Source organism: Saccopteryx bilineata, chromosome 4 (assembly GCF_036850765.1).
Source record: "Saccopteryx bilineata isolate mSacBil1 chromosome 4, mSacBil1_pri_phased_curated, whole genome shotgun sequence".
In the NCBI taxonomy this organism is placed as follows: Eukaryota; Metazoa; Chordata; class Mammalia; order Chiroptera; family Emballonuridae; genus Saccopteryx; species Saccopteryx bilineata.
Genome location: NC_089493.1, coordinates 268,957,835 through 269,029,923, shown reverse-complemented (window position 1 = coordinate 269,029,923; position 72,089 = coordinate 268,957,835). Strand labels below are relative to the sequence as shown.

The 72,089-nt window shown below is 44.0% G+C and overlaps 1 long non-coding RNA gene across 1 annotated transcript; it reads left to right on the top strand.

Annotated features, from left to right (window-relative positions):
- The first annotated feature begins 27,442 nt into the window (after positions 1-27,442).
- Positions 27,443-63,634, top strand: LOC136333378 (uncharacterized). The gene is made up of 3 exons (XR_010731023.1): positions 27,443-27,520; positions 56,999-57,085; positions 63,517-63,634. It is a non-coding gene; the product is annotated as an uncharacterized lncRNA (long non-coding RNA).
- The last annotated feature ends 8,455 nt before the right edge of the window (positions 63,635-72,089 follow it).

Genomic DNA, 72,089 nt, shown 5'->3' with positions numbered 1-72,089 from the left:
CGGGCTTTAATTATTCAATCAACTTAGATATGCCAGGCATATGCAGTAATGATTCAACAGATACTCGGTAGGACCAACCCACGCTCCAGGCACGGTGGCAGGTGCTGGGATTCAGCAATAAACAGAACAGACCAAGCCCTGCCCCCGTGGGGGAAATTCGGGGAATCAGCAACAGAAGACTGCCATCTTAGGTAAGTGGCACGGCAGACAGAAAGCAGGTTAAAGGGGATGAGGAATGAGCTCCTGTGTGTGCTGGGAAGGAGTTTGCTGTTTTAGGCTGGGTGCTTAGAGAAGGTAGAGAAGCCCTTATGGCAAAGGAGTTCTTTGTGTTTAGATCCAAAGGAGGTGATGAAATAAATCACGCTGAGACCTGGGGAAGACAGTTCTCTGCAGGGACTAGTGATTGCCAACAGAGCAGAGCAGTTTGTTTCAGTAATTGCATGATGTAGGAGGCTGGCGGGGTCGGGGTGGGGGTGAAAGAAGGAGGGAGGGAGAGAGGGAGACTGTTTAGTGTTTGTTGTGATGCAGCACATGGAGAAGAGGAGCTTTGGAATCAGCGAAACCTAGGCTCCCGCCCCAGTTCTAGCATCTCTATTACTCTCTATCTGGGGGACTGTGTTGCTTTGAACCTCAGTGAACTCATTCATAAATTGGAATAGTAATGACAACGACTGCATAGGCTGATCCAAGGTAAGGACTGATCTGGGGCTTGACTGAGGGCCTTGGAAGTCCCCATCAGGACTTTGGGCTTTGCTTTGACCAATAAAGGGAGAGCTTTGGAGGATTTTAAGCACAGTAACTTGTGCTGTCCCATTTTAAATAAAAGGATCATTCTGGCTGCTAGGTTGAAACAAGACGTCATGGTGCTCACTTTCTTATATGTAAGTGCTGAATAACTATGTTGTCCACTTGAAACCAATATAATGCTGTATATTAACTCTACTCTAATTAAAACGTAGAACTAGGGAGGCAAGGCCAGAGGCTAGTCTACGGTGGAATTAGAATTCTAATTCAGAGTGAAGACCTTGGACCACGCGAGGTTCTGAAGTGCCTTTTGAAACACCAATACGTAATTAAATGAGGTGAAGTATGGTTGAGTGGGAGCCTTTTAAAAAGAGGTAAATTATTTGAAAATTAATCATCCATTTATTGCATGTGTCCACTCTAGAAACCCGAAACCGTTTCGTTAATGGGAATTTCTAATTCCCCAGCAATGTTTATATGGTAGGGGCAGCCGCCTCCTCCTTACTTTAATCCCAGCTCTGTGCTCTATTATCACAAGCTTTGTTTAACTGTTCAGTCAAAATTCTGGTTTAACTTTGGTTTTCAAACGCTCTGTTTTTGCCAAGAAACAGATGTGTGCGGGAGAGTCCGCTTCAAAGGCACCGGGAAGAAGTTGCGGACTGCAGTGTACTTGCTGTTGACACAGTGTTTTCCCACATACTTGTCACTCTTCCAACCGCTAGGGCTAGCAAGCCTTTCTCTTCCCTTTTTGGAGAGTAATGTGACATTCTTATCTTTAGAAAAATTAACCAAAAGTGTTCTCATTCTTAGTGGTACTGAAATGTTGTTAGCCCTTCGTCTCTCTTTGTGCTGAAAGAAGAGAATAGAAGAGGGAAGTAAAAAGGCCCTGGGATGAAGATTCTTTCTAAATTGGCAAAGAGGCTAGAAAGTGAACTTTTAATTAACCCTGATTTTTTTTATTATCATTATTTTTAAATGAGAGGTTGGGGAGGCAGAGAGACAGACTCCTGTATGCACACCGACTGGGATCCACCTGCAAGCCTCCTAATGGGTGATGCTCTGCCCATCTGGGAATGCTGCTCCATTGCTCAGCAACCGAGCTCTTCTTAGCACCTGAGGTGGAGGCCAGGTTGTTAGTGCCTGGGGCCAGCTCGCTCCAATCAAACCTTGGTGCAGGAGGGGAAGAGAGAGAGAGAAAGAGAGAGAGAGAGATAGAGAGATAGAGAGAGAGAGAAGAAGAAGAAGAAGAAGAAGAAGAGAAAGAGGAGGAGGAGGACGAGGAGGAAGAGGAGGAAGAAGGGTAGAGAAGCAGATAGTAACCTCTCTTGTGTGCTCTGACCGGTAATGGAACCCAGGACTTCCACATGCTGGTCTGACATTCTGCCACTGAGCCAAATGGCCAGAGCCTAACCTTGATTGTTGAATAAAGGTCTCTACCTGTATCTCAGGTTAGATGGAGGCTGGAAGCCGCTGAGGATTTGGGGACACAGTGCTGGGAGGAAGCTTTTAATAGCAAAATACTGTGGATTTCTGGACCCGTTTCAACATGTCTAACCTCTGGGAAAGGGTCTAGAAGTGAATTAAAAATGGGCACTCAAATAAGGCCTTGGGAATAATATTAAAATTGGGCTAAGTGGGAACGGTGTTTTGTATTGGAGAATAAAAAAGGATACTGTGTTGTATCTTGGCCATCCAAAGGGATAAGGATTCAAAAGAGGCTCAAAGTTCTGGTCTATAATTTTAGCACGTGGAGCAGCCAGGGAGGCATTTCTGGAATGATGCCGAGCTCCTTCCCTTCTATCAACAGGCAGTTTCTCACTGGCAAGTGGTTCACTGCCCAGCTTCAGCCCAAGTTCAGCTGAGGCTGTTTGTGGATGCCATAGCCAGGGGGAGGCCAGGCCTTTGCTTCATTCCAATCTGCTGATTTGCAACCTGCCTCCTTCCAGGACGCGGACAGCGGCCTGGCATGCATCTGGCTCACTCCTTTAGTTTGGTGGTTTGACTCTTGTCTCGTCCTTTAGGCCTGAGTATCCTTGCCTCTTCCACCACAGGTCACTCACTGAAATAGTCCACCTCATGGTAGGTATGGTCTTCCCTCTCAAGAGTAGAAACTGTCTTCCAGGGTACACTCAGGCTTTAGAACTCTGGTTTATCCCCAAATGGTTGATGCGTGAACGGTTTAAGAATGTGAACCAGGCAGTGCTTAAGCAGCCCTGAGCTCTCTGAGTCAGCCTGTGCTTCAGTAGTGCCTTGAATGAACAGCTCCACGGATTCCTAGTGATATGAGCTTAGGAAAAGCACTCTTTGAGCCTCTCTTCTAGCATTTATATATCAGGGCTATAAGAATCTCACATGGCAGCAACTATGAAGAGTCATTGCTCAGTTAGTGTTTATATGGTTAGACCTTGCTAACATGGACCACTGGGCTGGTTGACACATTTGCTGGGACCTTCCCTTCCTGCTGGGACTATTGTGCCTGCCTATGCTCATCTGCCTGCATTGACTTTGTGGGCTTATCCCCTCCCCTGCAAATTTTGATCAGACTCCCCACACAGTGATCATTCTTTATTCTTCCTGCCCATTGCCATCCTTTCCTACTGGATCCTTTATGACTCTTTTCCTACATTATTAACTTACTTTCCTCTTCTGCAAAATGGGAGTAACAATAGTACAGACGACACAGGGAAGTTGGGAGGTTGAAGTCCAAGGGGGGGGGCTGGGAGGAGGCATCATGGTGACTCATAGAGAGCCCCTCGCTGTGAGGAGGCATCATGGTGACTAATGAGAGCTGCATGCTCATGGCATGCAGGGAGCACTCAGTATCTCAGCTATTGGTTTTTTATTATTGATGGGATTGTTCTCTTTATAGCCATCACCGCTACTTGGCTCCCGTTCCTCCCAGCAAACAGTGCTATGGCGAACCCAGTAAGGAGCCTCCTCAATCTCCCACCTTTTTCCACTTAACTCCGTTCTCTCCCATTTGTTTTCTCATTGGCATCTCACCTTCGTATGCAACAGATGGAACAGTCACATCCTAAGAACCTGCAGGAGTAAAGTAAAAGCAAGGCACCATGTCTTTCCTCTCTGCATTTATCATCCACACCAGCCTTTATAAAACCGGCCCTTAAAAGGAGGGGCTTTCATGCAAATGAGTGAAAGTTGGCAGTATTTTGACAGGAATGAGGTTTTTTACTTATTTTTGAGCGCTGTGTGCTCTTAACAACATGCTGCATGGGACCTGACCTAGGTTGGCATAGGTGCCGGGGCAGTGTGGCACTTGCCAGTGACCTGGTACCAGTTTGACATCCTTATCCCTGAGGAGCTGTGTGAAAAGACGATGCTGACCAGGCAGTCTCTGAGACGTCCCGTGCCTCCTTGCTGGGGAGGTGACAACACTGACCAGAATGTGTGCCGTGTTCACTGCTTTCAGGGTGTCACTCCCATCTCATCGCTAACTCCTGACACAGACCCTCTCACGGTGGAGTTTGTACTTCAGACCTTGTGTGTTCCTTCTGCATGATTTGCAGCATATTGACGATCTGGATTCACTAACTCAAAACAGATAGTGTTCTGGAGAGTCTCTTTTCTGTGGGCAGAATCTCAATGTGTAAAAAGAAATTAGAAAATAAATCTTTTGCAAAGGACACTCTTTGCCAAAGCGTCTTCTATCCCCCTAAAAAATTGGACGTGATGGAAGAATAAGCTATTATGAACCGTGTGGTATCGGTCAACTTGACCTAGAAAGTTTCTATGTTTGTGTAAAGATGTTGGCTTTGTACAGCCATACTTCCTTCTGACCTGTCACCACTCCCCATTATGATCGTAAAACTCCAGAGGCTCTCCCGGGGACGAGTCTTGCCTCACAGCTACTCATGTGCAGTTTTCTGTTGACATCACTGGGAATTGCCTGCCATATGGCTGAACACACACTTTCGCCCTTTGCTGGTTAGCTACTCCTCGCAGTATGAGTCCGTTTTCCTGAGTGAATTTAATTGCAAAAACAGTACGTAATTGCCCAAGTTGGGACTACATAAAGTTTTTGGTGGCTTGCTGGGGAATCCCCCCACCCCCATTAAGGGCTATTGTGTATGTAATTATAAGGTTATGACTCTGTTCTGTGGAACGGTCAAAACCTTATCAGAAGTCTCACTAGTCCGTCCCTAATCTAAACCCCTCACTGGGAGTATATGGGGGACCGGGTGATGAGGGCCTGGAACTTGGAACCTGAGCTCTCCTGATAATGTTCCATTGGCTAATAACTGCCCTGTGTGGTCTGTACTATTGTTACTCCCATTTTGCGGAAGAGGAGAGAGAGAGTAAGTTAATAACGTAGGAAAGAGTCATAAAGGATCCGGTAGGAAAGGATGGGAATGAGCAGGAAGAGTAAAGAACGATCACTGTGTGGGGACTCTGGTCAGAATGTGCAGGGGAGCGGATAAGCCCACAAGGTCAACGCAGGCCGATGAGCATAGGCAGGTACAACGACCCCAGTGGGAAGAAAGGGGCCGGGGTCAGCTGGTGGAGTGGAAGTTTTGTAAGGTCCAACAAGGACCCAGAAGGATCATAGAGATCAGGATGGTGTAGATTTCAAATCCTCAAAGGCCGCTAGCCCCTCAGCTGTGATAGCACTCTCTCTGGTTAAATGGAGACTGTTTTTCATGATCTAGTTTCTGATATTTGTGAAAAGAGAGCCAGTGACAAACTCTTAAGGTTTTCTTTTACCGCCTCGGTCAGAGTGTTTCAAACACGTGCGGAGCGTTTGTTCTGCATTTATTACTCCTTAGGTCTTCCTGTGCCTTCTTGTCCATAACAAGCGCCGCAGACTGCCACTCCCCGTCAATTTACATCACGGAAAACTCCACGGGCTGTGGGAGTTGTGTTTATTGAACAAAGCTGCTTTGACAATCCCTGGGTGTCAGTTAGGGAATAGATAAGACATGTGGCTGAGAGAAGAGGTTTTTGTTGTGGACAAGGGAGAAAAGGACATTCTGACGCCCAAGAAGATATAAATGAGGTGAGAAGGGGGTGGGAGGAGAGCTGAAAAAGTGGGTGAAAGGGTAAACCCAAAGGGCTTCTGTTTCTGTGTGTGTGTCTTTGCATATGAAGGTGCCCAGGTGGGGCTCATGGGGGGCTGCAGAAAGGGCAGAGCACCCGGGAGGGATGGTAAGAAGCTGTGTGTGAGATCCTGCGCTGTGATGTTAGGACCCACCGGGAAGGCCAGGACCTGCGTTCTGCTTTCTCTTCCTGTAATGCTTAGCAGGACCTGCTGGGCTTTGCACCCATCCACATCGATGTGGGAGCCTGGATAAGGTAGTTAACACTCAGGTGTCTGACACTAAGGCGCTCGGAGTCCTGCTGCATGCTGGGTGGGCAGGTTTCGGGGCGGCAGCTTCTCTGGAGTGGACAGCTGTTCCCTCTCCTCGCAGAAAACAGAACAAGATGAGGGCTTAGCGAAGAGAAAGAGGGATTTACTTGGATTTGATGAGGGATTTCCTGGCTGTGAAAACACAAAGAGAAATATGATCTTTGGGATGGGAGGCCTACAGGAGAGCTGAAATCTCCTTCTTTCCTGTGACTCCAAATGAGGAGGATCCCCCCCACCCCCCGTGTTCAAGGTGCCGATTCGGGCTACAGGGACTCAGACCAGATGTTGACCCCTGGCCATGCCGACCCCAATGAAGAGATCTGATACCAAGGAGAGCTGGGGGTCGTTTCCCCTCTTCACTGCACATGGGCTGTACATAAAACCAGTCGTCTGAAAGTTTTCATTAAATATTGAAGTAATGATGGTTAACTCAGGAGTACTCTGTCTGAACATGCTATTGTTAAGAATTTGTTCTAGCTAGGTGAAGGGACAGTGGCATGCTGCCTTTATGACAGAGATAACGAGTGGCATTGGCCAAACTGACTGAATTATTGTGACTATATCATCCCCAGTGGTTCAGTTGATAGACCGCATGTGGAATAGAATCTGGTGGTTATAATCCAGGAGGCCTTAGTTCGAGTTCTGACTCAACCCTCTAGGGTCTCAATGTTATTGTCGGAAATAAAGGAACAGTTGTTTCTATTTTTTTCTACTTAAACAAATTTTGTAAACATCAAAAATAAAAATAAATGAGGAATTGTTCTTCAAAACTATAAAGCAGGGGGTGAAATAAGGTTTACTCTTGCTTTATTCAAGCAGTGAGTATACTCCTTGTCTTAGGCAGCATTTGTGATATCATAGGCGAAGAAAAGCATTAAAATCAATTTGTGGATAAAGTTTGTTAAATCCAAACTTATCCCAGGATGTGATTTCAACACTGAATTCAATGAAATATTCCTTTAGTTATGTTAAAGTACCCCATAAACTGTGAACTTCTACTCAGGTTTAAAACATGGGTAGAATAGCAATATTAACATCATTTGTTACATTAAAAGACAGTCCAATGGGTGGATAAGAAGACAGGTTTTGGAGCCAGACTTGCTTGGCTTAGTTCTCCTCTGAGATATCATGGCTCTGTGATTTGGGACACATAACCTCCCTGGGCCTTAGTTTCTTCATCTCAAAAAAAAAAAAAGTAAAGATAATAATATTAGTACTAACCACATAGGGTTGTTTAGAGATTTCGACAAGTTTAAACACGTGAAGTTCTTGGAACAGCTCTGGACACATAGCCCTCAACACTGTTAGCGATTGCTACGAGGAGTACTATGAAGAAATGGCAATACACTCTCAGGCTCCCTGCTCAGAATACTAAGTAATCGTATTAGTGACCAGTCAGTTACCTTTTTCCATTTTCTTTGAAACTAAAAACATATTACAATGACAAAAATGGGCTCAGTGTACTACTCCAGAGATGTGATATACATGTTGCTTGTTTCTTAAAATTTTTTTATATCGACATATAATTTGTATACCACAAAATTCACCATTTTAAAGTGCACAATTCAGTGAGTTTTTTGGTCTATTCACAAAATTGTGTACTCATTACTACTAATTCTAGAACATTGCCTTACCACCAAAAAAACAAACAACCCTACACCAGTCCCTCTCTATTCACCATGTCCTTGTCCCTACAGCCACTGATCTGCTTTCTGTTTTTATGAATTTGCCTATTCTGGACATTTCATGTAAGTAGAATTGTATAATATACGCCAGTTGTGTCTGGTTTCTTTCACTTAGCATAATGTTTTCAAGGTTCATAAAGAAACTGAGGTGCAGAGCTTAAACCACTTTCTGAGATCTACAAATCTAATAGTATTTCTTTTCTTATTTATTTATTTATGTATATATTTATTTATTTATTTTTTGATGAAAGAGAGACAGAAAGAAACAAGAAGAGAGAGAGAGAGAGAGAGGAGAGAGACGAGAAGGTTCATCTTATATTCATTTTGGTTGTTCATTGATTGCTTCTCATAAGTATCTTGATGGGAATGGGGGGGGAGCTGAAGCCAAGTCAGTGACCCCTTGCTCAAGCCAGTGACCACGGATTCTGAACCAGGGTCCTCAGCACCCCAGGTTGATGCTCTGTCCACTGCACCACCACCACTGGTCAGGCTCTCTAGTAATATTTCTGACCAGCCCAGTGAATCTTCCTGAATCCTCACTGGCCTGACTTTCCCGCTGTTTGGATAGCTCTGCATGTATTAAAGGAGCAGGTGAAATAGACTCTCCTATGTCCTTGTTGGTAACCATTGCCTTTCCTTCCACCCCACTCATACTTTGTGCCACCTGTGTCCCTGGAGGCTGGCTTCTACCATTGGGATCACCTGGCACTTTTGCCCTCTGCCTCCAGATTGGCTTCAGCCAATAAAAAGTAGAGAAGGGAGATGGGAGCGAGAGGAGGGGCTGGGCTATGCTTTCCTCGCTCCTTCTCTCGAGGCAACTCTCCATAGCTCCAGCCACGCTATTTCCTTTCCTTGACCCTTCAGCCTTGGAGCAGTGACAACTTCCTCCTCCAGTGGGTCTCTGGGACCTCAGCCCCACCTTTGGTTCCCTTAAACCTGCACACAAGTCCTTCAGAGTTCCCTTCATTGCAGTTTTTCCAAATGAACCACCTACCTGGGGCAAATTCTCTTTCCTGCCCAGACCCTTTTAAGAGTAAGTAGCTAATCACAAAACTTCATGTATCACTTTTATGGTTTTTGCCATCTCTGCATGACACTTGGTCTATTGCATATTTACTTCTTTTTTTTTTTTTTTTTGAAATCATCACACTTTTGTTTTTCATGTACTGATTAGCTTTAACCTCAGCAGTAATATCCATGAAATTAGGGTTTAATACAAAAGTCACGTATATTTGTCCTGATCCATATTAAAATACAGACATAACTCTTTAAAAGAAACTGTGTCTGAGCGCCACCGCAAATCATCTCGCACTGACTAGGTGACCTCTGGGGTCCCTTTTATCTCAGACAAGCTGTGATTCCAGATAAATGACTGAAACTTTGGTGCTTGTCTTAAGTCAAAAATGTCTCAGTAGTTTATAGATTTAAACTGTTTCCTTCCAGCCGTATTGCTGCGGTAAACAGAAATGAGAAAAAGAGTTCTCTTTATTCTTGCACTGATGAAAAGCTTTCTAAGTGCTACCAAATGTGGGAAAATCATTTGGGCTTTCATTGTATTGTTGTGCAAAGAACACAGACAAATCGGGTTTTGTGCAAGATGAAAATTTCTTTCCTCAGGTGGCCCTCACTGTGGGGGATTTTGGAAGAGGAAAGAAAGATAAGAGACTTGACTAACTGTGTCCATTGCAGGGAAGGGACCCGTATTCTGTGCACACTGCTGGTGGAGATGCAAAGTGTGGGGCCCTGCAACTGTGAACAAATTCTGGCAAAGTGTGGTTCAAGAACGTGGCTCCTTTAAGAATTAGGACAAGGGCCCCTGGCTGGGTAGCTCAGTTGAGTGTCATCCCAATATGACAAGTTGTGGGTTTGATCACCACTCAGGGCACATACAAGAATCAACCAGTGAATGCATAAATAAGTTTCTTCCTTTCTCTGTCTCTTTGTCTCCCTCTCGTTCTCTAAAACGAATAAATTTAAAAAAATAATAATTACGACAAAGAAGACTCCATCAAAAATTAATCCACAGCTGTAATGCTAGTTTCCTAGCTCATTGAGTCCTTATACTGGTGTCTCTCACCATAGCTCTTCCCATTGGCCACGGCCTCGGGACTCTGAGGAGCCTGGATCCGCCCCTTCCCATCTGGTAGGCCTCCCTTCACGATGCCCTCAGCACAGTGCTTCCCGCACACTTGAATGTGCATCATGATCTCCTGGAAGCCTTGTGCAGACATAGATTGCTGGGCCCTGTACTCTGCATGTCTGAGTCAGAAGGTTGGGGGGGGGCAGGGCCTGGGAACTTGTATTTCTAACAACTTCCCAGAGTCAGCTGCTGCTGTTACTCTGGAAACTACACTTTGAGAACCCCCGAAATAATATGCCTGGCGCCTGCCTTGTGCCAGAGACCCTTGAGATGGAGTGCGGATAAGGCAGCATCCCTCCTTCAAATCGCTTACGTGGCTCGTAATTCAAACTCTCTGAGGGTCAGTTGCCTCATTTGTAAAAAGAGAATAATTATCCTTATCTCTCAGGGCTATTGTGAGAATTAAGTGATGGCGAGTCTCAGACCTTTGCTATTTTAGAAGGACACATCTTGAGACCTTTGCAAGTCCCCAATTCTATGAATACCATTAAAACATGTAATTTTCTTCATAAAATTTAGTTAAGCATAAGTGAAAATTTTAAGTGACCCTTTCAGGCCTCTAATGATTCCCTAAAATATAGGATCAAAGCAATTTATAAAAGCAATTAAAATAAATTCTTGCTGGAACACTCGCTGAACAGTGTTAGAAATTACTTTCCCTGGATTCCTTGGAGAGTATTTGGAGGCTTCGAGCAACAACCAAATTTTTATATTTTATCCTTGAATGTATCCAACACTTCTTGTCACTTTCATTTCCGTTATTCATATTTTCAACTGGTCTTTTTTTTCCCCCATAATGACACAAAATATTTTACACTTCACAAGCGCTATGGCGTATTTGATGTTAAATCGAGAAAGCAACAAGGCCACATCAAGTTATAAGGTGTACGAGTGGGCTGGGTTTGTCCATGAGCTCAGACCTCTGCTTGGACGCCAACCACGCCGCCGGACCGCCACAGTGCGCAGCCCCGGAGATGCCTTCCCTGCTGTCAATCTTGCCCGGAGTTATGCGACACGCTGCCGCTGCCTCTCCAGGCGGAGGTCTAATTCGTGACTGTGTTGTAGAACTTGAGGTGGCCTCCAAGATTTTGAAGCTAAGGTTTGGGAACTTGAGTTAACTTTGCAAATGCTGAGGCTCTGCTTGGTATGAGAACGCCTCTCGGAACATCTAAAATAGTATTGATTTTTCCCAGAGGCCTCTTTTTCCAGCTGACCCTTTCACTTTGGCGTTTCTGGCACTGACTCCACTCTTCCTCACCTGTGCTCATCTCATGGCATCCTCCCAGTGGATGGTTGCCTCGGGTGAGCCCAGGTTTGGTTGGCATTTTGGCCGCCACTGCCCAATAGTCCTCCAGAAGGCCTTACCGTGTACCTGGAGGAGAAACAGGTTTGAGTTTGGGTGCCAACTTTGTCACTTCCATCGCATGACCCAGACAAAAGGTGTAAGCCCTTCATGCCTCGCTCTCCTCTTCCTTAAATGGATCGCTCTCCCATTGGCTTGGTTTGCCGAGGCTGCTGTAACAGAGTACTGCCAGCCAGGGTGATTCTAAACAACAGCAATCTACTCGTCACAGATCTGGAGGCTGGAAGTCAGAGATCAGGGTACCGGCAGGAGTGGGTGAGGTCTTTCTCCTGGTCTCAGGCTTCTTGTTGTACCCTCCTCCCGGGCAGGAGGGGCCTGAGAGCTCTCTCTGGAGCCTTTTTAAAAAGACAACTATTGCTGGACAAGGCGGTGGCGCAGTGGATACAGCGTCGGACTGGGATGTGGAGGACCCAGGTTTGAGACCCCAAGGTTGCCAGCTTGAGCGCAGGCTCATCTGGTTTGAGCAAGGCTCACCAGCTTGAGCCCAAGGTCGCTGGCTCGAGCAAGGGGTCACTCGGTCTGCTGTAGCCCCCCAGTCAAGGCACATATGAGAAATCAATCAAGGAACAACTGTAACGAAGAATTGATGTTTCTCATCTCTCTCCCTTCCTGTCTGTCCCTATCTGTTTCTCTCTCTGACTCTCCCTGTCTCTGCCACAAAAAATAAAATAAAATAAAAGACAACTATTTCACTCAAGAGGGCTTTGGCCTATGACCTCCTGGTAGGAGGTGGGGTAGGTTTCAACCTATGGATTTTGGGGAGACTTATTCTAACCATAGCACCCATAAATGATAGAGAGTGATAGAGGCATGACATTCATTTGCAAGAAGAGTCCTTATATATCATCAAGATTGGCTAGCTCCTTTATTTTTCTAGGATGCATAAAAACTTGTTAGACTTTGATTTTTACAGATAAGATGTGTTTTAATGTAGTGGCATTATTATAAAACAAAATAAAAGTCTTGATATATTTCCAGAATAAACTTGGGAGATTTCAAGGTTCCCAGTTTATCACACCATGCTTTGTATCCTGAAAATCAGGTAAAAAATACCTTTCATTTTCTCTGATGAATTTAGGGGATTTGAGTCCTGTTAAACAGGGCCTGCTTTCCAGATGAAGGGGAGTCCTGCTTGGTTCTGGCCAGGCTTTCAGTCCTGTACGCCAGGGGTTGGTTGAACAGCCAGGGGAAGTTGGTGTGTAAATCTCCTCTCCGCTTTACCAGTAATTGTGGTGTTTAGAGTAAGAGCTCCAAATAGACCAAGGAGAGCTCAGCACCTGTAAATGAGGCTTGTGGGCCCCCCTCCAGTAGGCTGACCTTTGCCACTCACTTATCTGTGTCTTTGGGGTTGTTTTTCTCATGTCAGGTACAGGGGTTCCTTTCCAATCTTCAAGCTCCCCATCCCCAGCAAGACCCAGCCCCACGGGAGCAGTCAGAAACGGCAGCATTGTGATGTGACGGCTTAAAAAAGAACACACATTTCTTGCTCTCCTGAATAGAATCAGAGCCCTCCGTTCAAGGAAAATCCTGGATCCAAGTCACCTTACATTCTAAGCGCTGGGGAGACCTTAGAGCTCATCTCCAGGGCATTCATTCCAGTTCTATGATGGGGAGCCATCTCACTAAGACTCCTTCTGCCTGACTGAGACAGCTACTTAGATATTTAAAGGCAACTATTGTATTTTACCCCATGACTTTTCTTTTCCTAGCTGAGAAGGCCGGTTCCCAAAACAATTTCTTATGAGAGACCTCAGAACAAGCCATCGCAAGGTATGTCTCAGTGATACATAGACCACTTTGAGCTAAGACAACTTCAACCTCAGGCTCAAGAGAATCTTCTGCCCCTTCCTTCACTACCTGGAAGAATGTGAATTTGGGGTCCTTGCCCATAAGAAGGAATGATCAGAGATAAGCTCTTCTGATATAGCTACAGAGCAGGACAAACTTCTGTTTACTAAGTATCTGCTCCTCCCGTTCTGCACTGACCCATTGAAGCTCTCAAGGCACCTTGCCTCATCCTTAGCTCTAGATGTCTTACATACTTGTGTTCCCTTGCTGTCTATGAACCTCTTCTGCATGTGGGGTCTCTGACTCTCTCACATATGTGGGGTTCCCATACCTATGTATGTAGTAAATTTGGTTATTTTCTCTTGCTAATATGTCTCATGTCTATTTGATTATTAGACCGGCCAGAAAATCCTGGGGAGCAGAGGAATGTTTGTTCCTCCCCCGTACTTATGTGACATGGTCTCGATCTCCAGCATGACCCTGAACACTTTCCCTCAATTCTTTGGTTTGTCAGTGTCCTTCTGAAAGTGGGGTGTCCAGAAATAATTGTGCTAGTCCAGGTATTGTCTGGCTAGAGAAAAGCATATTGGGAGTATGGCCTCCCCGATCCTAAATAAAATAATCTGTTTATTTAATACCACATGGGGCAAACCATAATTGTAATTATATTTAAACTTTTGTTTAAAGATAAATGGTAGCTTATACTTCATCCAACACAAAACTACAGTTTTCAGAGGTCTGAAAAACACCATTTAGTCATAATAGTGATCATAATAGCTACCACTTATTTGGTGTGTGTTTTATGTAAGTGAATTCTTATAATCCCATAAGGTAGGTATAAAATAACAGTGCCATCATATTCCATTTTGCAGATAAGAAAACTGAGGCTCCATAGTCTTCTAGGTAGTAATCCCAGAATTAGAATCCTGTTGACTCTCTAATATACTCTATTTGCTTTATATATTTTGGGTGGTCAGGTGAAAAGATCTGTTTAGCTGAGAGACTTGCTGCCTTCACAGAATCGGAGGGTTATTATTTATAATAGAGAGGTTATTATTATAACAGAAAACCTCCCTGGGGAGAACTACCATGGAGAATGCAGATGGGACTTTGGAAACAGACACCCTCTAAGACTCCATTATAAATACAGTTCTCTCGGCTTCTAAGCAACATAGACTGTCCAGATGGAAACAAAGCCTGGGGGCTGATATTTATGTAACATTACAGCAGCCAGGGAGTCCAGCAGGTTTCGTGAAAAGTAAATAAGTAAATGAATATAACAAAATGAAAGTAGGTCTGTTAAGTGTCATGTAGGAAAACAAAGTTACTGTTTTCTCTTCTGGCCTCTGTGGGGCATGGACATGGAAGTGTTCTCCATCTGGCAGCGCTGGGCGATCACTTGAAGGGTGCATTTGAAAACAAACTCCCTGAGCTCTGATGTTTGTCCAAAGGGCTTGGGGTGGGACCAGAGCTTTCTACTTTATGAAGCTCCCTAGGGTTTCTGACCTGCAGACAGGGCTGAAAGCACACTGTGGATTTCCAATCTTGGACTACGGGATGAGTTAAGTCTTTAAGCAACCAGCTCCTCAATTAGCAAAACAAAACAAAACACCTGAGTCCTGGCCAGATAGCTCGGTTGGCTAGAGCTAGAGCATCGTCCTGAAGCATAGAGGTTGCCAGTTGTCGGTTCGATCCTTGGTCCGGACACTTACAGGAACAGATTGATATTTCTATCTCTTTCTCTCTCTCACTAAACATTAATAAATAAAAATTAAAAAAACAACAACACCCGAGCTGAGTTTTATTTACTGAATCGAACAGTTGGCTTGACATTGCCCAGTTTCAGACACACTTAGCATGAGCATAAGGTCACAGGTCTTCAGATAGCAGTAACACACAAACATACCCGGGCTGTGGTGCCGAAAGCTGAGAAGAGATTCATGAAATTATCTTCAAGCTAAGCAGCAAATTCCATAATTATTAGTATTCGTTTCATGTACTGTAAGAGTTTGCATAATTTCCCTATGGTAGAATGCAGAGAAATCAAAACAATAAACTAGAGATCTACCAATTCATTGGAGCACAAAATTTAAATCCATGTTTGCTAACAATATTTCAATTTCTGGGCAAATCTAACATGGAGAGACTGAATAATTATATTTCCATCTTTACTTTGGGAGGAGTCTGTTTATTTATTGCCTTGGTTAAGAATGCTAGAATCTTGGAACTCTCCACTGTGATATTTACCTTCATCAGATAAATTTATTGCTTAAGATTATATTGATTTTTGTCTTACAAACATACTCATCAAGTAATCGCTTCAGGTCTTAAGAAATTTAACACTCAATTTAGGCTTTTGGATGATAAGTCCTTCCATGAAAAAAGATAAACATAAAAACATTCTAATAATCAGTTGTGTATTTGCTTTATAGTTTATAAAACATTTTGAAGTCATTGACCTGGTTTGATTTTTTTCCCAAACCCTTGAAGTAAGGAGAGACCAAATTTGCCATGGAAAATGGCCACTTCCTTAGATTTATAGCCATTATTCCATCTGTGTGCTTTTCACCAATTTGTATTCAAATTTGTTGATGACGTGCAACTCGTGAGAATCATGTCCCTTTCAGGAAAAGCTTCTATTAACCCAAATGTAACTTAAAGAGGCTGAATTTCCCTCCCTATTTATTTACAGAGGGAGGTAAATGAAAATGAAATGAGTGGAGACCAAAATGGTTAACATTTCACCTTTGAACTAGTTAATTTACTAATTCACTTGTTTATTCCTCTAACGCATAGTGAGCATCTATTACATAGCAGGTGTTTTCTTCCATCTACAGCTGAAATCTCGAGACCGTGTTGGGGAGTTTTTAAGAACACAGGCATTTGTGTGGGCAGATTGGGCTGTGAACCCCTCTTCTGCCGCTTGTCATGCGACCTTGTGCATGCTGCTTTTCTTCCAGTTTTGGCTTCCTTTCTTGTAAAATATGGATACGAATAGTGTGACCTGATTTCATTTTTTCTTGAGGGGTGTGTGAGAATTAAGGGACGTGCATACACTGAGTGTTTAGCACAGCATTAACATAAAGAATTATAGAATAAAGTATTACCCTGCAGTGAAAGCTGCTGTTTAGAAAGTTGACCGCAGTCTACGGCCATACCACCCTGAATGCACCCGATCTCGTCAGAAAGTTGACCGCAGCTGGCAAGGACACCTTGACTCTGTTAGATGCCAGTTAAAGCAGGAAGCCTCAATCAGTCAGATATTCAGAAGCATTCTCTCCAAGACACTCAGAGGCTAACTTCTTGTAATTAGCCACTGTGTCAGTTTACATAATTTTGCTTTTGAGTCACAGAAAACAACTTAAGTTGGCTTACAAAGGAAAAAGAATTTACTGGTTCCTGTAAACTGTCAAGCAGAAGGACTAGCTTTAGGCAAAGTTTGTTCCAGTAGCTCAGAGAACCTGGACTGATTTCTCTAGGTAGCATGTAATGATGGCTTCTTCCTAAAGCACCCTGTGTGGCCCTACCTCAGGTCCCAAGACTGTCCTTAAGTTAAAAAATAAAAAAACTGTGCAGCTGTGGGCTCTACATGTTCCCAAGGCCAGAGCTAGACTGACTTTGGATGCAAAATTTAAGTTGACACTAAATAATCTCAGTAATCAATATATATAATATTTTCATGTAATAAGTAAGAAAGTTAAAAATTAATGAAAAATCCATGCATATATCAAAGATTTAAGTATAGGAAAGTTCAGAATCAGGAAAGGCCAGATGGCTCAGTTGGTTGGAGCATTGTTCCAAAGCCCAGAGGTTGCTGGTTTGATCCCTGGTCAGGGCACATACAGGAACAGCTTGATGTTCCTCTCTGTCTCTTTCTCTCTCTCTCTCTCTCTCGGAAAAAAAAAGAATATTGTTCCAGAAAGGAAGCATGAATCCCAGATATCAACAAAGTAGGCTTGACTATAGTCATTAATTTAATTAACCAGATCCCATCTTTTCCCAGGTCCCCCAAATAATCTGTTCATTTGCTATTACAAATTGATATCATGGTGACTATCAAAAATCCATATTCTGCTTATATTGTCTCATTCACACCCAGTTTGTTTGTTTGCTTTTAACAAAGTCAAGAAAGAAGAGGGGATATGGGTAGGAGGAATCTAAATTAAGGTACTTCTGAATCTACACTGTTAGGGTAGGGGCAATTAGGGAAATTGTAGCCAACAAAGCCTTTGTGTCTGTGAGTAGGCATAGCAGTAGGGGTGTGCATGTGTGCATTTGTGTGTGTATGTGTGTGTACCCATGCACTGGTCTACACATACCAGGAAACGTGTGGGCAGTGGTTATGTTAGGGGCAGGAAGTAAAGAGCTTCCTTACTGACCACGGCAAACTGTCGAGCTTTGGCACAGTGATGACTGTCACAAGCACATTCTCAATGGGGTACTCAGTAAGCATCTCTAATGATAAAGACACTGCACACGCCTGTACTTGGTACGTAGCTTAGCTTTTTATGCAAGGCTGGTATGTTTCCTTCCTCTTCAACAGATCAAAAGACGGAGGCTCGGATATCTTACAGAAAAATATAACTCTAGAGCCAAATTACTAGAAAGTGGCTGAGATCAGATTTAGCTCCAGAATCCTACTGGCCCCAAAACTCACGCTCATTTTGGTGTTTCTGGTCCGATAGAGGGGACAGATATGAGACCCAGAGGCAGGTCTCCTCCTCGCTCTTTAACTGGCCGTCCCACCTTGGGCAAGTCCCTCCCCCTTTCTGGGCCTTGGTGTTCATTATCTACACCACCAGTCACTTTCAAGTTATGTTTTTAGCAGAAGACCACTTTCTTCTAGTGAAATCTTATATATCAATTATATATACACAACACAGCGTTATAGAGAGCAGAAAAGCAAATCCTGGAGGGAAGGGGTGGAGGGTGTTGGGGGGGAGGAGGGCAAGGGGGATGTTGAGGGGAACACGGGGGTGGGGGAATGTATAATGTATTCAGTGGGACACTTGAATCTATGTAAACACAATCAATTAAAATCACTAAAAATAAAAAATAAAAAAAATAAAAATTTAAACAACCAGCGAGAGCTCTCCTGATGGAGTCTGGGGAGTAGGGAGTCCAGATGGGGCTGGGGAAGCACAGAGCCCTGCTGGTCCCGCAGCCTCTTCCCACCAGGGAGCTCTGGGCAGCTAGGGAGCTGCTGGGGTGCTGGTGCTCACAGTGTGAGAGCCACTGACCCAGACAAAGGCCCCTCCAGTTCTCCCATTTGGTGGCTACTGTTCTGAGTATGCTTTGAAGCAGGGGTTCCCAAACTTTTTACACAGGGGGCCAGTTCACTGTCCCTCAGACCATTGGAAGGCTGAACTATAAAAAAAAAACCTATAAACAAATCCCTAGGCACACTGCACATATCTTATTTTAAAGTAAAAAAAAACAAAACGGGAACAAATACAATATTTAAGAGAAAGAACAAGTAAATTTAAATCGACAAACTGACCAGTATTTCAATGGGAACTATGCCCCTCTCACTGACCACCAATGAAAGAGGTGCCCCTTCCGGAAGTGCGGCGGGGGCGGATAAATGGCCTCAGGGGGCCGCATGCGGGCCCGCGGGTCGTAGTTTGGGGACCCCTGCTTTGAAGGAACCAGAAAAACAGAGAAATTAAGGAACTTGAATCAATCACAAAGTCCATCAGAAGAGAAGAAGAAGGACTCAAAAGTCCTGGCCGCAGGGGCAAACGTGGTGGGAAACCCCAGGTCCTCCGGTTAGAGGCGGAGGGTCCAGCCTGAACGCCACTTGGGAGGACTCATGCATCTGGGCCGCGGCGTCCTGCTTTGTTCTCTCGAAGGTGGTGTCTTCTAGTCTTCTTGGATACAACACTCTGATCCGTTTAGAACAATATACCACTGCCCTTTCTGTGAGTGTGGAATCTATTCTAGGAACTCTCGTAAAGCACTGGTATGATAAATGCTAAAGTTAATTAGGTTGGGGAAGGGATAATGAGAATATTAAACTTGTTTAAAAATGGGTTGGTTTCAAGAGCCGTAAGCAGTTGGTAAATAAAAAAAAAAGGAAATCCCTTCTTTTTAGTTCTTAAAAGAAATCCATAATGGGTTTCCTCATAAACTGCAATTATTTTTAAATAGCACTAATGAATAATTTAAAGACCCACTGGGTTAGGCAATTAGTTTTAAGTGTGGATTAATTGCTTTCTTTATAATATTCCATATTAATTTTTTTTTTTGCATAATATGGACAGATAGTTCATCTTCTTTAAAAATATTTTGTGTTTTCTAAAATGTTCTGATAGGTGAGAAAATTGCCACATTTTTGCCTGTAAAATGGGGAGCATGTGGCTTCCAATTCTGTGCCCACCCGTGCTTCTGGGGAGTGAGCGCAGTCATGGAGTTCCCCTGCGCCCCCGTAATCCAGCAGACAGGATGTGGCCATCGAACTTTTGTTACTGTGACCGCGGAGAGAAATTGTGGCCCAGTGCAACTACACACAGCGACAGGTTAACTTAAAAGTTCTTTAGAACAGGCAGTTTTGAATACAATGCTTAGCATTCTTCTTTCATACCCACTAATAGTTTCCACTCCGCTCCACTTCAAACGTGGTCCAGCACGGCGACTTACAGAGGGAGGAAGGGAGTGTCTGGAGTCGCGGGCTGAGGTTTATTTCTAGACCCGGGTGGTGGTTATCGGGATGCTCACCTTGGGATGATTCACTAGGTGGTACCATCCTTTCTGCACCTGTGTTTTATTTTGCTCTATAAAGGTTCAAATTGTGTGTGCTAGCAGCTTGAAAAACATTGTCTCAGTGGTGTGGCAACCTGAATGAATCATATCACAGCTTTCTGTTCAGCTTCACTTTATCTTTAAAGCAGAGAGAAGTGCGAAAGATAAAAAATCCAAGGGTGAGCTAAGGGACTTGAGAATCAAATCCATGAGTCTGTTTTTTAGACCCCAAATATCCTTTATTGGTTGCTTTCCTGTGTCACTGGGCAGGCCAGGGGCTTGGCCAGATAGGACCCTTCTAGGTTGAGGTGTGTAATTTCTTAGTAAGGAGGCATTCACATACACACACACAAACACTCCCACACTCACACACACACACACTCCCACTCCCACACACACTCACATACACACACACTCACACACACATACACTCCCACACTCACACACACAAACAAAAACACTCACACACACAAACACACACACACTCCCACTCCCACATACACTCACATACACACACACAAACACTCCCACACTCCCACACTCCCACATACACACTCCCACTCCCACACACACTCACATACACACACACACTCACACACACACTCACACTCACACACTCACACACAAACAAAAACACACACACATACTCCCACTCCCACACACACTCACATACACACACACAAACACTCCCACACATACACAAACACACTCCCACTCCCACACACACTCACATACACACATACACTCACACACACATACTTCCACACACACAAACACACACTCACACACACATGCACACTCACATACACACACAAACACACACTCACACACACAAACAAAAACACTCACATACACACAAACATGAGAGAAGAGAAGAGAGAGAGGACACCCCACTACTCAGGGCATTTCACTGTTATGAATTTCAAATTCTGAATGTCTTTCCTTCCTTTTAGAAAGAGGTACACTCTTTAATCCTCTCTACTTCCGTCAGCTTCCTCTAATGGATGCTTGTGAGTTACCATTGAGTATCCATTTCCTTCATTTTATTGATCTGTCTTAAAACTGTCTCAAGAAAACAATCGAACTTCTTTAGAGAGTAGTATTTCGAACACCGTACGCAGAATGGTGGGAGTTTAATACTTGGGTTCTAGCCTCGGCCCTGACCTGCAGTCATCTTGTGGTCTTGGGCAAAGGGAAGTGGATATCTTTCCATAAATCAAGAGCAATCAATGTTACTATTTTTACTCTCCAAGGACACAATGGCACAAAGCTTTTCTCTTCCAAATAGTGAAACTTTGATTTAATGTTTAGAAATATTATCTAGAACTTGGAAATAAGGCAAAAAAGTGAGTGGCATGTCCTTTGAATGTCAAAAGTGACCCTAGTCCCATCCAAGGTGGGGCATGTATTTTTTTGTTCAACTCTCTGCTTACTACTGGTCAAGGTTCAGACTATGTGAGATTTTTGTTCAGTAGACATACAAGTAATTGCTGTCCAATTGAACTGCTAACCCCAAATGTTACAGTTCATTACACTGTTGAACTTTAAGTGGATTTGTATCTAACTCAGAAATCACATCCTGACACTTTTTTTAGTAAATTATCTTTAAATACCGAGCTTTCCAAATGTCCTTTGAACAAATCTTAACCCAGTACTAAAGTCTTCCTTAATTAATGAATTGAATAAAATCTTTGACATGTATTCATGTTATATTTACATGACAGTCAAGATTTTATCTTTTTGGAAATTATGCTTTTTGTACGATGCTCTGCAGAGATGCCCCAGCGGACTCACCCGACAGAGCAGATTACACCATGTTGCTTAACCAGTGCGCCTCCATGGCCGCCTAAGCCCGGGCACGGCACTTCTTGCTTCAAGAGTGAATGGCCAATGAAGAAAACTGTGCCTTCGCCAGCTCTCTTTTTCCTCCAGATTTCTTCTTTTCTTCACAGCTAGAGATTTTATGTTTTTGTTGAGTTTTTGGTTTGTTATTCCCATTGTGTTAGCCATCTTTGGGAATTGGGTGTTGTAATCTAATCGTTTGGTGATTTTGTCAATGGGTGATGGAGTTCAAATACCTCCCTGGTGACACAGACTTCCCTGTTTACGAGTCTATGTCGTGTTCATTTGTTTGCATGCTTGTGTATCTGTGGACACAAGTCCATGCAGAATTCCAGGCTTACTGAGAAGAAGCATTGTCTTTTGAGATCCAAACCAGTGCGTTTCTGTGTTCCTGGGATTAAGTTTGACCTGAGGCTGAATGAAGCTGGTAGAATTGAAGCTATGAGCCCTCTGAGTGTCCGTAGGTCTGTGTGTCTGCGATTCAGAAAGAGCCTTGATTTCTCATTCTGCAATTGTAAAATGATTTCTTGCCTCCAGGTTAGGTCATTACATCTTTAAAAAGCTCTGCTCTGAGAAGTTTTTATAACATAAATCTCATATTCCCAAACTTATAGAGAATAGGGAAACTACAAAATCTAGTACTAGATTTAAAAAAAAATGCTTCTCAATGAAAATGTTAGATTATTAACACTAATGTAAGAATCTAGATTTACACAGTTAAGATAAATATTTGGAAAATTGGACTGGTTCAATACTTTTTGTTTTAAAAATAAGTAATAACTCTATGTCTTTCCCTTGGTTTAATTAGTATAGACATTTTGGTATTTTTTTAAATAAACTTCTTAAACCTTTTATATTGGTTTATGTACCAAATAAAGTAACATTACTCCTACATAGCATTTAAGATGATAAAAAAATGTAAGCTTTGTTTAATTAAATTGAATGATGATTCTGAAAACTGTTTTCATACATAGCAGTATTATGCCATTACTAGTATGGCACCCTGGACATCATTTCCAATATCCTCAGGTAACTTGAGACCTTGAGTTAAATTGAGTAAATTGATAATGGTTGTTTATTTTGGAGTAAGAATGAATAATGGAACTGATTACTAATCATAATTTTAAATGTGTATACTTGACGTTATTTTTATTGCTAAAGAGTGGGGTCCCACCTGCCCCAGTCCATTGAGTGCACAGGCTCTTTGGGACTCACAGGCTTCAGTGCAGATATGGCCGGGTCTAAGAACCACACCACGCAGAGCTGGTCCTGAAAATGGCATAGCAAAGGCATTAAGAAACCCTGATCACAAAGATAGAAATCTCTGAAGGGGGTAGGCCCCAAGGTCCTGAGGAGCATGCACTTTGCCAAGGAGCCCAAGAAGGGCCTGAAGAAGAGGCAAGGCAACAATGCTAAGGCCATGACAGCACATGCTGAGGCAATCCAGGCTCTCAAAAGCCCAAGGAGGTCAAACCCAAGATCCCAAAGGGTGGCAGCCACACGCTCAGTCAGTTTGCCTACGTAGCTCTCCTCAAGCTCATGCCTCCCTCTCCAAGGGTCTCAGGCACTGCCCCCTAAAGTCCAAGGCCAAAGCTTAAACCAAGGCCCAGGCTGCAGCTGCAGGTTTGGCTCAGCTGCCCAAAGTTGCCCAGGTGCCCACGAAAGCTCCAGAGGAGAGACCTCTGTCTGCCAACGTGAAGACGAAAGGACTGGTGTGGCTCCCGGGATACTGTCTTCATTGGGCTATTATCCTCCTGTGCTATTTGTCCAAATAAACCTGAGGCAGTAGCTGTGGAAACAAACAGACACCTTCACAGGATGAAGCTAATGCAGAGCCTAGAGGGAAAGTTATAACTTTAAAAAGGTACATATTTGAAAAAATAGAAAGGCTAAAAAAATCAATGATTTCTTTTTCTATCTCAAGAGCTTATTATATTTAAGGAAAATAGAAGGAATTAAATAATAAAGATTATAAATAGTGAAATAGAAACAAATATACAATATAGAAAATTAACAAACTCAAAAGTTGGTTCTTTGCAGATCTCTTTTGTTGCTAAATTCCTAACAATACTAATCAAAAAAACAAGAGAAAACACAAATTCCCAATATTAAATGAAAAGGGATGTCACTACGATGCAGGCGGCAGCCTTGGAGGCCAAAGAAGGCCTCAACCTAATGCAGGCTCTTGTCACGGGCCAAGAAGGAATTCCAGAGCATGCCAGAAAGATTTAGCAAAGCACAGTAAATTTATTAAAGCAATAATGTGCACTTGAGAAGTGAGAGCATGTGACTTTGGAGAATGTGATGCTCCAATGGAGTCTGGACAGAAGGTTTTCATTAAATGTGGGCAAGGGGACAATAGGGTGGTCCCCAGCTTCTGACACTGGTGGGGTGACTCCTGACATGGTTTGTCCTTATCCCTCTTCTCCAAATAGCTCTTTCCTCCCTCCTTTCCTTCCTTCCTTCCTTCCTTCCTTCCTTCCTTCCTTCCTTCCTTCCTTCCTTCCTCCCTCCCTCCCTCCCTCCCTCCCTTCCTTCCTTTTTTCCTTCCTTCCTTCTTTCCTTTCTTCCTTCCTTCCATCCTTTCTCTTTCTTTCTTTCTTTCTTTCTTTCTTTCTTTCTTTCTTTCTTTCTTTCTTTCTTTCTTTCTTTCTTTCTTTCTTTCTTTTCGACAGTACCAAGCACTTGGGCAGATGTGAAGCAACTAAAACCCACATATGTTGCTACGAGAACACAAAAATAGTATATTCACATTGGTAATTGTTTGTCAATTAAACCTTCACTTACCATGAGATCCAGTGACCTCACTCCAGGATATGCCCATGTGAAATAGAAACTTACATTTATAGTTATAGAAAAACCTGTACATAAATATTTATTTTTTTATTCATAACTGCTCAAAAAGAAAATAACCCAAGAGTCCTTCAACTTGTGAATGGATAAATAAACTCTTGCACATCTACACAATGGAATATAAGTATATCTACTTAGCAATAGAAAGGAACCACTGAAACTCGCAACAATAGGGCTGAAGTTCAAGTGCATTATGCTAAGTGAGGGAGGTCAAAATCAAAAGGCTACATACCTTAGGATTCCAGGTACAGGACATTCTGGAGTAAGCAAAACTCTAGGGACCTAAAACAGATCAGTGGTTGCCAGGCCTGGAAGAGGGGTAAAGAGATAATTAAAAGAGGGCAGGAAGGGCCCTGGCCAGTTTGCTCAGTGGTAGAGCGTTGGCCTGGCGTGCAGGAGTCCCGGGTTCGATTCCCGGCCAGGGCACACAGGAGAGGCGCCCATCTGCTTCTCCACCCCTCCCCCTCCCCTTCCCCTCCCGCAGCCAAGGCTCCACTGGAGCAAAGTTGGCCTGGGAGCTGAGGATGGCTCCATGGCCTCTGCCCCAGGCACTAGAATGGCTCTGGTCACAACAGAGGGACGCCCCAGATGGGCAGAGCATCGCCCCCTGGTGGGCATACCCCGTGGATCCTGGTTGGGCGCATGCGGGAGTCTGTCTGACTGCCTCCCCGTTTCCAGCTTCAGAAAAATACAAAAATAAATAAATAAATAAATAAATAAATAAATAAATAAATAAATAAATAAATAAAAGGGAGCAGAAAGGGATTTGGGGGTCTAGTGCAAAGAACCATTTTAGTCTTAGACTGTGGTGTTGGTTACTTGACTTGAACGCATGTCAGATATCATGGACTGTACAGTAAGGAAGGGTGAAATTAACTATGTAAATTACACCTCAATAGAATAATATTGGTGCTGGAAGCTGTACTAGGAGCAAGAGCTTTGACAGAGAAATACAACTATGTATGCAAGGTGATGGGATTAGGTGAGGCTTTCCAAGAAGAATAGAGTTGATTTGTCCTAAAATGTCAGTGTGTTTCAGAATATAAGAACTTAGGGGATATGTACAGCAAGTTCTAGAGAATATGAAAGAATTGAATTTATTTGTCTGTGTTTATAATTCCAGAGTCTGAAAAGAGGATTTAAGATGTGTTAAAATTTTGGCAAAGTTTGCTCAATTTTGATGGGCTTATTCACAGGCTTGTGTACAAAAGAAAAGAAAAGGAAACTCATGAAATCTTTTCTGCTACTATTATATTAATTCATAACTTGAATTGGACTGTCTCACTATTAAAATGGTAAAGTGGAGTTCCAGCTCTTATCTGCCTAGATAGCAGAGATTCTGAATCTCCATAGATGAATTTTCTGGTCTTTGCATTGACTATATCATGTCTTTGATTATTTAAAACAATCGCAAAGAATACAGTTTCTTCACTGTGAACAAACTTAGGTTTTTACAACTGTGCTGCCTTTAAAATATTTTAAAATATTATATTGTCACTTTGATTAAATAGGCAGCCAAATAGGTTCCTCAGACGGTCATATTCCTATCTTAGTCAAGTTACTAAGTCTATTTTGATCACTCTTTGGATTTTGTCTATGTTTGGGTCCTAAATGGAGAAAAATAAAGTGACATTTCCAGGATATTTTTTATATTTAAAACAAGGTCAAGGCACATATGGGAGTAGATGCTTTCTGCTCCTCCCCCCTTCTCTCTCTCTCTCTCTCTCTCCCCTCTCTAAAATGAATAAATAAAATCTTAAAAAATTTTTTTTAAGAGATCCCTTGGAAATCCTAACAATATATTATTTCACCTTACGTAAACAGATGTTGAAGATAATTACGTTTTTAGTATTTTATTCTTTGGTTTGCTCCATACTTCCACAACAGTTCAACACAAGAGCTGCCTGGGAAAAACTGTCCAATCAAAAGAGATGTTCAGCTTTTCCTAAGTTAAGTTTCCATAGTTAAAATGCTACTACTGGTAACTCAGATATTTCAGAAGTTGTCGACTTTACAGGAATGCCCTGGAGATTGGTCCAAACTCTTGCTGTCCATCATAAGCTCTTGCCCTCAGGGGAGCCAAAAATCAAACTTATGAAATAGTTAGGCACTCTGTTCTGATACAGAATTTTCTTCTCCATTGTGACATGATTGATTACTTTTTTTTTTAAACTATTCTTTTTTTTTAAATTTTTTTATTTATTCATTTTTAGAGAGGAGAGAGAGAGGGAGAGAGAGAGAGAGAGAGAGGAGAGAGAGACGGGGGGAGGAGTTGGAAGCATCAACTCCCATATGTGCCTTGACCAGGCAAGCCCAGGGTTTTGAACCGGCGACCTCAGCATTTCCAGGTCGACGCTTTATCCACTGTGCCACCACAGGTCAGGCCATGATTGATTACTGTAGTGATTTTTACCCAGTGTGCCACAAAAAACTTTAAAACATGCAATACCTGACTAGTCAAGGGGCACTGACCTCTTTTCCCTTAGATTGTCAAATAAAAAAAAAATGACAATAGCTGTCTGGTGTGAATGAATCAAAATTATACTTATATTTCTTGTCAGATTGGCAAATATATATATATATTTTTTGGCATGCTACAAGTTTTAGTAATTAGTTTATGTGTGCCATGAGATGAAAAAGGTTGAAAATAGCTGGATTACTGCAATGAATGAACCATGGCCATTCAGTTTCATAATCAAAAAGGTTTCTGCTATCTTCTGATGCTTGCCTGAAGGTTCTACAAGCTGGAATGCGTCTTGAACAAGAAGGGTCAGCCTCAGAGCCTCCTGGAAAAGGATTGTGCCAAATACTCTAAACTATCAGTATGTCTAAGAATAGACTCTTGGGTACGGGCTTCTGAGCTGACATAACTGAAACGACTTTGAAATAACATCAGCAGACAGAGCCCGAATTTCCAGGACTCCTTCTCGTCCACTGCAGGGAAGCAGACTGCTTCCCTAGACCCGCAGAATGGGAGCTGCGCGCGACTGAATAGACCGGTGAGGGACATTTGATTTGGGCTGGTTGTTTGGAATATCGTTGATGCTGCTTTCATGGTCTGTATTTTATAGACATATAAGAAAGCTTTTTCTCTTCTTTCTTCACTAACCCTCAATTTAATAGAATCAGTGCTTTTAAACAGAAGTGAGACTTCTAATGGTATCTGATTCTTACCTGATTCCCCCAGAGTTCAGAAATAAATTCTCCTACGGAGTATCTTTATTTTTGGATAGCAGTATAGATTCTGCATGGCTTTATAAGGTTCTGTCCTCTTTTTTTTTTTACTGAACTATATAATTGGACAAATCAATTATTGCCACCAAGGCCATAACTAAATGTCGTATTTGAGGAGGATTCTCTTTTAATTAGGTATGACACACCCATTATTAAGGAAAATTACTGTGATGGTTATTTTATAGTTGCCCCCGGGGTACTCGGCTGAAACATTATGTCTGAGTATGTCTGTGTTTTTGGATGAGATTATCATTTGAATTGGTGGACTGAGTAAACTAGATTCCCTTCTCCAAATTGGATGGACAGAATTCAATCTGTTGAGGACCAGAATAGAACAAACAAGCAGAGGAAGGAGGCATGTACCCCCTTTTACTTCTGGCCTGTCTGCTTGAGCTGGGATGTTGGTGTCTTCCTGCCCTAGACTGATATTTGTACCATTACTGCCCCTGGTTGCCAGGACTTCAGCCTCAGATCAAATCACTCCATGGGTTTTCTTGGATCTCCAGCCTGCAGACAGCACACTGTGGGACTTCCCAGTCTCCATAATTGCATGAACTGATTCCTCTAATAAATCTTTTCCCTTCTACATATATCCTATTGGCTCTATTTCTTTTGAGAACCTTGACTGATATAGTCACTGACCTGCCATGTGGAGCCAATGCTTAAAAATTGCTCCCGAGGAGACCAGCTTGGTGTCTGACTTACCGGGTCCCAGTGTCACAGTTGATAAGGAAACTCACCTGCTAGGCCATGAGGGGCAGACTTTAAGAAGAGAGAAATTTACCCCCAAACATAGATAGGTATACCACCAGGTATAATCTGGTGGAGAGAATGTCTTTTTAGCCTTAAGATAGAAGAGCAAAAAATTGACGTTTTCCAAAAGTCCACTCCAAGATTACATAAGACAATTTCCATGCAGAGGTTATTTCCTACAGAAGAGGTCTAGATTTTCAGAGTAAGGTTAAGGAGGCCTGCGTGGTTAATAAAAACCTATTTTTATACCTATGTGTTGCCAAACATGCAGATGCCAGCCTTTGGGAGATTATTATGATATCACAAGGGTGACACTAGAACGCTACTGTAAAAACTTTGGAAATAAGGCAAAAAGAAGGGGGTTGGCATGTCTATTTTATGTCTACAGGAGCATGGCCCACTCAGTTTTAAAGGGCTTGATCCCGTTCAATTCATTGTTTAATATTGATGAACAGTTCCAGATTTAGTGAAGTTACATGTTAATTTTTATGGATTTTTGTTCAGTGGAGATGCAAATGATTGCTTCCCAATGAAACAGATAACTCCAAACTTCACAGCTTGTCACTCTGGTGGACATTAAAGAGTTTGTGTCTAGTCAATAAATTTTATTCTAATAGCCCTTTACTAAATTGCCTGTAAAGACCTGCTTCTTTAAATGTTATTTGAAAGCAGTCCGAACATCTCACTAGTCGCCTCAAGTAATTAGTGAGTAGGATACAATCTTTAATAAGTATTCACTATATTTTTGCATGAACCATGATTGAAATATTGTATTTTAATATAAATAAAGATTTTCTTTTTCATTTTGTCCATCTAAAAAAAAAAACACAAACCCACAAGAAATCTGATGTGAGTGGTATATAACGGAGTTGATGTAATTTCATTAAAAGAAAAGCAAAGGAAATTTAAAGCAGTTAGCTTTTGCAGCAGCCATTGTATGTGTTGGGTAAGTTTATTGAAACATGTATTTAAAAATTTTTTCATGAGTCATCTAGAGGTTTGGGGCCTAAAAATGAGATACCTCTGATCTAGATGAGGTCTGAGACAATATGATTCTGAGATGTCCAAACTGTTATTTGACATAGAGATTGAAATGGTTCCATTTCAAAAGAATTGTAGTGGTTCCTAAAAACATCAGTTGAATGAGTGTCAACACAGAAAATTGCTGCCTTCTCAAAGCCCAGGGTCATTGTTCTCTCAAGCCTATCAAATCAAATCGAATCTAAAACCAACTGAGGTTGCCATACCTTGCAGGATGTTCTGTGTTGTTAGCCTAGCTTGTTGCATGGGGCTCATTTCTCTGTCCTGGTGTAGTCCTTGATTCCAGTTTGTTCGTTTTGCCTAGGCCGGAGCTTCTAGTGACCACATCATGTATGAACTGACAAATTCTGGCAAATCTGGGGAAGTTCAGCATGTCACATGATTGATTAGGGTCACATAGTGGAAGCAGAGTGAGGAGAAGATGGAGGGAATAGCAACTGGGCTTAAATTCTGCAGTTTGCATAAATCACCAAATTTACTTTATTCATGATTTGCTCCATTCTCATTTTTGTTTTTTGTTTTTTTGGGTTTTTTTTTTTTTTTGACAGAGACAGAGAGAAATAGAGAGAGGGACCGATAGAGACAGACAGACAGGAAGGGAGAGAGATGAGAGGCATCAATTCTTTGCTTTCTCGAACATGCCTTGACTGGGGGCTACAGCAGAGCGAGTGACCCCTTGCTCAAGTCAGTGACCTTGAGTTCAAGCTGGTGAGCCTTGTTCTAACCAGATGAGCCCATGCTCAAGCTGACGACCTCGGGGCCTCAAACCTGGGTCCTCCGCATCCCAGTCTGTCGCTCTGTCCACTGAGCCACCACCTGGCCAGGCGATTTGCTCCATTCTTAGCATAAGAAAATAAAATCACATCACTTGACTCTATCTAGTCGAGCATGCACGAGTCTTCACGAGTCTTAGATCAAAAATAACAGTTGATCTTTAGAGAAACTTAGGATTAAAACACAGTAAGTTTTTTTGAAAACAACCTAAAGTATATTCCAATGCTCAAAAGGAAGCATATCACGATTCAAAAGAGGCTATTAGAAACATCCAGGAAGTAAGTGAGAGTGGTTGGGACCAGCCTATAACAAACAGTGAGCAAGGTGAAAAATGTCAGATCCAGCGTATATCTTAGAACAGGGGTCCCCAAACTTTTTACACAGGGGGCCAGTTCACTGTCCCTCAGACCGTTGGAGGGCCGGACTATAAAAAAACTATGAACAAATCCCTATGCACACTGCACATATCTTATTTTAAGGTAGAAAAACAAAATGGGAACAAATACAATATTTAAAATAAAGAACAAGTAAATTTAAATAAACAAACTGACCAGTATTTCAATGGGAACTATGCTCCTCTCACTGACCACCAATGAAAGAGGTGCCCCTTCCGGAAGTGCGGCGGGGGCCGGATAAATGGCCTCAGGGGGCCTCATGCAGCCCGCGGGCTGTAGTTTGGGGACCTCTGTCTTAGAAGTACCGCATAAAGGACCTACTCATGAACTGGACACGAGGTGTGAAAGAAGGAGAAGAACCAAGGTGAGACCCCGGTTTGTAGCCTGAGCAGCAGGGTAAACAGGACTTCCGTTTATTGATGTAGGTTAGAGGGAGGAGAGCAATTTGAAAAGAGAAGAAACCAACAGTTCTGCATAGGACCCAGAATCCCGAGGTGCTGTTGAGACATCTGGATAGAAGCTCAAGAAATCTGGAGCTCAGAGGTTCAGTCGAGGTAGGAAGAGGACTGGGAGAGTTGTCAGTTCATTGAAAGCTGTGGGACTAACCGTCATAAACTAAGAAAAGAGTGTTGATGGGGGAGAGAAGGGAGGGGGAGGGGACCTGGGGTACCTCCCACTTTCAGAAGTCTGGGCATGGGGAGCACCTGGCAAAGGGGCTGAAAAGGGGTGACCACTGAGGCAGGGGGAGGACCAGGAAAATGTGGTCTCCCAAAGCCTGGAGAGGAAGACTGTCCAGCAGTGTCACCTGCTGCTGAGACATTAGGAATGGGACGAGACAAAGAGCTGACCAGTCACTCACTGGCTTTGGTCTGGTGTGGGTCGTAGGAGACACTGATAAAAGTTCTGTTAGAGAAGAGATAGAGAGGGCAGTTTGATTTTTACAGAGTGGTTAATAACACGGATTATGGAATTAGTCAGATGGCAATCAGAGTTACCATTAATTATGACTCGGTATCTACCAGATGTTTTACAAAAATTATCTCATCTAATCCTCTAAACAGTACTATTAAGCATGCGCTGCCCTCATACTCATTTTTATAGATAAAGAAATTAAAATTCAAGGATTTAAGCAAACTGAATAGGGTCACATGCAGGCAGTGGCAAAACCAGGACTCAAACAGAAGCTATTTAACTTTAGAGCCATTTAACTTCACAGTTTAACCATTTTTGATAAAGTGCTTCCTATGGCTAGTTTAAAGCCTGGCCTTCCTACTAACTAGCCATGTAATTTTGGGTAAATTACTTACCTTACTCTAACACTTGGTTTCTATAAATAAATTTTTCATAAAAATAGAGATCTTACATCTGCAGAGGGCTTGTGAGCATTGAGCTATTACATGCAAAGCCTTCGCATTGAGCCGACCCATAGTTACTGTCTGGTGTAACCTGCTCCTTTCACAGACAAGGAAGTGGGGCCCCAGAGAGCCCGGAGGCTCGCCACAGGCACAGGCCATGTCAGAGGGAAGGCTGTACAAACGCCAGGACTTCTGGTCCAGAGCTCTGAACTCAAAGGACCTCTGACCAGCTATCTTTCTTGGAAGCCCCTACCTAGGGACCAAGATACTCTTTGATGCAGTCCCAAAGCACTGGTGAGCCGCTTAGAATAGTCCCTGCTCGGGCAACAAATAACTCAGTGTCATTACCTGCCTGATGCCTTTTGAAGCAGCCCTGTTCCCAAGAGCGCTCTGTCACCGGAGTGACAATCCCTCATGTTGTACATCTCCCCAAAGCTGACATCCCGCCTTTGTGTTTTAAAATGCCCAAGACGGATCACAGAAAGTGCCAGCTCATTCCGGAAAGCAGAAGCTATACTCCAGGCTGTTTTGTGGCTAAGTAAGGAAATGTCTGGTAATATTTATTTAGTTGTTTCCTTTTCAATCTATGTCAGCTGTGGTTTGGTTATAAAAAAAAATATTATAAAAGACAAAGTTTGATTTTGGAGGGTTCTAAATCTGGGAGATTTGCGTGGTACCTTAGGCTCAGAATCATGCACAGTGACTATGGAAGGGACACAGAGACTGGTTAGATCAGTGGCGCTTATAGTTAGGGGTGTGGGGGACTGTGAGTCCCTTTCAAGAGCCCCTGTGTAGCAAGGGAAAGGCTGAGAGATGATGGGTTAGGATGCTGGCCTCCCCTCTTAGCCTGTTTCAAACAGTTCTGTCTTTTTTATTTTTTTTTCACATAGTCTAGCTTGCTACAGACTGGACTACTTATGTGGAAAAAGTTCTGGTTGAAAAAAAAAGTGATCTAGTCTAATTTTCTTACTATACAGACAGGGAAACTGAGGCCTGAACAGGGAAATGGATTTGTAAGAGTAAGGCTACCCCAGAACTTAGGCTGAAATTCAACTCTCTGACATCCCATAGGGATCTCCCCATCCCCCGCCACCTTGACTCAATAGGGCTACAAATGAACTTGATTTTAATTTTTGACCTTACTTCCAGTGCAGTGATCGATAACATTTTTCCGTGAAGGATAAGATCATAAGTATTTTCCGTGTTACAGGATACACAGTCTCTGTTGTAACTATCCACTTCTGTGCTTGCAGTGCACGGTGAACACAGGCGATGTGTAAACGGACAAGCCTGTGTGCATTCCAATACAATTTTACTTGCAAAAACAGGCATCAGGTGACACAAGGTTTAGCTTGTCGATCCCCGTTCTAGTATATCAGGAAACCAGGGGGTTATGAGTGAGATGACACACACACAGTAAGAGGGAATAGTTATTGATTTATTTAGCAGGATGCTCAGTGTGCTATTAGAGATGGACAGCAAGCCTACTTATGAAATAATGGGGCTGTTTAAATAAATGGTTATCTAGGAAAGCGATGACAAAGTGCCTGAGATAGATCATGGCTGAAACACCAGGGGAGGCTTCACAAAGAGAACTTTGAGTTGGCCTTGGGTAATGTTATCAGGTCCAAATGAGGAAGTTCATCTCAGATAGAGGAAACAGCACATGGCAGCACTCCAGTGGCTTCAGGAGTATGAGGTGTGAGAGGCTGGGGAAAGCCCGTGAAGGGTCCATGTGTCCTGTTGAGATGGCTGGACTTTGTTATTTTGAATGAGGGGGACCCATTCAAGGTGTTTTAAGCAGGGGCAGGGTATAGTCACCAGGCATTTCATAGAGATTGATGTGGCACCGTGGGGTGGATGAAATGTTGAGGTGTGGGTCAGGAAAATACATTAGAAAGTGATAGAAATCATTCAGGTGAGAGACAATGGGTCAAAGTTAGTGCTACACCTTAAATTTATACAATGTTACATATTAATCATATCACAGTAAAGCTGCAAAAAAAAAGTGTTTATATGATATGCAAGGCATGTTTGTTGCTTTTATTTATTGACTATATTCCCAGAGCCAGGAGACTTAAATTTAACATTTGTCTACTCATTAGCTGTGTAAATTTGGAAATGTCACATAGCCTCTCTGAACCTTAGATGCCTCATCTTCTGAGAGGTGATTATAGTACCTACCACCAATGAGCGTTGTAAAGATTAAATAGGATATTGTATTAAAGCTCCACTTAAACCCTGTTTTTATATACAAATACCTAGCCAAGTGGTTTTCTTTTCATAGAAACTGAATTCTCCAAGAGATTAAACCTGAAGAGAGATTTATCCTTGCAGGGATGGGCACCGCGCTTGACATTGTAATCCACTGTGGAAATGGGGGATCATTTTGACATTTCTTATGGATCATCGGGATACTCTCCAAGGCCCGAGAATGGTGTTTAAGATGTCTCTTAGGCAGGAATTTTAATAAAATATGCGCTCCTTGTAAATTACATTGCTCACGTGGAAATGTGCTATACGGTACAAATAGAGATTGCCATTAACATCACTGCCAATAGAGGATTGCATTATTTTAAATTTGATTGATGTGGTTCTCTTGTGCATTCTTGAAAGAAATATGGTGAAGTCAGATGACTCAATACCGGTTTTAAGTGACACTTAGCAGCATGGTTATTCAATAAAGATGTTCTCTTTAAATGTGTAGGAGGCACTGGTACAACTAGGCTCGATTGCATGCTGAAGGGCGTGCATATTCATTCCTCCCAACTGTTACTGAGTAGAGTACGATTTAATTTGTTTGCTGTTTCTGTTCATACCAAGGCCTACTTAGTATAACCATCGAAAGTTCTTAAGACTATTAACAGGGATCCTCCTAAAATTGCTACAGACTTTTTAAGTGTCTGTGAATTACCCTGACAGGGCTTTCGTTTTAACTCACATTAAGTAGATTTCATTATTAACCAGAATATGTGCAAACTGCTAAAATGAGGCCATTAACATCTTAAATACACTGCCATTTTAAAATGAAAGTAAGTTTGAAAAAAAAAATAGAGAAAATGCATTTGTAAAAAACAAAGCTGCCAAAAAAAAAAAAAAATAGAAAAGAAACCAAATTCCAAATGTAACCATACTGATTACAGACATTCTGATCAGTCTGAAGGCGCACTGATGGTGTTTACCACCATGTTTCGAGAAATACTTAGAAAAAGCAATTGGTCTGGAAATCTGGGCCCGAGTTTCAGTGTTAGGTCAAATTTCCAAAAAATCAATCTGCCATTACACGGTCAACTTGCCAAATAACAAATTCAAAGAATTTGCTAAATTTATTAAAAACGGGTTTATTTCAAACGGGTGAATGAATATGAAAAAATTAGGTTTAGAAGTGTTCGGCCAAGTTTTAGGTGATCGGCTTTCATTTTGCCTTCAGAATTTCATTTGTCTTCTTCTTTTTAAGAACCGTTCATCCCGTGTCTACCCGCAAGCAAGCTCCCCGAGGCTGGAGCTCAGGGGGCCGTGTCAGGGGGAAGCAAGCCCTTCTGCCGAAGGAGGGGAAGAGAAGGGCCCCTGAGAACCCCGCCTGCACTGGGGACTCCACAGGGCAGCTCCTAAGGACCAGGACAAAGAGTAGAGGGTGCGGATGGGAACTCCAGAGCACTGAGGGGCAGTCGGCCGGCCCTGGGGGCGGGCAGCCTGGTGGTAGAGAGGGTGGGACCTGGGGGGGCGGGGCGCGCGAGGGAGACCTGAGGGTTATGCTGACAATGAAGAGGTCCCTGACTAGGAGTTCAGGCTTCTCACAGCGCTGCTCATGGGTCCGGTGTGAATTGTTGTACACTTAATAAAGTCAAGTTGAAGCAAGTTGTTAATGAGTAGGGAAACTCAGAAACCAGTCCTTTGGTGACTTGGCATTTGGTGAACTGACCTTCAGTGCACTGACTTTTATCAAACTGACTCATTGATCTGGCCATTCGATGAACTGGTTGCTCAGTAACTCTGCAGAGGGAGCCACGAGGCCTGGCTCTGGCTGAGGGACCCCTCCTTCCGGGCCTCCCCAGTAGAGAGCCCAGGCTGGACTAGGTTGGGAGAGCACACAGAAGCCTTTCTCTAGGGGGATTCCCTGAGGGTAGGGAGCAGGCCAGGTGTGGGGGCTCTGACCCTTGAACCCGCAAATCACTCAGGTCTGCCCTGTTTTGCCATATGAGGTTTCTTTGGAAAAAAAAAAAAAATGTTTCCCTGTTAAAATCAATTAAGACACATTTTGAAAACCAGTAGAAAAGATGATTATGCAGCCTTTGGAATAAGAATAGATCATCCTCTGAGTACTTCCCGGACCCCCAACACTGTGCTGAGCACTTGAAGGATGTTTTCTCAGTTAGTCCTCATTCCTGTGCTCAGTCCGAGGGAGGTGACCGCCATCCTCACCTGACAAGGGAAGAGATGGGCTCTCAGTGTCGCCAAGCCAGGTCTCCGGCGTTTTCTAGAAAACCATGCATTCTAGAACATCTCTGTGCAAGCCACCAAAGGCCTGGTGGCTCAGTCACCTGAAGACTTCTTCAAGGGTAGCCTGTAGGAGGACTTGGCAACTTGACCTCAACCTCCTTGTTGAACAGAAGCTCCAGGTCCCCAACCTGAGCTCTTCCTGTCCCCAAATGGGTCTCACTGACTCACCTTTGTGGTGGCTTCTGTCCTCGCTGTCTAACCGGCCCTTTATAATTCAGTCTCAGTTCTACTTTGTCCACGGGGCCTTCACTACCCTCTTATTCACAGCAGCAGTACAAGAACCAGCTTGCCAATTAGCAACTCCCCAATCAGCGTGCATAAAATGCCAGTTATGCAGGAAGTTCTAGAGACCTGCTGTACAGCATGGTGCCAATAGGTAACAATGCTGCAGTGGGCACAGTTGGTTCAAAGGGTAGATTTCCTGTTGAGTGTTCTTACTAGAAAAAAAAAAAACACACACGAAAACCAACACACAGTATGCCTACCACATTCCTGGCGTAGGGTACCACCCAAGAGTTCTGCGCTTACCACCTTTCCAGAGACCAGGAAACTGAGGCACAAGGGGTGAAGTCGCTTACTGAGTCCCATAGCTGATAAATGGCAGAACCCTGCTTCCAACCACTTCTTACTTCTTTACCTCTCTCTGCCAACCCCTCACTCGCCTCCCCCAGGCCACCGGGATCCCCTGCTGCGCCTCTCCTGGACCCTGTTGACTCTTTAAAATGCAGCTCACACTTCTTGGCCCTTCTCGTGGTGTGTTTTCAATTAAGTTAGTCTTCTGGGAGGGTACTTCTGCCCTCTCCCGCTAGGACCCGAGGCTCCTGAAGGCCCTCCCCTCATCTGTCACTCCTTCGCATCACCACTGGGTCCGGTGACATCCTCATGCATTTTTCAGCAGGTGCTGGGACCCATTTCTCCCTGATAAGTGGTGTCCTTCGGTTTGTTTTTATTGATTTCCGTGGGGATCTGTTTCCTGCCAGGCTACACGAACATCTGTAGGGGATCATGGCCGCACTGTCTCCAGGATGGTTCAGGCTTCATCAGGTCAGGCCCTTGTCCCGGCGTCTGTCAAGTGGTTCTCAGTTCAGATGCCAGCAGCTCTGAGCTGGACCTGTTCCACCCCGGCTCGTCCTGCCCTGGTGGCACCCTCGCCCTGGCTCCTCAACAGGACTGACCGTCTCTAGCCCCTCCCCCTAATGCTGGGTCCCATCTCCTTGTAACAAGTCCTAACTGGCCCAGCCTTACTCTCCAGACCTGTCCTCAGTGCTAAAGCATTGCTGTTTGGAGAGTAAACTTGGAGCCACAAATTTTTTTTTTCCTTCATAAAGATGTGCTTTAGCCAATAGCCAGACTATGTAAGAGGAAGAGACCAAAGAGGGCCATGAGGCTGAGGGTGAGGTGGAGAAGCTGGAGTAGAAACCCCACTATGTTCTGTCTCATTAGAAAAACCTGCCTAGGCTGCTGTTTCCACTCGGGCAGGGAGAATTAGAGCTCGTAAAGAGGTTCACATCCGGACCTCTGAAACCTGCAAGTATGTGACATGACACATCAAAGAGGAATTAAGGGTATAGATGGAGTTAAGGTTGACAGTCTGAGGTTCTTAAAATCAGGAGGTTCTCCTGGGGTTAGCTGAGGGCCCAGTATAATCACAGTGTCCTTAAGAGTGGAAGAGGGCATTGGAAGAGATGTCAGAGAAGTGGCAGCACGAGAAGGACTCCACTCCACGTAGCTAGTTCTGGAGAAGGAGGAGGGGGCTGCGAGTCAAGGAGAGCAGGCAGCTTCCGGGAGCTTAGAAAGGCAAGGCCAGGGGTTCTCCACTCGAACTGCTGGAGGCGGTGCCCCCTGCCAAGCCCCGGAGGACGTTAGCCTGGCGAGTTCTATGCTAGACTTCTGATCGACAGCCTTTCAAAGATTTAAACTGGTATTATTTTTAATCCACTAACTTGGTGATAAATTTGTCTTCGCGGCAAGAGAGAGACTTACGACAATCAATAAACTTCAGATACAATAACTTGTGAGCCTTTCGTCAACCAGAGGAAAAAATTTACACGGAGGAGTTTGCATATTGCTGTCTTTTAGATTCAGTACAGTATTCTGGACAGCAAACCTGGGTGTTTTTTTTCTTTCTACCCACTGTTCAGTTTGGTGGAACTGCTTTCTAGTGGTGATTAAATCTTGCTATGATTTTTAAGAGGCAAAAAATGTTAAGCTTCGGTCAACCGGTCAATTGGGTTTTGTCTCTAAAAACTCTTTCAAAGAGCAATTCTGTATTTGAGTCAACTTTGTTAAATTATAAAAAAATAACCATTGTTGCTAAGAGAAGCTGCCAGGTGTTGCCATGGGAACAATTGTTTTAAAATCAGAAATAACGAGCTCTAACTGTCAAGAGCTAAGGTAGAGAAGTCAAGGAACCGAGCTACCCCTTACTTCCTCCTCATCAAGGGAAACGGCCTGAGGTTCCCTACAAATCCTGTAAGTTCAGCAGACATTGCCCTGCTCTTCTGTGAAGGACAAGAATAAATGCATGGATTTCAGATTCAAGCAGATTGGTGTCTGAATTCCTGAGTCACCCGTGCCATCTGCAAGACTGAGAATAATCTAAGGAACTACCCTGGGACTCCCTCGTGCTCATCGTGAAAGGGAGATTAAGATAGCACTTACCTCCTGGAGTGGGTGTGATTACACGAGACAACATATGCAATTTGTCTAGCACAGTGCGTGGAGAGGAGCGTGAGCCCAGTTCCTGATGGTGCGAGACGAAGACTGTCGAAAGGTGCGGGGCCCTACTTGCTTCAAACCAACTTGAAAAGGGAGCTTTTAAAGGATTGCCAGTCCATTGGGGACTGAGAAGCGGTCCTCCTGCATATGACTGGTAGGCAGCTCAGTCCCCTGTGTGACTCACCTTGAGTCAGCCGTACCCGACAGCTAACTAACTGTACCTCACACAAAGAACAAGTCCAGTGCTCTCTCACTTGGCTCTCCTGGCAATGCTGTCAAAGCTTCAACAACTTGCTGTCACCTACTGCCTTTCTCTCTTAGTGGACCAACAACCCACAAAGCGGCTTGTGGTCTGGTACTGGTTGAAGCACCAGCTTTGAGGAGGATTGTCTAGATGGCTGTTCCATCCCACTGGGTAGTAGCTCTTTGGTCTCTGATTTCACCCATAGGTGACTAGCAGGAAGGGCTGGGAGACAACAGGAGTGGGACCTGACCCAGGCTATAAGCAAGCACAGGGACTTTGAAGACTGGCTGACCAGGTCATAAAAGCATCACCATAAAGGGAAAATGCTCAACTGAGTTTGGGGAGCCACATCCATGACACAGAGCTGGGAAGTAGCTAAATGTTGGATTGAACTGGGAGGACCAGGCAGGAGAGAAACTAAAGGAGGACCAACTGTCAGTGGAAGGACCATTGGAGAACAGGGTGGGGTTCACGTGATGGAGAAGGCGGACCTGGGGTAGCTCTGCCCAGGGATGGAGTGTGTTCCTGGGCCAGTGGGGAGAGGTGTGAAAGACCTGGATGGTCAGTTCAGGCCATCAGAAAAACCTACCTTGCCATTCGTGTAATCGGTCTTCTTAGAAGTTCCTATCCGGCCCCAGGGTCAGGAAATGTTGTACCTTTTCAGGAGTAATTGGTCTGTTCCTGGCTGAGGTCAGAACTGTGGAGTTAATTTCTCAGGAATTTGACATTGGCCTTTTTCACATCAGCTGCTAAAAACCCTCAGGCCACATAAGTAGCCCATGTGGAGCACGTGTGTGGTCTCAGGGGCCCACGGGCTCATTTTATGTTCCCACCTTTCCATCTTATATAATGTCGCACTTTGCTTCTGGAGTGAAAATAAAAATTATGCTTTGAAATTTATTTTTTCATCATTTTACAGATAATTTTTTTCTAATTATAAAATAGGATAACCTATAATCAAATCTCAAATTAAAATAGCACAATCTTTATGCTAAGGGGGAAATGTAGACTAATACACGAAAAACTCGTCTCTGATCCTAGTACTATTAACGTTTGGGAACATATGCTCCATTCGGAGTCACCCCTGGAGTGGCAGCCGGTCCTTGGCTTTCTCCCCTGGTGTCCCATGAACTTCATGGTCCAGGTGCTCAGGTCGGGTCGACTTCTGGAGGAGATCTCCTGCTGGAAACGTAACTGCTTTTGGGAATAACTAGAGAGGCCATGACTGTGTACAGCAGGGGTCCCCAAACTACGGCCCGCGGGCCACATGCGGCCCCCTGAGGCCATTTATCTGGCCCCCACCGCACTTCCAGAAGGGGCACCTCTTTCATTGGTGGTCAGTGAGAGGAGCATAGCTCCCATTGAAATACTGGTCAGTTTGTTGATTTAAATTTACTTGTTCTTTATTTAAAATATTGTATTTGTTCCCGTTCTGTTTTTTTTTTTTTTACTTTAAAATAAGATATGTGCAGTGTGCATAGGGATTTGTTCATAGTTTATAGTCCGGCCCTCCAATGGTCTGAGGGACAGTGAACTGGCCCCCTGTGTAAAAAGTTTGGGGACCCCTGGTATACAGACTGCTTCTCCAAACAGCAAGGAAAACCAACAAGGCCTGAATGGAAACCAGCTCACCAATGGGTTGTTTTCTAAATGATTGTAACTAGCCATTAAGTGGTAATTTGTTGTCAGCCTATTTCTGTGAATTCTGGAGTTTTCTATTTTATTTTATTTTATATTATTTTATTTTAGTGAGACAAAGGTGGATAGACAGATTCTCTCTCATTTGCCCCAACTGGAATCTACCCAACAACCCCTATATGGGGCCACTATTTTTAGTGCCTGAGGCAGAGGCTCCATGGAGCCATTCTCAGCACTTAGCGCCAATGCTCTTGAAGCAATAGAGTCATGGCTGTAGGAGGAAAAGAGAGAGAGAATAGAGAGAAGAGGAATAAGTGGAGAAGTAGATGGTTGTCTTTCCTGCGTACCCTGACTAGGAATCAAACCCAGGACTTCCACATGTCAGGTCGATGCCTTATCACTGAGCCAACCAGTGAGGGCCAAATTCTGGAGTTTTTAAACAAGTGTATATGGATGAATAGCCCAAGACTAACACAGTAACAAATGTAAGAAAATAATCAAGAAGCAATTAAAAATATTAAGTGGTTGTTGACTCGAGTGTCTTCATGCCCTTGAATAGGAAGGGCATGCTCAAAAATGAATTTTTTAATATGGCATTGTTTCATTAATTTCAACTTTTACTAGCACATAATTATATGATGCTCCATATATATTATGGAGCCTAAAGAATGACAGAGGTACCTTTTCCTACAGCTAAAATAGTTAATGGAGCTGCGTGCTCTACCATTAGTTCATCCTGTCATTCAGCTTCTCCTTACTGAGCACGTATTTTGTGCAGAGTAACAGATATCAAGGGGTAGAGGTAACTAATTCCCAGTCTTTGCCTCAGGGAGTTCTGGTGGGGCGACAGCATGCTCATTGGAACTCTGTTCTGCCCCCCCCCCCGCCCCGAGCTTGGGAAGCCAGGAGGAAGAACAAACTGAGGTAGCCTAGGGAAGCAGAGGATGTGCTCCCATATGACAGCAATTTCCCGAGACCCAGAAAGGCAATGAGGTCAGCAAGGCCAGTAGTGAAGAACAAACAGACATGGTTGGAAAGATCACAGTTGGTCTTGAGTTGCTCTGAGTGTGGCTGGAGGCTTGAATGGGAAAAGCAGCCAGTAGTGGCTTCCTGCTGTTGCTCACCTCACTGCCTGGCTCCCACACATTAGCCTCCAGTGCTCCCATTCAGGTCTTAGCCTTTGTACTCTTGGGAATGGGCTCTGTTTTCTGGCTTGACTACAGCTGCCAGAGCATAGAAGGAATTCAGCAGTTAGTAAGTGCTCAATAAATGCCAACTATTTTTATTATCAGTATAAGTGGCTGCCATGTTTCTATGAAGTTACAGTCACTTGAATTTATGTATCTTTTAGACAGTGTGCATAGCAATCCAGTGTGGAGCTACTTCCCTCTGGGTTAGAAATTTTCATTGTAATCCCCAAGAAGATTGCTTTGTGTGGCATCAGGCAAGAGAATACCTCCCGTGTGAAAAGTTGCCATGCGAGACCATTGGCTTTTCTGTCCTGCTGGGCCCAGGGCTCCTGCCCAGCGCTCAGCTACCAGGGCACAAGAGGCCAATGAAAACAGATTGAGCAGGTAGGGGTCCTGCTGCTGTGAGTTCAGAAACAGGACACAGCATGACGTCATTTGCCCCAACCCTCAAGAAGCTGGCTGCGAGGGTGAGCTTGGGAATATGGACTCACTGGGCCGGAGAGACATCCTCCAATTCTTCAACATGTGGGGAATCGCTGACGTGTCAGGAATTGCCACACTGCAAAAACACCTGGCCACGATACACAAAACCCCAACATTTATGTTTTGAAATGTCAGACCTTTGAGTTGAAACACAGACTTGGAAGAGTTTGAGAATCTGGCAATTACTCAGCACTCTGCTCCGAGTGGAAGCACATACGGTTTGTTGTGTCTCCATCCACAGATGGATGTGGCTGGCTGTAGTTATTTTTTCTCCATGGTACTCCAACAACCATTTGTCTGACTCCTCAGTCCCCCACCCCTCCCTGAATTTATTGTTGGGCATTTGGCAGGCAGAGCTCAGTATTTTAGTGGGTTTGCAAATCCTTTTTAAAAAATTGGTGTTGCTGTTATATTTGGGATATAGCACCCCTTGGGTTTTTGACCACGGTGAGCTCAGGTTCTCGTTGTCCTATGGTCACGGATAAGCTGTCATTGACTGACAGATCCAGGGTCTGGATTCTGCCGCTGGGTTCCTGGTTTCTGTCTGAGCAAAGTGCAGGGGCCTCTGCACTTGAAATAACTCTGCATGTTAGTTCCATTCCATGGAAATTCCATCCTTCCTTGGCCTCTCTGATGCATTTATTCCGCAGCCAAGGAGCACGGGTTGAACACCTGCTCTGTGCTAGACACTGCGGGTGTGGAGAGGCACAAACCACTGCTGCTCACCTCAGGATGCTCCCGCCGGCCAGATGGACAGGATGCTGAGCTTGAAGAGGCACAGAGAGAGGAGGGCGGTGGGAGAGGTTGTGGGGAGACTTGGGAACACTTTCTTTTAGGGACCTGACCAATTTCTGTTTAAAATTCAGACAATATCCTTTAAGGCCGTTAAAGTTACATTTTCTTTTCTCTGTCCCCCCCCCCCCACTCATTTACTAGCTTCACTTTTTTAAATCAAAGCTTAACATTATGTGTTTAAATAATTGTCAAAACTTACTACGTTGGAATACAAAATACTATTGAATGGTAAATAAAAAACAACTTACTAAGTTGGCGGCATTCATGCATAACTAAAAAAAATCCTCAATTTTTATTAAACCAGAAGTGCATTGCTAATAATGCATTAATATCTTTCACTACTAAATAATGAAAAAAATTGAAGTTATTTTTGTGGCCGATTTAGCCCGGCAATGTTAACTTCACAGCGGGCTGACGTTACTTGGTGCTTGTTTCAAACACAATGGAAAAGCAGGTTCGTGCTGGTGTTAGTGTACAAAAGAGTCGCGAACGCCTCGGATTACATTCAATAAAAAAGCAAAGTCCATACAGCAATGTGCAAGAATTTTAAAGATGAAACAAACGGTCCTATTTTGAACTTTGTTGGAACCATATACACAGAGCTGAATATAAATACTTTAAATTGGGTACAGTTCTATTGAAAGTGGAGTTCATTTGAAATCTTCAAAAACATGTTCCTGCTAATCCTTAAACGGCACTTACTATAGTTCACATTTCTCTTAAATGCCTGCATCGAATCACCCCAGCTTAGGAGCTGCTCCTTACCATTTAACTTTAGAGACGTTAACTCGTCCTCTTCAACTTCTACTCTTTCTTAGTCATTCTTGACAATTCTGTGGAGTTAGTATAGGTTTTTCAAGAAGTTTTATTGGAATGATATTGGTTAATAAAATTATGTAGGTTTCAGGTGTACAGTTCTATAGTACACGATCTGTCTATTGTATTGTGTGTTCTCCACCCAGGTTCCAGGTGTACAGTTCTATAGCACACGATCTGTCTATTGTATTGTGTGTTCTCCACCCAGGTTCCAGGTGTACAGTTCTATAGCACACGATCTGTCTATTGTCTTCTGTGTACTCCACCCAGGTTTCAGGTGTACAGTTCTATAGCACACGATCTGTCTATTGCATTGTGTGTTCTCCACCCAGGTTTCAGGTGTACAGTTCTATAGTACATGATCTGTCTATTGTATTGTGTGTTCTCCACCCAGGTTTCAGGTGTACAGTTCTATAGTACATGATCTGTCTATTGTATTGTGTGTTCCCCACCCAGGTTCCAGGTGTACAGTTCTATAGCACACAATCTGTCTATTGTATTGTGTGTTCTCCACCCAGGTTTCAGGTGTACAGTTCTATAGCACACGATCTGTCTATTGTATTGTGTGTTCTCCACCCAGGTTTCAGGTGTACAGTTCTATAGTACACGATCTATTATATTGTGTGTTCTCCACCCACATTTCAGGTGTACAGTTCTATAGTACACGATCTGTCTGTTATATTGTGTGTTCTCCACCCCAGGTTTCAGGTGTACAGTTCTATAGCACACAATCTGTCTATTGTATTGTGTGTTCTCCACCCAGGTTTCAGGTGTACAGTTCTATAGCACACGATCTGTCTATTATATTGTGTGTTCTCCACCCCAGGTTTCAGGTGTACAGTTCTATAGCACACAATCTGTCTATTGTATTGTGTGTTCTCCACCCAGGTTTCAGGTGTACAGTTCTATAGCACACGATCTGTCTATTGTATTGTGTGTTCTCCACCCAGGTTTCAGGTGTACAGTTCTATAGCACACGATCTGTCTATTATACTGTGTGTTCTCCACCCAGGTTTCAGGTGTACAGTTCTATAGCACATGATCTGTCTATTATACTGTGTGTTCTCCACCCAGGTTTCAGGTGTACAGTTCTATAGCACACGATCTGTCTATTATACTGTGTGTTCTCCACCCAGGTTTCAGGTGTACAGTTCTATAGTACACGATCTATTATATTGTGTGTTCTTCTCCCACGTTTCAGGTGTACAGTTCTATAGCACACGATCTGTCTATTATATTGTGTGTTCTCCACCCCAGGTTTCAGGTGTACAGTTCTATAGCACACGATCTGTCTATTGTATTGTGTATTCTCCACCCAGGTTTCAGGTGTACAGTTCTATAGTACATGATCTGTCTATTATACTGTGTGTTCTCCACCCAGGTTTCAGGTGTACAGTTCTATAACACACGATCTGTCTATTATACTGTGTGTTCTCCACCCAGGTTTCAGGTGTACAGTTCTATAGCACACGATCTGTCTATTATACTGTGTGTTCTCCACCCAGGTTTCAGGTGTACAGTTCTATAGCACACGATCTGTCTATTATACTGTGTGTTCTCCACCCAGGTTTCAGGTGTACAGTTCTATAGCACACGATCTGTCTATCATATTGTGTGTTCTCCACCCCAAGTCAAGTCTCCTTCTATCACCGTTTATACCCCCTTCACCCTTCTCTACTTAACCCTGCTTCCTTTCTCTCTGGTAACTACCATATTTTTGTCTAACTATGAGGGTTTTTTTTTTGCTTAATCCTTTCATATTTTTCACCCAGTCCCCCAAATCCCCTCTCATCTGATAGCTGTCAGCCTGTTTGCTGTATCTATGAATTTATTTCTATATTGTTTGTTAGTTTATTTACTTTTTGTTAGATTTCACATATCATTGAAGTCATATGGTACATACTTGTCTTTCTCTGACTGGCTTATTTGACTCAGCATAATGACTTCCAGGTCCATCTATGCTGTTGCAAAAGGTAAGATTTCCTTCTTTTTTATGGCTGAGTGGTATTCCATGGTGTAAATGTACTGCAGCTTTTTTTATCTACTTATCTACGGATGGATACCTAGGCTGCTTCCAACTCTTGGCTATTTTAAATAACACTCTAAATCAGGGGTTGGGAACCTATGGCTCGTGAGGCAGATGTGGCTCTTTTGATGGCTGCATCTGGCTCGCAGACAAATCTTTAATAAAAAAAATAATAACATTAAAAATATAAAACATTCTCATGTATTACAATCCATTCATTTCCTACCACTCATGTTCATGGTTACAGGTGGCTGGAGCCAATCACAGCTGTCCTCCGGGCCAACACCAAATTTTTATTGGATAATGCGTAACATACACAGGTTGTTGTATGGCTCTCACGGAATTACATTTTAAAATATGTGGCGTTCATGGCTCTCTCAGCCAAAAAGTTTCCCGACCCTTGTTCTAAATGAACATAGGGGTGCCTATATTATTTCAAATTAGTGTTTAGGGTTTCTTCAGCTCTATACCCAGAAGTGGAATTGCTGAGGCATAAAGCAGTTCTATTTTTAACTTTTGAGGTAACTTCCTGGTGGACAGAATCCCCACTGATTTTCACAGTCAGACGGCTCTGGTGCTCTGGGATACGGAGCTCAGCTTGGGGCTGAGACTCCATGCTTCTAAGCGAGGATTCCCGCAGCTGAGATATCCCACCAAAATCTCAGCTGCCACCTGCGGGAAGGGGCTCAGCCCTTTCTGTATCTCTGCCTTTTCTACCAGCTTTGATGTGGCTTCTTCTGTAAATCTTTGGATATAAGACTTCTCTTCAGCTAGTCTTCAGTTGGTCATTCAGGTTAATTGCTCTATAATTTAGTTTTAATTCCAGATTGGTCCTGGAGGAGGTGAGTGTACCTTCCACCTACTTCCCCACCATCCGGGATATCTTGAATCTCCTACGTTTTCTTCTATGTGTGAGACCAGCAAGGAGTCAACCACCTAGTGCTGTTTTGGCAGAGTGGAAACAACTTTGAAGTTTTGACTATCACCAGATTCCACCAAGTGACCTTTATCAACTCATTAGATTTCTCTGGGCTGTAACCTTTTCTTCTGTAAAATGAAGATCATACATATAGTTGCTAGCATCAGGTAGAACACCATATATATGAAGACTGTATTCAGAAGAAAAAATAGGTAAGACATCTTGCATGTTTATTTATTACCAATTTTGTAATCTTTGCAAATATTGAGATTAATTATAGTTTTGTTTTAAATAATTGCTTTATTAATAGTATCCTTTGATATAGTTGTAATCTGTTTCCTTAACAATGGATAAAAAATATAATTAATACTATTTGGAAGAGAGGGCTCTTTGGTGTGTTTTAATGGTAAAAAAAAAAAAAAAAAAAGGACACTCTAAACTGTTGGGAAACATTGTTCTTGTTAAATGCCAGTTTCTGTTGTCTGCTCTGAGTGTTACACGAGCCTATAAACGATGCACTGTTCTAAAAGTCCCATCCACTTGGCGGGTGCCCAAGGAATGTCTGCTCAGCAATGGTAATCCACATTGTGCTTTGCAACCCTGCTGCTCTCACTGGAAGGAACTAAGGCACAGAGGGAAATTGGCTTTGCTCAGGTCCCATCTGTTCGGCATGCCTCTGAGATACCAGGAGGTAGAGAACTGAACCGGCAGGACGAGGTGAGAAAGCCCCGGTCTGGTCAACAGACCTCCGTAGAAGCCTGCCTATTGCCAGCCCTGTTTTCCTGGCTTCTGTTTCCTCTCCCTTAGTTATAGGTTATCACTCAGGATTTAGATTTTCAAAACTTTTCTTTCACAGTTCTCAGTGATCTCCTAATGATCTCCTGATACCTCTGTTTACTCTCTCAGCCCAGGGTGACAGACCGGACCTTCTTCTGCCTGCCTGTAATTTCAGAGAACAACCTGAATGCTTCTGGTTCTCAGGTCTGCCCGGCCTCAACCACCACATGGCCGGTATTGACCATCCTCATCTGGAATCTTAGATAATTCCTCCCTTAGCACAGATAGAGCTGTTGTACTTGAGACCATTATATTCATCTCCCAAGATAAATTTTGTCTGTTTTACATCATCTTGTACAACCTCAGGGATGTTTAGTTAGCCTCTGGGGAATCTCTGGATCCCTGATCTGTAGGATAATACAGGCTTTCCAGGAAACAGATGCCAAGATGTCGTTAGAAGTATAAGAGCCTCATGAGTAGGAGGAGCTGATGAAGCTTTCAGACGGTTATGGTGCAGGCAGGGAAAGCTGTCAGAGCACGACGCAGGCCGGATGCATGTGAGAGGAGAGGGGAGGAAGGGGGGCGAGGCTGGAGACCGTGGTGTAGCCCCTAGAACGTCTTAGCCAGCTGAATGGGGAGCTCCAGTGCAGAGAGCGCCACAGAGAAGTCCTGTGTTGGGCAGAACTGGTCAGACCCTAGAGTTCCCCCATAACCCCGGTTGACTGGGGGGCTCTCTGGAGAGACCATGGCCTTAGCCCAAATATTATCTCTGGAGGCTGGCATCCAATTGCACTTCTTGCAGCAGAATGTTAAGAAAGTTCTTTCTTAAAAGGAGGTCTGAGTAGCACATCTTCATGGCTGCCATTAATTCTTAATAGATGGCTAGAGCAAAACCATCCCTAATGTTCTAATTCAAGCTCCATGGATATCTTTTTAAGCCTGTTAATTGTGAAATTGTAAGCCCACGCACAAGGGACAATGTGCCGTGTTCAGCTGAGCTGCAGACACCCTTTCCTTGAGCCCCTGAACGCATTTCACCAGGATCGGCGTCCCAGGCTTATGCTCCATGCTGAATTGGCACCGTGAGAGCCCCCGAGAGGAGACCTGGGAGACCCGTGGACGCACACAGATGGAGAGAGCAAGTTCCAGAGAGGCCGGCCACCAGAGGCGCAGCTGGAGCCCCAGGAAGAACCTGGGGAGCGGGCTGTTTCTCCCTTCCCAGGGTGGCCTCCCGCCCTCCTCGTTAACCCCTCTCTGGGCTCCTGTCCACACGCAACAGTCTGTGGTGCCTTAGGATCCTCACTGATTCCTGACTTGCTGTTTCGGTTTCAGAAAAGTAGATTTTAAAAAACACTATTTGCTTACACTTTTTTAGATGGTGCTTTTGACGATGGGGTTCAGAAAGAGGCTGAATGGGCTCCAAGCCTGAACGGAGTCGGGTCTCCCATCGAGGGCTCTGTGATCCCACAGCAGCTATCTCACCTGCTGTCCTAAATCTGACCCATGGCTGTTCTGCTCTGTCCTTTTTCTCCCAGTGCAGCGCCTGGGATCCTCTATTGATATGCCGGCTTTGAATTCTGGCTGCTCCCGCCCCGTGTTACCACCGTGTTACCACCCGCCGCACCACGCCGGCTCCTCTGGTCTGATCTTGTGTTGTCCTGATTCCGGTCACGTCATGCGCCAGTGTCCTCGCATCCTTTTCCTCTTCTTTAGCCGCTAACCTGCTATCTGCTGGTCTGAGAAGGGGAAAAGTGGTATTGCCTTGTACGGCTTGTTGTAAACGTCCAGTTTAAAAGGAGACGGGGCTGTGATTTTCAAAGCCATGGATCAGGGAGGCGAGGAAAGGGGATGGAGAGAAGGAATAATGGCGATCAGCCATTTTTGATGTGAGGGTCATAGAGCTGGGACATCCATCCATCATTCACCTCCAAGCAGCACCAAGTTGACTTGGATGAGTTGAGTTGGCTGTTTGGGAACGTGGGGAGTGGTAGTATTGTCGGCCTCTCGGCTAGATGGGGAGACGTGCCACCCAAGTCCCCTTGAGAAAGAAAAGATTTGTTTCTCTGCTGTGAGGAGGAGTGCCAGCTAAGGTTCTTTAGAAAGTGCTTAGGCCAAAGAAAGCCACCTCACCTGAGGTCACATGCCGTTTCTGGGGTAAGTGGTACCCAGTGATTGGCTGATGCAATCCCAGACAGTGCTGAGGCCCCACCTACCCTTGGAGCTCCCAGTGAGGTCTGCCGCGTCCTTCTGTCCAGTAGCACAGTGTCTCAGCTTCTCCCTCTGCCCAGACCCACTCCCTTCCCCTTCCTTTCACGCCCACTGACCCCCCAAAGCACTTCCTAATAAACTTCCTCTCCATTTCAGAATCTGCTTTCTGAGGAACCCAACCTACAACACCTTGATTTACGTATCCAGCGTATCTTAGACACAAGATTTTAGTCATGATCACCTCCAGTTCATAGATAGCCATAGTCCATCACCGTGAATTAAGACTGTTCATGTTTCCACTCCAATATTCACTGAAAACCTCCTCTGTTAAAGCACTCAGCTGCGTGATGTCACAAAGCATTTGCAAATTGCCCCAGTGTGTCCTGCAAAGAAGGAGGTAATATAAGTAAAGTGAAGTTTTTTGAATCAAAAGGGAAGATGCCAGAAACAGATGGGCCCCCAGGTTAGGTGAACTGGTTCAGATGTAAGTCTCTCCCTAAAGAGGTAGAAGTTCACAGTTTGGTATCTGAGGGGGCACTGGAGATGTAGGATGGGTTCGCATCAGCACCGAGTCCCGGGTTACTGGCCGGGCACGTCAGTGCTTTATAGTTCATTGGGAGCGGGAACCAGGGTATCTGGGGGCCCAGCCCCCTCGGAAAGAAACCAGAGCTAAGCAGGATGTCAAGGTCCAGCCAGTCGGTCTGGGCTTGTGAGCAGCCCTGAGACAGGAATAGACTGAAGGCACACGCCTGAGCAGGGGGTAAGCCTAGCAGAGCAGGATGCCAGCAGCCACCTGCTGGGCGGATGGGCACATGGTGTTCTCTCCGCTGTGTCAGTGAAGCTGAGTCTGAAGGTAAGGCTGGGGAAGGAGAGCCCTGACACCGAACTCGGGCAGCAACAATAACAACAACACATGTACCTCCCAAGATGGCTTTCCTGGGGAGCCATGATTTGGAAGCTACCTTTGACTTCTTCTGTGGTGTTAACCACGCAATTAGAGAGTCCGTTCCTGGTAGTGAACGTTACCTCTGGACGACCAGTTGGTTCTATGTGTTGCCTATTAAATAGTTGTGCACGGCTGAACCGCCCACTCAGTCACCAGTGAACCCCATGGCACCATCATGCTGGCGTAGAGATGAGGTCAAGACGGCTGTTCCTGTTGTTCTACTGCTCAGGTCGATAAGCTGGGCTCATGCCTACATGTGGCATTTAGGGAGCACTGAAGAGCGAGCATGAGTTTGCCCAGACACATTTCCTCCCCCCACCACTGCATCTGCCTGTGGATACAGGGGGCACAGCGAGGCCCAGAGGTTAAGGAAACCACTGTGCGTTTGTAGGCATGCGCATGAGTCACTGCAGACGGAGCACAGAGTAAAGAGAGGTCTTGGAAGGAAGTGGGCCCAGAGTGAGCAGAGCCGGGGGCCTCTGCGCAGCCCTGAGTCATCAGGACTTGGTTCTGGAAGAAGTGGAAAGCTGTGGGAGGGTTTGGAGCAGGCAACGGGCACCATTGGGTTTGCTTCTGGAATGATCACTCTGGCAGAAATGCGGAGGGGTCAAGAATTGGAGTAGAGAGAAGCATGAGGAGGTGTTAGCAATAATCCAAGTGAGACACTGACTGGTGACCCCAATCAAGCAGGGGTCAGTGCACGGGGAGGGGCCCGCGCTGCTTGAAGAAAGCAGAGAACCACGCACAGTGGGGACAAGAATGCCAACCTCAGTTCACGGCCTCACAGGAAACAGGCCCAGCTTCTGAGGCCAGATCTAGAAGGCCCTGCTGTGACGGTGCCTCCTTTGAAGGGCCAAAGCCTGTTGGAATAGTCAGCTTCTACTGGTCTTAAATATTTTTTCCAAATTGGTGTCCATTCCTGTCAACATCAATGTGGGCACATCCAGCAGGAGGATTCCATGATAGATGAGTGTTTTCTGGCTGATCAGAGAATATAAGCCAGTCCAGATGAGCCCCAAGAGTGACATCCATTGATATTTTGATATCAAGTGATATTCTATCACTCCCTTGCCCCTTTCCTCTTCCCGTTGCATTGGCGTTAGACCTGGTCATTCAGGCACGACGCTGGCACCTGTCGCTGATGCTTTGGCATCCACAAGACCAGGGTAAGTTAGTTCCCCAGCTCAGCTTTCGTATCCACAAACCGAGTAATAACAGTGCCTGGCTGTCAGGAAGTTCAAGTGAGTGAGGGCCCCAGTACAGTGCCCACCTTGCAACCAACCTCTGTAAACGTTAGCCAGTATGAGTATTAGTATCCGTCCCTTGGGGTTAGAATGTCTGGGTCTCCTCTCCTCCTCCCGGCACCACAGGATGCCTACGTTTTGAGGAGCTGTTTCTCTGCCCAGTTTCACAGCGAATCTCTTGAGCGGAAGAAACACTGCTCCTCCGCCAGCTCTCTGTCACCTGCCCTCCCGCCCGTTCCTCCTCCAGGTCTCTCCGTGTCTGGAACAATGGAGGAAACCAGTTTGATTACAGGCAAAAGTCTCTCCAGGAAGCTCCAACCCTTTCAGGGTAATTTGACATGATTTTATGGAAGTGAGCCTTGGGGAAAATTCAAATGTCAAGCATAATTTGGTACTTGAAACATGAAAGAAAAAGCCTTCTGATTTCTTTTCATCTACATTTCCCCTCCACACTCTGTCTGGCCTTCCCCCTCCTCTCTCAGGGGTCATTACCGCCCCCTCCCCCACCGGGGAGTGGGGTGGAGGTGAGGCAACAGCAGGTGGTAACTTTCCAGCCTTCCAGCATCAGCGAGGGCCCAGGCATCCAGCCTCCTGCGTTTACCCAGCGCCTCTGCTGGCCGCTTTCTGAGCGCTGGCTGGCGGGGCAGGATGCTCTAATGAAGGCTGACGTTTCAACCAAAGATCAGCCATTGTTTATACACAGTAGGTGATGAGTTCAAGTTCTCTTAAATGTTATTTCTCTGTTCATTTTATTTACAAAGAACACAAACAGAAGAAAATGTCCGGCTTTTCAGATTAAAATGGTGCATTCCCAGGAGGCTCTCACCAACCCCACTGCCCCTACACTAAAATGTGGTTGGACTACTTGATCAATCAGACCGGGAAGTTGGGGAGTGCAGCTTCACAGCTTACTAGCTGTGTGATCAGTCATTCTCTGCACCATGCCCACCAGGTGCTCCAGACACCAACCGCGGCGCACCTGAGCTGAAGCAGTGCCTGGGGCCCAGCTCCCACCTTCCCAGCAAGTAAGGCATATGGCTGCGACTTTAGGTCTTCCTTCCACATCTCAGGTAAACTGTCTGCCGCGGTTCCCACTGACCCAGAACTGTGCAGGGCAGCGGTTCAGAGAAACATAATTCCATCTTAGCTAAATAGACACGGAACAAATCCAGTGCAAGGACTATAAGAGATCTAAGTCGCGTGCCTAACCTGGCACACTCGGTTATGAGTTGTCATGCCCCTTCCTTTTCCAACGCTCTCCTCAGCTCTGATTCACCTGACTCCTTGGCCTTGGCCAAGAGGGTAGCACTGGGGAGAGATTGAGAGCAAGGGTGGAGATGCTGTGTGTATGTGCGTGTGTGCGTGCGTGTGTGCGGGTGGGGGGCAGGGGATATTGCGGGGATGTGTAGGGCATGGATGAGCAACATTCTGAGACCAAATGATACAGATTGGGGAGAACCTGCTTTGGACAGTCTGGACTTCTCTTTTTTTATGGTGGATGACAGAAAATGTTCTCTATTTTATTGTTAGGACTTTAGTGCTTGTCCCAGGCTGGGAAGAGCTAGCCTCTGAGACAGCTGACAGCTGACACCACCACTGCCTACCTCATTCCTCTTGTCTTTTGTTTTCCCGGGCTCATGAATAGAATAGGATTTCCTTACAAAAACCAGGACTTTCAATGTTCATTAAGCAACTGTCCTTTTATTTTTTTTAATTGAGGATAATTTTTTCATCCATATATGGCAGGACATGGTCTTTGGGGCAACAACTTGCCTTAAACACTGGGACACTCAGTAAAAAGGGAATCTAATTCCTGTAGGAAGCCTTGGAGACCATCTCATTATCCCCACCTGTTGAGAGTTCTTGGTGCCCAGCCACAGAGATACGGAATTTGCTTTCTGATAACTCCTCCCAGGCTAGGATGGGTAAGTGGATTCTAGCTTGCAAACAGCAAGACAAAAACTAATTAGCACGACCATTTTCTGAGCGTGGAGGCACAGCACAATGTCTGCTGTGAAGGAAGGGCTTCCCTTATCTGGATATCCTGGGCGTCCTTGGGTGTTCCTTCTCGGGATCCATTTAGTTGATCTGGGTCTGACTCTGTCTATCTTTGTATCTATCCTGATAAAGGGAAGTTACACTTCCATTGAATATAGGACTTACTGACAATGCATACAAGTTGACCAGCTTTCCAAAGAACTCGCATGTCTTGGTTTTACAGTTTCTGTTAACATTAGTCTTTTTCCACTGACACATTTCAAGACCACTTCCTCTGGATCATATATTGGCTTGGTCAGTTACTGTGGTCATTATTCTCATAACGAGTAAGGTCACTTGGATAGTGAGCTACTTTATTGGTTGGATTTATACCATTTGATGTCAGCACAGGTAGGTAAACAGTAGGAATGGACAAAACTCTAGTTCTGCCATAAGAGGTGAGGAGTCAGAGCTCTTCCTGCAATGGTGTGAGCTTTCTCATCTCTAGAGCAATGGTTCTTCAAGTGCCACCTGCCATCTCTGGACCAGCTGTATCAGTATCACCTAACAACTTGTCAGATATGCAAATTCTTGGGCCATGCCCCAGACCTACTGAATCCGAATCTCTGGGGCCCAGGAAACTGTTTTTTAACAGGTCCTCTAGGTGATTCTGATAGCTGCTAAAGTCTGAGAAACACCCCCCTAGAGCTGGGAATAGACTGATTTCCTTGGCTGCTGTGAAAGCTGCACATTTTGCTCAGACAGTCCCTAGGACAGGCGCATGTGTGATATTGGAGCAGGCCTGAACATTTAGAGCAGAGGCAAGCTTTTCTTACCAGTACATGTGTCCAAATCCTTAACTTTTATAGATAGAAACTTTGAGGCTAAAAAATAAAATGTATGCCTGACCAGGCAGTGGCACAGTGGATAGGGCATCATCAGCCTGGGATGCAGAGGACCCAGGTTTGAAACCCCGAGGTCACCGGCTTGATCATGGGCTCATCTGGCTTGAGCTCAGGCTCATCAGCATGAGCGCGGGGTTGCTGGCTCCAGCGTGGGATTATAGACATGACCCCATGATCACTGCCTTGAGCCCAAGGTCAATGTCTTGAGACAAAGGTCTCTGGCTTGTAGCTCAAGGTTGCTGGCTTGAGCCCAAGGTCACTGGCTTGAGCAAGGGTTCACTAGCTCAGCTGGAATCCCCCTGTCAAGGCACATATGAGAAAGTAATCAATGAACAACTAAGGTGCCTCAACAAAGAATTGATGCTTCTCATCTCTCTCCCTTCCTGGCTGTCTGTTCCTATCTGTCCCTCTCTCTGTCTCTCTTTGTCTCGGTCTCCCATAAAAAATAATAAAATAAATAAAAAGTTTGCATGTGTGGGGGGAAGATGCCCAAGGTCACATAGTCAGTTGTAGTAATCAGAATGTCTTCGCTTTCTAAAATCCCGCATTAATGGACTTTCTGTTTAGGTACTCAAGAAGATGTTGGGAGGATGGACAATAAGGAGGTTGTTGGCAATAGACAAGGCATTGTGTTGGGATTAGGGTCTCATTCAAATTCTGCTATATTTAAGGTATGGCTGGGGGAGAATCATTGCACCCTACCCCAAACCTCAATTTCTTCATCGGAAAACAGGGGAGCAACCATTCACATGCTGCCTAGCTCAAATGCAGTGCAAAAAGCCCTGCAAATGGCAACATGGCCTCTGTCCCCTGAAACAGCCATGTCAGCTGCCTTTCCTCCCTGCCTCTCGCTGTCAGGAGGGAGATCATGTACCTCGGAGTTGTCGAGAGGCCTCGGAGCTCTCCTTTCCTTTGGGAGAACTATCCTTTCCTTTCATTGACTAATTCAGATGACAGCCTTTCCCATTCTAGTTCCAGCCCTATCAAAGCCAGTGAAACAACCACTTATGCGATAATCATTTTATCACCCAGCTGCTATTGTAAATAAGGGATGGAGGCCCCTGCGCTGGGCCATTTTTACAACAGCTCCATCTAAATGCAAATGCAGATCCCCTGCCAAACAGAGAAGTGAGAGCTTGCCTATTAGCAGGCAGGAGATAGGAGAGTTAATTTAATGCTGAAGCATTCCCAGGCAAGGAGAGCGATTTCCCCTGTTGAGCAGTGGCCTTATTTTCTCTCCATGACCACCGTGCCCATAATATGATAATTTTTACCTTTTTAAACTTTGCTGAAGGAAAAAAGAACAGCCATCTGTCTTCGGAAATGACTCCTGCATTCATTTCATCCAGAAAAACGCAGATATTTGTCTACCAGGTGACGGAATGGCGGGGAGAGAGCTGAATGATGAAGATGACTTGGGCGCAGTGATGTGTTGAGATTTGCTGCCTGCATTTGACTCTATGAACTCCGCGCAGGCAGGCTTGCTGTGTGATGGTGTTTTTCCCTGCCCAGACTAATCGACTCTTTCTCTTCTTCCAGGTGGCCCATCTCCCTGAGCCAGGTAAAGAGGAATTGGGAAGAAAAAGGGAAGAAGAAGAATATGGATGACCAAGTCCGTTTTCCTAAGTAATTATTTCTGCAGAAGGTTGAGAGGAATTAAAATGGGTCCTTCTTCCTTTAGGAACATCTTGGGTTGGTGCTTTTAAGCTGTGTGGCTTTGAGCACTCACTGACTCTTGCTGTGGCTTCTTCTTGTCAGTGTGTGGATTGGGGATAACCCATGTTCACACCGGGCTAGAGGGAGAAGGGAAGGGATGCTTTCTGAGCCCATTCACGGAGCTTTCGTGGCCTGCTCTGTGTCATCCCCTTTCGAGCCCCTGCCACCCTGGAGGAGGCTTGTGTTGGACGCGTTCTAGGAGTGAGGACAAGGGGCTCCAGCACTCCTCTTTCTCAAGACTGCACAGCGAGTCGATCTCCATTCCTCGCCAACTTCAGCCTTGTGAATTCACTTACTCACCAGAATTTATTTGTAGTCATTGAATTGATACTTGGCAACTTTCTCACGGTCATTTGAGGCCATGCCCAGGCCACGGGGAAATCTGAGCTGCCCCCACACTTCTTCCCAGCTCAGGTCCAACCAGGGGACACTCTTTGTTTCTGCTCTCCTACGGTCGACAAATGTTTTCTTTGTGGTCTCTGTAGTGCTACCTTTTTGGGCTCCCGGTTGGTGTTCTGCCATTTATAGTGGCCCCGATCACAGTGTGAATGTGCTGTCCAATGTTGCCAAGTGCAGGACAGCCCTGAGGTGTCTGATGGTGGAAATACACACGCTGGATAAGCTTTGTTCAGATGTGAGTTACAGAGCTATTGGCTGTGAATTCAATGTTAATAAATCAACAATGCATGTTAACTAAGGTATCTTTAAACAGAAACATACGTAAAATATGGTTAGGTATCGATTGGTTGATAAAAATGTCATGACCGGTGGTTCATAGCAACCAAGGTCTGTATCTCCTGTAAGAGCGATGAGCAGTGGTTCGGTATTTGCTATTTCAGTGTTTGCAGCGACTTGATGGAACGGGAGTACCATGAGTAACTAGAATGGACTGGGCTTTGAATCAATTCTGTTTGCTGCTTTTGTCATCCTTGAGGAAGAAAGGGGAAAGATTGTCGAGGGGTCTGGCCCCCCTTGGTGCCCTCTCCCCAGCCAGGGCTCTGTCCTAGTCTGTTAGGATCAGACCCATCCAAGTCACCTGAAGAGGTGAGTGACCTGTTTACTTACCAGCTGAGTGATCTTAGGTAAATTATGTGTTCCGTTTCTCCCTAAATAGGGTGGGGTCCTTACTATTACTTGTCAGACTTGTTTGAGGAATGAGGGGAGATTCATGTATGTCAAATGCTTAGCACAGTGCCTAGATTACCATAGACTTAACAATTATAAATACAATCTTTAGGGTCTGAGTTTGGAGTAAGTTGTGTAATGCTGGAGTTCAAGTCCTCCCTGGATGGTTCCTCTCGCTCTTGCTGGGTCTCCCTGTTACTCTCTGCCGCCATTTCTGCTGCTAGTCTCTTTCCGACTGTCTCTCCTGACTTTTGTTTCTGGACCTTACATGCCTGAGTCCTCTCCCCCTGCCCAAGACTCACTGGCTTCCTCTGGGTTGAGGCAGGGGCTCTGGGCTCTCTCTAGCCAGACCCTACCCTCATTCCACAGCCATGAGCGCAGAAGGGCGTGGGGTTGCAGCTACTTAAAGAGTTAAATCACTGCTCCTCCCCAACCACATACTTTTCTTGGTAATATCTCAGGCAGCAAATAAGACTGCTCAAAAAACTGCCCCCACCGAGATGGGAGTGGTGAGGCCCACCCACATCAGAGGGCAGGCAGGAGCTGGGTGATATAACATGGACCAGGGAGGGATTGCTTTACTGTAACAGAGGTGCAAAAAAAAAAATGCCATACTTCTTAAATAAAAAAATATAAATAAAACTTCATAGCACCAACTGGCCAGGGTCACTGAGAAGTCAGATATTTGGATGTCTCCCACATTGGACTATACACAAACTCAAGGATTCAAGTAGTCCCACCAAAATCAGGTCGGTTAGCCACGGCACCTTTGGGAATGCTGTCCAACTCTGCCCGGCAACGCCCCGCAGTCTTCTCTGATGACAGCACACTTGGCTGCAGAGAAGGGCCACCAGACCACCCATGTTGCTGTTGTCCCAGGGCTTGGCCCTAACCCTCAGGGGCTTCCTTGAAGCAAAGCCCTCCCTCAGTGCTCCCTCTGCAGCACTTTGTGGGCATAAGCACAGGCCGCCCCCCTTAGTGGAACTCCAGACTCTGTTTCTATTTCCAGCACAGAGGAGGAGGGCAAGGCTCCAACCAATACCTCACCCCATTACACCAACTAAACATTGGAGTAATTCCTATAGCAGAAGCAGAGCATGGGAGTCCTCTGAGATGTCAGGGCTTTGTAGGAGGGGAACTGAGATTGTCTATCATGAGGACACAAACAGACTTGCAGCTGTCAGTTAATGAAGTCTGTACCTTTTTACCTGGGCTATGGACAAAAGTTTTCCCAACAGTGCTTGGGAGATGGTGGGAGCCTCGCTGCGTGGTGCTGTGTTGAGTGGGTGCCCATGGGTATTCACATTTCATCCTTGCAACAACCTGAGACTCAGGTGCCGGCACTGCCCTTATTTTACAGATGACTAAAGAGTAGCTTGAGAGGTAAGACATGTATCTCCAAAGTTGGATGACAGGTAGGGAGAGGGGCCATTCTAACTGGGTCAAGCTGAGTCCAAAACCAGTGCTCCCAGACACTGAACCCTTGTGGAGATGTTAGAGAAATGAATCAGGCAAAGATCCTGCCCTCAAAAGGCTGCCAATCTTCTGGAAGCTGACAGTCTATTCCACTTGACTGTATGGTTTTTAGGCCACAGTAAATTCCAATAGGGTTGCCTAGGATTGTTATTTTGGGAATGTGCCACCCCACTCCCTGGGCTGGGCCTCAACAACACCCATGCTTTCATTCTGAGACACTTTCCTCTAGGCCACGGTGCACTGAACTGGGGAGAAAGTACTTAAAAAGGGCTCCTTAGAGATTCTCCTTTGAGAGGATGAGTGCTGAGAGCAAAGTCAGGTAACATTAGAGTCCTAGATAAAAGACCTGTCAATTCTTGCTGAAAACCTGAGCGTGGCCCTGGCTCCCTATTTTCTTTTGGTTTGTTTTTTCAATATTTGTTGGAGTTTCTGAAATGCACCACCACTACCACTGCCATCCTCATCATCCTCATCATTATCTGCTTAAGCTCACTGAAGTTGATTTCTGTTATTGCAATCAGAGAAAACTTAAGAAGTACACAGATCCTGTCCCTGGCAGGTTGGCTCAGTAGATAGAGCATTGGCCCAGTATATGGATGTCCTGGGTTCAATCCCTGGTCAGGGCACACATGAGAAGTGACCATTCGGTTCTTTGCTCCTCCCTCTTCCCCTTCTCTCCCTATTTTATCCCTGCAGTCAGTGGCTCAGTTGGTTCAAGCATCAGCCCTGAGCACTGAGGATAGTTCTGTTGGTCCAAGTGCATAAGCCTCAGATGCTAAAAATAGCTCTTTTGATTGAGCATCGACTCAAGATGGGGTTGCCAGATAGATCTCAGTGAGTGCACATATGGAAGTCTGTCTCACTATCTCCCCTCTTCTCACTTAAAAAAAAAAAAGAAGAAGTACAAAAGTCCATTCTTTAACCCAATTCACTACTCTATGTGGGGACCTTGCTTCTGCTTACTGTCCATCACTCAGAAAATAGATTCTGGAATCCCGACCTATCAAAAAACCCAGTGCCCAGATCTTGAGTTTTCTTGAGTCAGCCTTTTGGCTATTTGTAAGTTTAGAATCTGTCAAAATGTGCCAAGATAATTAGAGGTAGAATGTCTGAACCCAAGTCAACTTTTACCAACAGTTGCTATTCTGTAGCGCCCACCCTGTAGCGCCCACCCTGTAGTGCCCACCATTTAGACGCACGTGCACAGCTGGTGAAAAATAAAGGAGCGTCTAACTCCTAAGTTGTGATAAAATGTTGGGAGTTGAGAGAGTTAAAAACAAAGATTATGCAAGTCAGTCACACAAACACAGCATTGCCCCCAAAGGGCAGTTGAATCTTTGTTAAATAGAATTGAGTTCTATTTCTGTATAAAATTCAACTTGTGTGAAACTGACATTTTGGAGCCACCAATCTTCCTAAGTATCTTTTGTTTATCTAGTTAAATCAAGAAAGATGAAATGTGTCCTCTTTCCTCATAGTAGTTGGCTTCCCTTTTTCATTAAGTCAGCAGTAGCCTTCTTTCTGATTCCAAAGCCCATGAATCATTAAATATGCCAATTGTCTTTGAACTTCAGCATGTGTAACCAAGGAGCTTCAATCATTTTAAATTTGGCCCTGTTCCTCAGATTCTCAGAATCAGTAGATCTGGGAGTCTACTGACCCAAGAGTACACGCAGCAATCTGCATTTTTTATTAAGACAAGGTCTGCAAGTTGAGAAATATTTAAGTATCCTACATTGCCTTAGAAAGGTAGCAGCTATTTTTTTAAAAAAAAGAAAGGAAGAAAAAAGAAAGGCATTATATATTAATCTAATGCATTCAGAACCATTTTATAAATTAGGAGGGAAAATTATACCAAGATCAATATTTCTAAAATAGGAGTTGATTTTCCGTTTGTTCCCTTTCTAAAGATTGGAGCTCCCAAACCCTGTCACTTTCTATGGCATTATGACATTTTTGCTAAAGATGATTACTTCTAATAAAAAATATGAATTATTTCTAATCCCACTACAAAAAAATGTGTGAGTGGAATGAAAGTGATCCCCAAAACCCACCAGGCAGGAACAACAAGATCTGATGATCACATCCCAGTTTCATTTATCAGAGGAGTTTTCCGGCCATTTCCACCGATCGTTAAGCATTTCACACTTTCCGTTAAAAAACAGTGTATTATTTCTAGTAAGAATTGGACGCTGGGGTGCAGGCCACATGTATGCTTTCTCTAGAGATACTTGGATGGAGTTTTCCTAGTTGCCTACAGCCTGTCTGCTCTGCTCTCCACCCCGCTCCCCCTGAAGGGATCAACTACCAATCAGGGCAGGAAATGGGATTTGAAGTACCATTGATTCACTTGGCCTAGTTATTTTTTTCTTTTTGCCCCTGTCTGTGCCCAGAAAAAAAAAAAAAAAAAAAGAAAGAAATACACCAGGGATTCAAGAGTTAGATAGATGGTGAGGCCATGTAACAAATTAAAGAGATAAAAGGCAGACTTCAACAATAGAGATGACTTACAGTAGCTGTTCCCTTTTGGATGTCTTTGCTCCAATTAATACTTCCTACAGCCTTAAGGTAAGATTATCAAGTAGGTAATAAGATCCTTTAAATCCTACTGTTTTGAAAGAATCCTATTGTCTAATTCCCTTGGCTTTTCTGTAATGCTTTCAAGAGGTTTCAAAGCCAAAGTTCCAGAAATGTAGGGCTTTCTCCCCTTCAGCCTGGGAGATAAGTAAAAATAATTGAGTCTTCAGGGTCCTTAATTTGTCAGGATTGCAAACTGAATCCTCCCAAGATCGGGGTCCATTTGTTATATAAATGTTTCTGAGATGAGAAAAGCTGAAGGCAGAGTAAGATTTGAGTCAGATAGAAAAAGAGCCTTAGGATGATCCGTGTGCATCTACAGACAGAAGTTCAAGTGATTCTTGTGCATGTTAATAAAATTATTTTTTATAAGTTTGCAGCACTGCAATTTTGAGACACTGGGCAGGCCATCTGATACTCTTTTTATCCTCATTTCTATAGGATCCAACATTTAACTTGGAACCAGAAACTCTGAAGTTAGGTGTAGCTCTGGTCTGTACTATGTAACAATGGAGAAGTTTTTATGCTTTCTGAAGAGGAATTGAATGGGAAAAACAATGCCTATTATAATCAGAGGGTGATTGTTTACCCATGCACCCGATAGCTGTCATCTATGCATTCATTCATACATTTATTTACTCATTGATTCATTCATGCATTCATTCATTCTTAAGCCCTAAGCACATGTACTAGTTTCTAAGATATAATGATGAATGAGGCATCATGTTTAGCTTTAAGAAACTCAAAGATTAATGTGTTGACGTATAACCGAACCGCCAATTACGATACAGAGGATTCAGACTTCTGAGAAAGGGATTAAAGAGAAGCTGTGGCAACACAGCGTCCCCTAAAGCAACATGTGTGGAGGGGTGGTTTATAGACAATAGTGTTTGTTGACAGCCCCAAACTATCCTTTTTTCTAGCATGCTTGATTCTGTTCCTGTGATCTGTGCTTCACTAATCCAATCATGGTAATCCCTCCCTTGCTGGTGATTGATTGAGACGTGGGCTTGTTATACTATACTGGTCACTGAGAACTGAAAGAAAGCCTGATAAAGAATTCTGAGGACTGTTTTTTTTTTTTTTTTTTTTTAAAGAAAGACACACCAGGCTAGAGAGAGCCTCTGGATGTTATTGTGTCCTTGTCCTTGTGTTTTCCCTAGATCTGTAGCAGCCATCTATGGCCACCAAGGAGCGGAGAAGAGAGGCAAAGGACAGTGGGACAGAAAGATGAAGAAAACAGGGTCTTTGATGACATTGTTGAGCAGCTGAATTCACCAATATGAGAACTCCTTTACCTTAAGACTTCCTGTTTTGTGGGATAATAAATCTTCATTATATTTTAAACCAATTGAGACTGGGTTTCTGTGACTTTAGCTAAAAGAGTTAACTTGTAATACCATGGGTGATTCCGAGAGAAGCAGGAGCCACTCAGGGGGTGAGAAAGTAGAGGATAGTCTAGACCAGTGGTAGTCAACCTGGTCCCTACCGCCCACTAGTGGGTGTTCCAACTTTCATGGTGGGCGGTAGCGGGGCAACCAAAGTATAAATAAAAAGATAGATTTAACTATAGTTAGTTGTTTTATAAAGATTCATTCTGCCAAACTTAGCGAAAATCCGACATAAAGTACTTGGTAAGTAATTATTATTATATGCTTTAACTTGCTGTAACTCTGCTTTATACATTTTATATAGTAAAGTTACTTGCCTACTTTATAAATCACCATTACTGTGGAACCGGTGGGCAGTTAGAAAATTTTACTACTAACAGAGATACAAAAGTGGGCGGTAGGTATGAAAAGGTTGACTACCCCTGGTCTAGGTGAATGGAGGCACACAGGTGCAGGCTCTGTGGCCTTTGGAAAGAACCTGATTCACTAAAGAAATGGCAGAACAAACAAACAACCTCAGTATAAATGAGGGATGGTAAAAGATGAGCCTGGGGAGATAGACAGGGTCCAGGTCAGAAAAGTGACTGTGATGCTTTTTTTAAAAATTTTTTTTATTATTATTATTTTATTTATTCATTTTAGAGAGGAGAGGGAGAGACAGAGAGAGAGAAGGGGGGGAGAAGCTGGAAGCATCAACTCTCATATGTGCCTTGACCAGGCAAGCCCAGGGTTTCGAACCGGCGACCTCAGCATTTCCAGGTCGACGTTTTATCTACTGCGCCACCTGACTGTGATTCTTTGTAGTGATGAGCTAATTCCTCTTTGTGAAAGTACATAGGACTGTAGACAAGCGAGGAGTGAGCACACTGATATTCATCTTCAAGTTGGGGCCATCAGTGGCAGGACCACAAGAGGAACTGTTCCCACTATATTCCATGTAAATCCCCTCCCACAGGCACAGGACATCCTGTTTTTCCAGATAAGAACGTGAACAGTGCACCCAGCATTCTGTATGGAGTGGCCTTAGGCCCCATTGGAGATTCTGAGATGAGAGGTGGTTCCTCCTGTGGTGGTGACAGGGAGGAAACACCCTGATGGCCATTCTAGCCCAGTGACCACTCCTTGGTATTACTGTCCTTCACACCAGCCAGTCCTCAGCCAAGCCTGGAGAGTTAACCGAAGTTCTATTACCAGAGCACATTCTTTTAACTCCCGAGGCCTCAATTCTGGAAGTCCATTAGAACTCATAAGAAGTGTGCACATAGCGTTACATTAAAATCCACAAAAAGGAAAACACTCTTTTTTTCTTTTTATAACAAAGCAATGAGTTAGGCCCACTGCTCTTACAGAAAGATCTCATCTTCTATCACGTTGGTTAAATTTGGGGAAATAACAAAATACTTCTTATTTTTATATCTTTATGTTTCTGCCTGTTTTCAGAAGTGTCAACTCTAAGGCCCTGGCCATTTGGGTCAGTGGATAGAGCATTGGCCCAGTGTACAGACGTCCTGGGTTTGATTTCCCAGTCAGGACACACATGAAAAACGAACATTTGTTTTTCTTCCCCTTCCTCTCCCCCTTCTCTCCTTCTTTCCCTCCAGCAGTAAATGGCTTAATTGGTTTGAGTGTCAGCCCCGGGCACTGAGGATAGCTTGGTTGATTTGAGCATCGGCCCCAGACAGGGGTTGCTGGGTTGATTTTGGTCAGGGTGCCTGTGGGAGTCTGCCTATCTCCCCTCTTCTCACTTCAAAAAAAAAAAAAAAAAGGAGAGAAGAAGAAATGTAAACTTTATAGTTTTGTCTTTTAATGAATGAGACTGTGATGGTGATGAGGTTTTTATTTTGGAGAAGTGTGTGAATGGGAGAAGGTAAGCATGGACTCTAAAGCTACGCAGATGGGCCAGTTTCCATGAACTACTTTGGTTTATGTGGAGCAATAGTTGCTGTTTCTGAGAACATAAATAATTCTCCTTGATTCTGAAACGGTTGCATTCTGATGATGACTGGATGCAGTGCCAGAAAGCAGAAAGATCTTCCACGAATTTGTTTGAGGCCTATCACTTCTCATTTCTTAGTCCCAGTTTTCTCATCTGGAACCCAGAGCAGTTTACATTCTGAATAAGAGCGCCCCCTGGAGTTCTGAAGTGAAGAGGCACAAGGCCGGAGCAAAGGGGTATAAGTCCAACCCAAGTGCATTTGCAATGGGCTCTTCTGGTCTCATGGAAGGTTTCAGTAGTTACAAGATAGTGAAGCCTCTTAACCCTTGTAGCATGGGCCATGAAGCCATCTGCCTTCCTAGCCTGTGACCAGAAGGACAGATAGTGGAGCAGAGGTGCAAACTCCACTGTGCTTTGCTTTGTCGGGGAGAGGTGGTGGAATTGGAGGCAGAGTTGTTTAACTGTTTAGAGCCTTTTACCTGGCCAGTTTACCCACTGTTGCTCCCTTCTATCTGCAAGCTCTGGGGATTATTATTATTTGTGGATTCCGTATTTGCACATTCACCTACTCGCTAATATTTATGTGTAACCCCGAATCAATCCTCGCAGCACTTTCATGGTTGTTCCTGAACATACGCAAATCGGTGAATTTTGAGTTGCCCAGTATACATGCATGTCCCAGCTGAGGTTGAGCAAGGCGATGCCCCACTGTCTTGTGCCAGCACTCATGCTGTAGGTAAGATTCCTTTTTTTCAGTATTTATTTAGTGCCACTTTTTTTTTTTTTTGCATTTTGATGCCTTTTTGTTGTTGTTGATTTTGCTATTTAAAATAGCCCCCAAGGCCCTGGCTGGTTGTCTTGTAGTAGAGCATTGGCCTGACATGCAGATGTACCTAGTTCGATTCCTGGTCAGGATCTACAGAAGCAACTATATGCTTCTGGACCCCTCCACCTCCTTCTTCTCTTTCCCTGTCTCTCTTTCTCTCCTGTGGCTATAGTTCAATTAGTTCAAGTGCACTGGCCCCAGGTGCTAAGGATGGCTTCGCCTCAGGCACTAAAAATAGCTCAGTTGCAAGCATGCCCCAAGATGGGCAGAGCATTGGGGGTTTCCATGTGAATCCTGGTCGGGGCGCATGCAGGAGTCTGTCTCTCTATCTCCCCTCTTCTCGCTTGGGAAAGAAAAAATAATAGTAAAATAGCCTCTAAGCTTAGTGCTAAAGAGCTGTAAGAAAGCTGTGATGCGCCTTATGATAAAAACATGTATTAGATAAGCCGTGTTCAAACATGAGTTAAAGGGTTGTTGGTCATGAGGTCAATGTTAATGAAACAACAACATATTTTAAGTGTCTTTAAAGAGAAACACACATAAAACAAGACCATGTAATGATTGGTTGAAAAAAGAAAAATGTGGCCCTGGCCAGTTGGCTCAGCGGTAGAGCGTCGGCCTGGCGTGCGGGGGACCCCGGTTTGATTCCCGGCCAGGGCACACAGGAGAAGCGCCCATTTGCTTCTCCACCCCCCCCCCTTCCTCTCTGTCTCTCTCTTCCCCTCCTGCAGCCAAGGCTCCATTGGAGCAAAGATGGCCCGGGCGCTGGGGATGGCTCCTTGGCCTCTGCCCCAGGCGCTAGAGTGGCTCTGGTCGTGGCAGAGTGACGCCCCAGAGGGGCAGAGCATCGCCCCCTGGTGGGCAGAGCGTCGCCCCTGGTGGGCGTGCCGGGTGGATCCCAGTCGGGCGCATGCGGGAGTCTGTCTGTCTCTCCCCGTTTCCAGCTTCAGAAAAATACAAAATAAATAAATAAATAAATAAAAAAGAAAAATGTAACCAGAGGCTCACCAGAACCTAACCCTGCTCTTCCCCTACAAGCAATGGTGCAGCATTTGCTAATTCCATGTTCACAGTGACTTTATCGAGCAGAATTACTGAGAATAATGAGAATTGACTAAATCTTTTTTGTGTTTCGGATTTTATCATAAGTACTTTCTGTTGATGTGATCACAAAGTCACAGAATCTCAGAGTTTCTAGGGCAATCTCTCTGAGAAAAGCCAAGATGAATGGCGACCCCGTGTCTGCCTAGATAATTCTTCTGATGGTCTGCTTGTTACCATATCACATATCCCATTTTAGCTCTGATGACTAGAAAGTACTTTCTTATATAGAGTCAAAAAATCTGCTCCTGGAAGCTTCCTCTCCAGCCTAATTCTGCTAACTGAGGCCTTAGAGACTAAGTTGGTTTTGTTTTCTAACATATTATTTCCCACAAATATTTAAGATGGTAATCATATTTTTCTTTCTTCTGTCCCCTTTCACTTCCAACCCTGTCTTCTTCCTTCTCCTTCCCGTTTTGTCCTTTCTTCTTGACTCCTGAACCTCAGCCTTTTACCTCTACCCTTCCTCTAGGCAAACCATCTTCCTGTTCTCTCACCTGTACGTGTGTAACATAGATCCGTTTACTGCCCACTGTTGGAAGCTGCAGAGCAAAATGTTTCTATCTCTGCTGAATTCAAACATATCTCACATTCTCAATCAAGTCTCATCCTACTTGTAATCCTCTTTCCTACTCAAATAGGTCCCTGGGTTTCATCTGCTAATTCATTTTCAGTTGGTCCCATTTAAACCAAACTCTTTTAAATACATCTGCTATAGAAATGGGCCACCTCTACCCTCAGGGCACAAGAACTGCTGTGATAACCGTCGAAATGATCTGTGCTCATAAGGGATCAGATATGGAATTTTTACACTCTTCTCACATACATAAAATTATCGAGGCTGGGCTCCAATTAATGAAGTATTATTTATACTTTTCTTGAAAGCAATCATTTATTTGAAAAACAGCTCCAAAAAATATTTTATTATGGAGTGAGGTATGATAAATAAGACTTCTTTGTGTTATAGAAGGGAGAGAGAGAGAGAGAGAGAGAAAGAGAGAGAGAGAAGGAGTCACTGGAGGGATTACTGAGCCTAGGGTAGGGAGAAGGATAAGGAAGGCAAGACACAGAACAGCAGATTGAAAGAATATAAGTGTATTACAGGCTCTCCCTTATTTCACATGATATTGCAATGCAGTTTCCACTGAATAATTCGGGACCAGAATTCAACCGATAGCTTACCTAGGAGGGTTTATGAACGGGATGAAATAGAATTAGAAGCCTTGATCCCACCAGGGACTATGTAGTCTCATTCGTAATCATCAGAAGCGTTCTTCCTATTTAGAACAAAAAGGAGAACATGAAGGAAGACTTAGATGAAACAACAGCAACAACAACAACACAGAACTGTTCAAACCTTTTAAAGAAACATGACATGACAAAATAATTAATTAGGCTTCAAAACAAGTACACTATTAGATTTTGCCTTATGATTTTGTCCTTCTTTTTCTATCTTTCCAGACACTAGAATGTACAGGTGAGCCCTTAAATATCTGGTAGGGAGTATTTCATATCCAGGAAACTAAAATCTACATTTAGCACACAATTTTTGACTCCCTGGTTGTCTGAGGGCCACCCTGCCTTCACACTAAATGACAGGAAGCCAACTTCTCAACCTCCAGTTCAGGGTGTTTACCCGGTACTCCTTCAACAGGAGAGTGTGTTTAGAAGGCACGATTTCTGTCTGCAGAAGCAGGAATGATACAGCACCGAGGACCGACTGTTCTGCTGAGTCAAAAAATCAAAAGAAGTGTTCTGAATCTCGAAGTTAGTAGTGTGCCCAATGCAAACGTCCTCTTTTTCCACGGGCTCCCAAGTTCTTGCATTAATTCATTTCTTAATTCCTTGGTTGATTGGTCAGTTTGTCCATTCATTTTGATTGGTCAGTTTGTCCATTCATTTTCCTAAACCTTTTTTTTGGGGGGGGGGCATTGCCTTGTTTCAAGTCCTTTAAAATAGTTTGTGTAGACTTGCATTGAAGAGTGTGTCTGAGTTTGGGTGTGGGTTTAAGCTGGATATTTGAAAGAGGTGAGGACATTTGGGAATTAATTGGCACTTAATGGTTGGACGACCAAGTTAGGAATAATTTGGCTCAGGTTAAGTTTATCTGACGATTTAGTTTTTTGTTGTTTTTTTTTTTTTTTGAGGGGGGGGGCAGGCAGTTTTTTTTCTTTTTTGAGGGGTGAGAAGCAGGCAGTTTATTTAGAGAAAAGCAGAAACATTTTACTTTTTAATTATATTTGTTCAATGATCACAAATAAGAGAAACATTTTTTTATTGGTGTTCAAGATAATGTGCTGTAGAAGATTTTAGACTGACTTAGTTCAGATAAAAACACGTGCTTACCCTAGGCCAATTACATAACATGACAATAACTCTGTTGTCCAGAAGACTTGTCTGTGATGAAAATTTATTAACAGTTATAATATTTTATTGCTCTTACATCTCAGCACAGTACTTTGATCTATGACCCGTATTTCTCTATCATGAATATAACTGTTAATATTTATGGGCCCACACTTATGAGGAAGCTCATCAATCCAAGCCATCTACACTCTTTTGATGGCCCTTTGATTATTCCACAAGCATTTGTTTAACAGCCCCTCTTCACTGCATGATTGTAAGCTTGATGACAGCATGTGCCCTGTGTCTCACATGCCTCCGGGGCTCCTCATAGAGCCTACCATGTGGCTCGGCCATGCGAAGTCTAGAAGGTGTCATGAGTAGATTTCATTGTAGGTCCGTCCTCTCCCTCTGTCTTCATTCATTCTCTCTCTCTTGCCTTCCTTTTCTTTCTTTTCTTCACTTCTCCCACATTCTTTTGTTTTGTCTCTCTATATCTCTTTATATATGAATGCTTACTATGGTATTACCCTTTATATATTGCCTTATTAAGAATAAGTTTTATTGCCCTTAAAATATGCCAAAGGAAGCATCTTGACTGCACTTTTCTTTGAAACTGATGGGACTTGCCTGTATCAATTCCTCCATGAACAGATGAGTATAGAGCCCCTAGGAGCCCTCTTCCTGGGGAAAGCTGAGCAGGTAGGTGCTCAATTCCTACAGTGAACTGCCTGAAAGCCCACCAGATGTTGAGGAATCTTTTCTCAGGTTTCTATTGATTTAGGAGAAAAATTAGACAGTTGATAACTGTGCAGGTGTGTGAGCCAGACCACCTTAATGTCAAGGGTGACACATCAGGATGTCATCTCTCGTGTAGATAGGAAAATGGATGTGTGCATTTTCACTTTCAGATGCAAAAGCACCTGGGTTTTTCTAAAGACTTACCACATTTTAAAATGGGACATCAGTAAATTAATGTTCTGGGGAGATAGGAATAAAAAATATCAGGAGGGCACGTAGGGGAAAGAGAATAGATGTCTGTCCTAAAGAGGGCCAGGGAAGTCTCAGCCTTGTGGGATGATGTCACCTCAGTCCCGTGGCACGGAGAGGCCAGATAACAGAAATCCATGGGCTCATACCGGGGGCAGGAGAGGACAAAAGTTCAGAGTTGCCCAAAGTGAAATCAGGCAGGCATCTGGCAATTTGTTTGTAATCAGAGAGGAAAGGAGTGGTCAAGTAAAGTCAGATGGATTAACCAAGATAATATGTGACACCAGTTGCAGACCAATGGGATGAGAAAGGAATCCACAAGTAGATGTAGGTTCTTTTTCATTGTCTCATTTTGGGGTGTAATCTTTTGTTCATAAAGCTTCACTATATTTAAAAAATATATAAGTAGATAGGTATATCAATACATATTAATAAAATAAATTGAAAGAGGACCATTCTTGCTCACTGTTGATAGTGTCATTGATAAACGACTACAATTAATTCAATTTTGTGAACAGTGACTCTAAAATAAGTTATTGAACATTATATGTAGATACAGAAAATTAAATGCCCAGATATAGCAGGGAGGGATTTTTGCATGGTGAAAGCTGTTCAGGTGAAGAAGACCTGGACATTTTTTGTTGCCCACAAGTTCATTCTGAGCCAACAGTGTGGCAAGGGTACAACTTCTTTCCTCTGAGTTGGGGTGTACTCAGTGGGAAGGTCAACCATATGAATCATCTCAGGATAGCCCCATCGGCCAAGGTTGACTTGGGCTAGGGTGTTCCATTTGTTGAAAGCAATTGTTATTTAAGGAACACGAGAAAATTATGGCCTGGAAATGAAGCCTTAGAAGAAGAGCTTAAGTCTACGGCCCTGAACATGCCCAATCTCGTCTGATCTCAGAAGCTAAGCAGAGTCGGGCCTGGTTAGTACTTGGATGGGAGAGGAAGAGCTTAAGAGGAGACTGGGAGGCCCAGAGCAGAGGAGATCATCAGAAGTCTGAAAATAGAGTGCAGTAACAAAGAAAGGAAAGGTTCAGAATGTGGGTGCAACAAAGCGACACCTCCAAGGGCAGCTGCTGGCTGTGTATTGAGGGGCAGGTAGGTAGGCTTGTTGAAAGGCATAAAGATGATAAAATAGCCAGTG